The sequence below is a fragment of the Scomber scombrus genome, chromosome 1, assembly GCF_963691925.1.
Source record: "Scomber scombrus chromosome 1, fScoSco1.1, whole genome shotgun sequence".
Lineage (NCBI taxonomy): Eukaryota > Metazoa > Chordata > Actinopteri > Scombriformes > Scombridae > Scomber > Scomber scombrus.
In genome coordinates this window covers 3,268,302-3,340,390 of record NC_084970.1, presented here as the reverse complement: position 1 = coordinate 3,340,390, position 72,089 = coordinate 3,268,302, and the positions used below count along the sequence as shown (strand labels likewise).

Here is a 72,089-nt window from a genome sequence, read left to right as displayed (position 1 = left end):
TATTTGTGACACATACAATTATACAGTGAGATTCAGTCTCTGCATATAACCCATCCTAAGTACTAGGAGCAGTGGGCAGCCACTATGCAGCGCCTGGGGACCAACTCCAGTTCTATGTCAGTACCTAGGTCACTGTCACAGACAAAGAGAACCGGAGCACCCGAAGGAAACCCATGCAAGCACGGGGAGAACATGCAAATCCACACAGAAAGACCTTTTTGATGTGAGGCAAGAGTACTAACCACCAAACCACTGTACTGACCTTAATGAATAACACATAGAAAAATCTTCATAATCTTTTTTCTTGGATGTTCTGAACCTTCTCTGGTGCTTGATTCAGCAGTTTTAGCTAAACATTTCAGTCATTTTCTGCCACTATTCTATAGTTTAGTGATTTTTTCAGGAAGTAGCATATTTACCAATCTAGTGGCAAAGTAAGGATTAAATTGATCATGTTGAAATTTTGCAGTAGGACTCTTTACCATGTTCATGTGATTACTAAATTTGGCCCAGTGGTTTCAAGAAATGGAGCATTTTTTCAAAGTCTATCCCTACAAGACTCTGGCAACCAAGAACAGCAACAAACACAACTGGTCGTGTTTCACATGTGGGAAGCTGGTAAAGAGCTGTCAAGTGTTATGCCCTTTGAGGTTACTCTCATCGTTAGCATGGTAAAGAATTGTCTGTTGACAGCATATTGTGGATGTCTTCAGGCTAACAGTAGACAGCACTGATGTGGACTGAATTTAAGACACAATTGGACATTTGCAAACTAGTTATACTGTAGAAAAGGCCTCTAAGAGAGAGAACAATCTTTTGGCTTCAGTCCTGAACATTTAGCTTCATCAAGTCACTAACTACACTGTGTTAGGAAATGTTAAGAAACAGGAAACACTAGAGGAAGGAAGCAACATCAATGTGAGCAGCACGAGATCAAAAGTGTTTGATGGTGATTCAGTGTCATGTAAGTTACAGGCCCTCCCTGCTGCTTCACTAATTGAAACCCTTCCAAACCACCCTGACTGCGGTCTGAACTGTCCTACTGTGCACTCGGGGGCGAGAGCAGACCTCCGGGAAAAGACCTCAGCCAAACCTATCACTACACACAGCCTCTCATTTACCATTCACGTCTGCTTTTTTTTTACACAGAAATGTTGATATTCACTTGGTAGAAATAATTTGTTTAGATATAAAAAAAAATATGTCACTTATCAGTAGGAGTATTACGATGAGATGCTGAAACACTAGAAGGTTGTGTTCAAAAGGTCAGTAATATAAGCAGTAAGATGATCAGACATGTTTTAATGCTCCCCAATTTAGAAGAATTTAGATGTGAAACTGAAAGTGAGCACGACCAAAATCACCTTGTTCCTTGGTCAATAGTGTCACTCTCCACCACGTCCATCAAGAACCTGATAATAAGACCCACTTAGTAAAATATAATGCAGAATTTTCCCTGAACGCCACCTTATCAGCCATGTATTTATATTTAGGGGGAAGGCCACATATGTCAGGTATTGGCAGTCAGTATTTAATAGCTCATGGCATTTATTTCATAACAAGACAGTGGTGCTTTAAGCAAAATGATAATGTCTACATGCTAACATATATATTTTTTTATTTTTGTCTTTATCTAAATTAAATAATCACTGATGTCCAGCTAGAAAGAACAGTTCATTAAAACCAACATAAATACAATTAATACAAAAAGTAAAATATATCAATTAAAAAAGGTACAAATAGAAGTTAGAAGGTTTGAGATTGTAGATTTAAAATGAACATAAATGACCAATTCATTATTTTATTGTTAAGTGCTTTGTAGTGTGTTCCAGGTGGGTGGTGGAAAGAACCCAAAAGCAGTTATTCCAAGCTCTTAATGAACACAAGGGACATGGAGCATGAGACAGTCATTAGTCCTGGTGTAATGTGGTCCAGTAGACCAAACTAGCATGGAAGTAATATGAAAAGGCAGTTCTCCAATAAATGCTTTGTAAATAAACAAATACATATGCAAAGCCCACATCTCAAAGAAAGAGAGCACCAGCCAACCTTTTTGTACAACATGTGATGATGAATGTTATAATCATCACCAGTAATGAACCTGAGTGCAGACTGGTAGACAGCATCAAGGGGCTTTATATGCTGATATGCTAACATACTAATGTTTAACAGGGATGTTCCAGCAGGATGCATCATGCGTCATGTTCCAGCTGCAACGCAGCCACCAGAACTGATCACGACAACTCTAGTCGATGTTGTGATGCCACCAGATGCACCGCAGGGTATTTCAGAAGTGGCTGTCCACCTATACATGCCTAGTCTATAAGGAAGACGTATCCACCAGGCCAGATGTCAAACAGTCAAAGAATATTTTGAAGAGAATATGGTGAAGATCCTCTTGGAAATGGAAAATCACAGGATATGACTGCACTACTGCCATGACTGTCCTGGTCCCTGGCTTCCTCTCCAGATAGATGGGAGGCTCTCTTCACTCTGGTACTACTGGAGCAAAGTCCTCCACTTTTCAAACACTCCTGATGAGGTATGATGTCGCAACTGGAACACGACATAGGTGTTCCTGCTGGAATCAAGGTGTTATCATGTGTGAGAGAGAGTCGTCATCTTAGTTCAGCATGTACACATAAAGTCATTCGTTTTTCAGGCTTTTGAATGATGACACTAGATAAAAAGTCAGGAGACCACCAAACTGGTCACAGTTTATCCTGAGGGAGACAATAATGCCTTCACCAAATTTCATAATAATCCATCCAACAGTTGTCCATTTCATGACATTTTACTATCAATCTCAACCTTGCTAGAAGTTGCCAGGATGACACAGGGTTAATTCTCTAGTCACCTTTTTGTATGTACAAAACTTTATGCTCATCCCTCAAATAGATATTGAGATATTTCACCGGATAATAGAACAATTATTGAGTAGCTGATGGTGATAGATGAGAAGTCAGATGATCACCAAAGTCAGTAGGATTCGTCCTTTGAGGACCATGAATGGTTGTTAAGATATTTCATGGACCAAATGGTGCATCAACTGACCAATACTGGCATCACTTAAAGTCACACCACTGGCTCAATAAAGAAGGTGTTTTCTGACTGATGCAATGCAGACCATTGACTGTAAGGATCAAATGAAGATAAAAAGATACAAATAAGTATAAAATGTTATGATTTATGTTGAGTAATGTAGCAGTTATAGTTAAAAAAAAGTACTAATAATGGTAGTTTGAATTGTCTTGAAAAAATAGAAATTTCAAGTACATGTACTTAAATCAACAGATTACTATTTCACAAACAGCTGTGATACTGTGTTAATTATATGCAAAAGTTTTTAAAAAAAAACACATATTTGTACTGACATATGAGGCCAACGCTGGTTTCGAAACTGTTGCCATTTGAGTGACATACAAAAATTATTCTTGAAAGATTATTGTTATGAATATTATTATTAGTATTGGATACTGACAGTGAAATACATATGTTGGACATTTTCTTGTAGATTTAATTGTCTTTTTGGATCATTTTTATCTTTATATCACCACAAATGTTCACATATTGGCAGCAATGGTTATTGTATCAGACTTTACATTGGTGGCACCCAAAGGAAATATTCCTTTCAAATCTGTTTCAAAGAGGCAGCGACTGTTTCCGACTCAAAGTCAAAGGACTCAGATGTGGTCTAAAATGGAACAGGAAGTAGTCAAGAAGGACATGCGAGTTACCATAAACCAATGACGTACACGCACACACTAATACACAAAGACGCACAAAAGGCACTCTTGTACACACAGCACCACCCGTGCAGAGATGAGGAGGAAGGTCATGTTGCAGACATCAGAAACACATTCTAATAGAGCGGCAGCGACCACATCACAGACTAGCAGACAGACAGCTCCTAGCGTGCACGCACACACACACACACACACACACACACACACACACACACACACACACACAGACACAGCAACAAAGCCAGGATAACACAGAGGGATTAGCAGTGAACAAGAGGACTGAATACCTTGATGCTGGTTCCTCATCAATTTAGATCAACTGGAGATCAAATGGAGATCTATAGATTCATGTTCAATCCCACAGTGTTAATTAAAGGTTTATTCACACACTTATCTAAAGATTTAGTAAACACTTAATGAAAGACCGGCTATTTCAAGGGAAAACTGGATTATTGGTTTCATAAACAAGTTCTCAGAGGTAGAAATGATCTCATTGGTTGACTTAAAGGAGGCGGAGCCAAAGAGAAAAGGTTCTGAATATGTAATATTAAATCTTAAGTACTGACAGAGTGCTACGACCTGTAAAGTGAAGCTCACATGACTGACAGGTGGAGTCGAGCTAGCACTACTATCCGCTAGCATGTTAAGGATCTACTGACCACTTTGGGTTTCTTGGTGTTTTTATTTAAGAATATTGCAACAGACGCATTTAGGTCAGAATTCATTGTCGAAGATTACATTTATCATGCTTTTACTACTCTCTAATACTCTTTCTGAATTTCTTTCACACTAAACAGAAAGAAACAGAGCTGGACGTAGCCTTTTGCTGGACAACAGACCCACACATTGATGAATTTGTGGGAAAATTCTGTTAATAGGACAATGATACAGTAAGTATCTAATATTGAAGTGATCCTTAAATGTGTTTTTTTTAATCAGATAAACTGGATGTAAAGTTGGCATGAGCTATTTTGGAGGAGTTAGCTGTTAAGTGTTGAGCTTATCTTGTAATTATCAGTTTAAGATTGTTGCGTTCACCATTTGACAGGCGTGTTATGCCCTTCTTCACTGTTAACATCCTTCGACAGGACAAGCAGACAAGCTAGCAAGGCTATTGAAAACTAGCCTACTGACAACTTCAACTGTCAGTCCTTGCCTTGCATGTTGTAGCAGCTCACCAAGAGTCTCCCATAAATTCACCAAGCCCCCAAGAACAGCACCGGAAATCAATTTGACACAGTGGCCAGAACGTGGAATTACAACTTCGGGGTCCATGATGCACGCTAGCCTAAAAAGCCTTTTTCCTCACACACAATAATTAGAAAAGAGTGGCTGTAAACCAGTGAAAACATTTTTTAATAAAACCATTTTTTATTACCATTCAAGTGAATAGAGAGTGAGCCAGGGCACCATCGTTGAGTGCAGGTCTATAACTTTATACATTCATGCTAGTTAGCTAACAAGCTTTCAGGATACCGCAATACCAAGGTCAGCAATCATGTAACTGGACTATACATTTTAGTTTAAGTTGTGTTCAATTTGTGACCGCACCAACAGGTTTCCAGGTGGATGTTCTGTAGTTTGGATGTAGCTTTATGTCACAATCAAATGTGACGGGGTGAGATCTTTCTAAAATATCTCTTTAATCGCACAGAAAAAGTGATTGAAAAGAGAAATGGGAGGTTTCTATTTAATATCAACAAAGTCAGAGTTTTGTGAGTTGATTGAAGTTCAGTTGATGGCTGCTGCTTGCTTTTTAAAGGGACACTCCCCCCATTTTACATTTCAAATTTACTAGTCACCGGTCGTGACAGGAAGTACTACACATCCTGTGTGAACAGTTGTATAATGACTTCTGCGGCTCCCAAGGGAGCTTTGTCAAGTCTGAGTGTATGAACCAAGAAACAACTCTTGAGTAATCCATGTCTGCCATCTGAAGAGGAACCTATGCAATATCTCAGCCTGAGCGTGGAGATTACACAGTTTTAACAAATACCCTGTGTTACAAACTGAGATGTTAAGTTTTAAAGTAAATCTAACAAGAGAAAGCTGCCGAATTGCGTTCAGGAAAATGTAGGATTTAAAAAAAACTCATTATAGGGATTTAATGTTCCAGCTTCTTTATGGTAGTAAAATTAAAATTGCCAGAGTTCCCCTTGAAGTTCCATTTAAATGTGCTTTCTTGCATCAGTAAGAGCCATTGCATACCACCATGTATTTCAAATGAGATGAAACTTTCTGCCCAAGATGTTCAATATACCACAGAAATACTATAGGCACATAGCAAAAAATTAATAATTGGCTATTAAACATGAGTGAGTATGGGCAACTTTTTGAAAATATATCAGTCTATGTTTGTGTGCAAGGTTGTGTGTGATGGTGTAATGTTTTTCTTTGTGGCCCGGTGGGAGAGCAGAGAGTTTCACACAGGGCAAAGAAAGAAAAAGACTGAAGGGGGAGGCTGAGGTGACGGGGCACACACACACACACACGTTGCACTTTGAAACTAATGTCAGCCTGGCTTGGCACTGTGAATAGCCTCAGGCCTTAAAAAAAGTCTCCCCCCTTAATCACACACACACACACACACACACACACACACACACACACACACACACACACACACACACACACACACACACACACACACACACACATAGTTACACACAGGGCAGTTTAGACTGTGTCTGGTCTACCTAATCACACAGAGAGGAAGTAGTCAGGAAGATCTGGTGCTCATAGCTGCTCTGTGAGAGCAATGACTGGCCCAACACACGCACACACACACGCACACGCACGCACACACTAGTAACATGGCAATGCCTTTGACCTGGTTCCCTGTATTTAGAGCCTTTGATTTCCTGACTCCACTTATTGTTCTGGTCCCAACCATGTCAACCATTCATGTCCCACCCTAAGCCTGCTTTACTCCTTTACTGCCTGCCTTTTGCAACTGGGGATACCTGCACAGAGCGAGCGAGCTGGGGCCAAACAGAGAGAGAGAGAGAGATGGAGAGAGAGAGAGAGAGAGAGAGAGAGTATGAATGACATGCCAAACGGGGGCGGGGGTGTTGGATTGTGCTGCATTGACACATAAAACCAGTGTTTCTCAGTTTTCAGATGTCTCATTGAAGGCTCTGTCCGCTTTGATATTTTAAGTAGGTATCACAACAAAAGGGCCAACAAATGGCAGGAGCAGCGCTGGAGGACTATTGCGGCAGCTAATGGAGGAGCTAGTGTGTAGTGCATGGGCAAGGGAGGAGGAGAGCTCCCTCCTCAGGGACAGGTAGGGTTACCTGGGGAGGGATACTCACATAGTCCCCCTCCTCCTGTTGCTGCCAGGCCACAGGAGAAACTACTAAACAGTGTTAGCAGCACTGTTTAGCATCTTATCAAGTTTAAAGCAGATTGTCCTTTCAGTTTGTCTATGAGCCCATACTCTTTTTTAAATATATTCTTTTAGAGCTACAATGACCACCTATAACATATCATACAGCCATTAGAACAGACTGTTCACCTCACTGTAATTATAAAAATTATGCATTTTGGCGTGATGTGACTGTTAATAAAAAAGTCTGGATTAAATGTGTAATTTCATTCATTTAATTCATTAATTGATAAGATTTGGCTGGTCTGTGAAGAAAATACACATAAATGTCTTGAGAAATGTCAAAATATCCAGTACTTGAAGCATATTCAACATACCTTGGTAAATATATATACAGAATATAATAAAGGTTATTCTCATTCCTTCTTGGAATCTTGATCTTTCAGCACCAAACTGCCTCACTTATTAATTATATAAATGTATCCACCAAACTGGTGGATTTAGTTAACACATGAATTACCAAGAAGCCTACTCATTACAAGCTGTTTGTCAGATCGTATGCAGTTTCAAAGTGATGCTATGCAACCTTTGCTGAACACCAGCCACAGTTACTGCTAGTGGAAATGATAAGTAATGGCACAAATAATGGATGCAGCAGTTGCTCCTGTTTTAACTGCTCTTATATCAACACAGTTTTTTAGATGTGAAACAATGTCTCAGACCAGTGATTAACATGAGTCTACATGGTCTACAGCCTCTCTGACAGAAAACCACCTATAATTTCCTATGGTGGTCATTTTTGACTGAGAACGCCACAGGTGTAACAATGTTTACTAAACCACTCAATATTCAATGAACATGGTCATCAACCATTTTATATTTTCAAATCCCTAGCGTGGAGTAAATTGTGTGGCCTTGAGGCAATCAGATGAAAAACAAAATATTTATGATTTATGAAAGTTGTAAATTGGTCAAATTTGTCCCGAACACTGGAGGAAGGTTAAAGACATCATCGGGGGACCACATTAACTGATTTGAAGAGAACTGGATACAGTTATCCAAGATGGTGACACAATTATTCCCATACAAATGCTTGTTAGAGACATGCATAAAAAATAATTCATTCATATGACTCTTTGAATTTTATCCATTAAATTCTGATAAGAGTCCTTTAAAAGTGCTTTATTGCTAAAGTAACGTTAGCTAACATCAGCCACCAGGAGCTACTGGTCATACCAGGCCAAGTACAGCTGGATCAGCTAAATACTTGAGTGTAGTGAATGGAACAGTATATTTTATTGTTTATAATCTCAATTTTTAATTTTTAAAAGTAAGCTGTGGCTCAGGTACAGCGGGTCGTCCATTAACTGGAAGATCGGCAGTGCGATTCCCGGATCCTCCAGCGCTTTGAGTATTCGGAAGACTAGAAAAGCAATGTAAGTACAGTCCACTTACCATTTCAAAAGTTACATAGTCTGATTTTAAAGACAGGTTTGGAGAGGTTCTATATGCACCTTAGACTATGCTCAAGGGGTAGAGTTTCAGAATTAATATAGGGACATTTAAACAAACAGTACTGAGCTTATAAACTTTGGATTAATGTTCAGATAGGTCAAACTCAGTGACATCCAAATGCATGCAATATTACTGTGAAGCAGTAGTAATATTGCATATAAAGTATGGATGTGTGCTTCAAAGCCATCAGAAAGTGTTGGAAAAAGGGACTTTCTGTAAGGCTACTACAGTCTAGGAACCAACATTACCAGGTTCCTGTAGTCCACATCAGGTAAAGAGTGTTGGTAATGCTAATTGTTTATGTGCTTAGCATCCATAAAAAAAGAATGATTGGGGAAACACACCCAGCTTTTTCACAAAGATACAGTTTGTTTTTTTTCATCAGGTATTGTATCGTATCAAATAGTGGAAATGTTTCGTCTCACATATCACTAGTGTAACCCTTGATGACATGATATGAGCTCCTCCTCAAAGATTCCTGTAGGTATGAACCCTGGAAACAGGAAGTTCCCTGTGTTTATTGGGGAATCATAAGCATTATAGTGTCACACCTCCTCACTGAGGTATGCAGCTCACCAAGTACACACACACAGACACACACACACTGGTCTGCTTTTCATTAGACAGCCCACCATGCTCCACCGTACATGTAGACCTCGTTAACATGAGTGTGGCTTCTGTCTACCAAAAAATCACTGTGATTATCTTGTAGCATATTCACCCAAAAAAACACACACACACACACACACACACACACATACACACACACACACCACACACACACACACACACACACACACACACACACACACACACACATTCTCAAGTCCTTCACCTTTAGAAAAGCAGCCAGAACAAAAGTTGTGGGTTTTCAACTATGTGCCATCTGCTATTCCAACAGTGATCCACACCTGCATTTACTTTCTTTGATCTAAGCCAATGGTGAAAACCTTTTATTCACTCTGCTCTGTTACAAATTAAGTAAAGTAACATGAACCCACAAGTTGCTCAGTTAACTTAACAGCAACTTAGTCACCAGATTAGAGATCTTGAGACTCTCCTCTGCACCAAAACACCAAAATTGAACGCTTCCTCTCAGTAGCAAAGGTAAGTCTTAGGTCAAGGTAGGAGACTGGGTTTGTTTACCTTTGACAACCAGAGGCTACAGTTTGTCCAGTCTAGAATGAACAGTGAAAGTTTGTTTAAACCATAAATGTTAACAAGTTCTAGTTTCCAAAACATGAAAAATAAAAATTTGGAAATCTCTTAGAACCACCCAGTTTTGTCTGTCTCGATATGAAACTGTGAGTCTGTAAGTTAAAAGTTTTGTTCATAAGAGGTTTGAGGACTTAAAGGACCAGTGTGTAATATTCGTGGCATCTATGTTTAATGCAACCAAATAAATACACACTCCCTCGCCCTACCCCTCGAAGCACATAGGAGAAAGGAGAAAAACCTGAAAGGTCGTCTCTAGAACTAGTGTTTGGTTTGTCCATTCTGGGCTGCTGTAGAAACATGGTGGTACATGGTGGGCTCCATAGAAGAGGGCTTGCTCCCTATGCAGATATAAAGGACACATTCTAAGGTAACGAGAATTTATTTTCAAGTGATTATACACTAATTACAACATACTTATGAATATTATATTCCATTTCTACCAAGTCTATTCCATTAGATGCTACTAAATTCTACACAGTGAATCTTTACATTTTGGTAGTAGTGATGCAGCCCAGTATCCCCAAGAATTAGGCTAACATTGGATAAATCTGCATTGCATGATTAACATTCACTGCCAACATTGTTCCAGAAGTGGTGTGCTCTTTGTATAGTAAAGCCGAAAGCCAGGTCTGTTGGTGAAAGGTGTAAGTTGTTTAAAGCATCTTATGTTTGTGCAGGAGACTGGAGTTCATGTTATCTCACAGGCTTGCAGCTAAAGTTGATGTTTAGGCAAAAGTCAGACAAGTGTATACTGCACTGATAACATCAGCTTCTATAACACAGCAGTGTTTGACTCTAATAGGAATCTTCATCAGGCATTGTCAAAACGAAAACCAAATCCACTTCCCTAACATCCACCAAGTGTCTTAGTTACCTAACCTTAACATAGACTGTATATAAAATGGACGTAACATCTGTGACGTCACCCATTGGTTTGTGGACTGCTGCTTGGAAGCGAATAGTTTCGGATCTGGGCAGCGTCATCTTGAAAATTTCCGGTTCATGCCGGTTAAAAAAAACACGGATTCTACTTATATGGGCATCAGGAGGAGCAATCAACCAATCAACCTGTCAATCACGACGTAGCCACGCCCTAATGCATACCCTGCGTTATCATTAAATATAAAATCAGGGAGGCCAAACTTTCACAAATGAACATCATACTGCATTGAAGAAGGCTTTAAACTAGCGATTGAGACCATAAACACATTTTGAAAACGTTTACTGAGGTTAGAAATCAAGTGAGAAGTTGGTGAATTCTCCATTGACTTGTATAGAGACGGAAGTCCTTTTGACACCAAAACCGTCGCCCCCTGGTGGCCTTTTGATAGAATGCAGTTTTAAGTTACTTCCGTCCTCCTTTGAGTAGGTCCAGATTCCTTAGATGTCGTCTAAGTATCGAGAGTATTCCTTAGGGAGTTCTCTGCATTTCTCAAATGCTGTCTTCTCCCATTCGGCCATGTAAATGTTGGCATTTCCTTTTATCTGTAGGTAGTATTGTCCATTAAATTTGAAGTAATTTCTGGTGAGGTTGAGGTAGAGGAGTTGTAAAAGCTTCTTGTCCGGGTGGTTATCTGCTGGGTATTTTATTTTTTTGGTATAGAGACTGTCTACCTCCATTGTGAAGAGGGTGCAGGGCTCTTGCAATTTCATTTTGTTTAACTGTCGGATGAAGTCCTGGGTTTCCTTAATATAACTTTGGTGTCGGTTGGATAGTGGTGTCAGGAAATAGTCAGGTATTCCACTACACCATAGCTCTCGCTTGTGCATTATGAGACAACGGGGCGACCCGGTGGGATTTTGTGTGGGACTGGCCATGTTTACGGTGGTTTTGTGGATTTTGGGGAGAAGGTAGAAATATCTCGGTTTATAGGGTATTTCCCCTTTTGTACTTGTTTTTTGGAAAGGTATCCTTTGTCCTGGAGTTCGTTTAGGGCTTAGACTATTAGATTAGATGTTAGTGGGAACAAGGGTCCCCTCAGGAGTAAGAAATATTTGTCGTCTTGGAGTTGGCAAAGTGCCACCTGGATGTAATCCGTTCTGTCCATGATGACGTGGCACTGCCTTTCTCTGACTGTTTTTTGACTATGGAGGTGTTTTTTCTTAGGTCAGATAAGCCTTTTCCTTCTGGGTAGTGAGGTTAGGCTTGTCCTCGTGTAGATTGAGTTTTGCTATTGAGTGTTGGTCGGTTCTAATCAGGGTGAGAAGTTCAGGGGGTAATTTGTCCGGGTCTGGTTCACATTGGGATTTGGATGACAGGTTGGTCAAACTGTACACTGTGAGCCTAGAAACTGAACATCTACATTCCACTTGGTCTTTTTGCATTTATAGCTGTGTATTTATAGCTGCCACTCTAGTTTGGATGACAATGCTTTCTGTAAACACATCTTAAAGAATGAGATATTTGTTTTCATCTCTCATCTCTTCTGGTTTTCTGTCTTCACCCTAATTTGGCATCCTGCAATCTGCCCCGACTACTTCACTGTGTCACCTCATGTCAAGTGTCATTACACACAACAATGGCCCACAGCTTAGAAAGCACAACTTCACTGAATGACAAACAACTCCACTGGCTCTGTGCATGTGTGTGTGTGTGTGTGTTGGAGGGGCAGCTCTGGAAAAAAGGGGGCAAAAGGGGAGACAAAGTTAAGGGTGAAGAAGGCATAAGCGACCTTTTCTTAATTTTATTGCAAAGCAAATACACCACTTGAAATGAAAATGAGTTTCTTTTACACATCATGGGTAATTTTCACATTTTTGCCAAAAATAAGATGCAAAAGAATGCAGATAAATCATCCTGCAACCCAAACTGATGTTGAATGCCTGACCAAAGAGCCACACTGACCTATAGGAATCCTTTAACCTCAGCCGATTTTACTGACGTGAGTACACAGTGGTCAAATTCAAGAATCATCATGCAGCCATCGAAACCCCATGTTGCTCTAACCCTTGGTGCGATTAGCTCTCGCTGTATTCAGACTGCAAGTTTTCTCCCACGCTGCCTCCCTCCTCTCTGCAGGCTCATTGTTCCTCCCTCTCCGCCCAGACCCTTTGAATCCCACCCAGCCTCACCATCGGCGGCCTCAAACTACCTTATGTACCTCCTCAACCTGTTCTCCCCTTCCCTGACCCACCCCTTCTCCTTCCCCCGCCTCACCCATCAACTCAGCCTTTTAGCCTTGTAAAAACACATTGAAACAAGTAGTCCTCCAGTTTTAAAAGCTGCAGCATCCATGTCAATATAATATAGCTTTAATAAAGGTGATTAAATATCATCAGCCATCAACCAACATAGCTAGAGAAAAACAGCCTGTTATATATGCAATGACATCATTTTCTTTTCACATTTCACTTCAGGTTGAACTTCAATAAGAATTCTCCAAGAAAGAGAAATTCTAACGTAAAGTATGAAACCACATCTATTGAGCTTTGTTTTGAACCTTTTTTTAAAAAGGGGGAAAAAAATGTTTTGGACAAATTTATGAAAAACTTCCATGTCCTAGTTTCGGCCCTCCGCATATCATATGGAACGCTGTGATATTGGTGATAAAACAGATGGTGGCAGTAGCAGCAACAGTATTTCATCGTAAGAGAAAAGAAGAAGAAACACGACAACAACAACAATAGCGGACAGTTTCATGTTTCATGTCAGTGTTTATTGCCTACTTTGATTGTTTAGCGTCACCTTTCTTGCTGAAATTGTTGTAATCTGCTCCGATAAACAAAAATTATGGAAATTGAAATAGCGAAGGCAGGATAGTTTATTCTTTGCTAATTTTCTGGTTGACTTGACATCTGTCGTCCATACATGCCCTGAGGAAAAAATTAGCTGTTTGGATATTCTAATGTGGACTGAGGTATTGGCAGATATGAGCTGAAACGCCTCCTGTGGATGCAAATTGGTATTGCTTGAAAAGTGTGTTTTAGAATTTAGGAATAATGTAGATGTAGTCTAAGCTTCAAGCATCTGGGTGGGTATTTCCCAAAACCCGTAGCATGTTGTATGGACAGCAAATGTCAATACAATTCCACATCGTGTTAAGTATTTACCATTAGCAATTTAAGGATTCTGTAAGTTCATAATCCACTTGGAAAGTAGATACTAGTTACCCTAATTTGCTCATGCATGTTATTTCCATACCATCGGTGGCAACTCCTGCAATCTCAGTATTGTGTTTCATATCATTATAGAAAGGAGGGGGACTCTGCCAGGATTGGATTCTGTAACTGCCTTCAAGTGTAGGTTTTTAACACTTGAAGGAAGTTACAGAATCCAAACACACTGCTGAAATAAGACCAACCTTGAAAAAGGCTTAAAACTGTGTATTTAATTTTTCATGAGGTTAAAATCAAGGTAAATACTACATATTCACCTGCAGGTGATAAAAAAAGGACTTTGGGAAACTGCTGAGAGAAACAGCAGAGAAGCCTTAGAGAGGCATTAACATAGCTGCTGCATGTCGGCTGAAAGACAAAAGCAAACAGATTGCTGCTTCAAGTACCTTCAAGACAGATGTCTGTCATCTGGCCAACTAGCTTACTGAGTGATCGCAGCCTCCCTCTGAATGGAAGGCGGTCTGCAAGAAACATTTCAAGGAAACCTGGCCTAGTGGGAAACTGTCATTGACTATCATTACACATGATTCCATTAGTGACTCAGTGTTTCTGTACTAAACACGACAGACAGACAGACAGACATGAGATTGATATCGATTTTCTCACCTCGCCTTTGTATGTCAGCTATTTTGGCTGATAACCACATGATATCCCTCTAAGAGAGACAAATAGTGGTAAGAAGACGCCAAGTAAAACCACCTCATCCGTCTTCCACATACTCAGCAGGTTTTTCATGCAGCGCCCCCTGTGGAGCAGCCAGGGTTTTGTCCTCAATTGTCCAGTATAATGAGGAAGTGAGACGACATTTCAATTTCAAATGAGCTACTTATATCAGCTATTTCATCACTGTCAGCTAAGGGAGCATCCACCCGTCCATCATTAAGCTCCCACTGTTTGGTACATACTGAGGGAAGGAGGTTATATGGATGTGTCTCTGTGTGTGTGTGTGTGTGTGTGTGTGTGTGTGTGTGTGTGTGTGTGTGTGTGTGTGTGTGTGTGTGTGTGTGTGTGTGTGTGTGTGTGTGTGTGTGTGTCTGTGTGTGTGTGTGAGCATCAGCTTTGAGTGCATAAAATGTCAAAATGTGAACAACATCCTCAAAACCTGAGACTATAGAAACTATGATATGATTTATATATAACTTTGCCAAAATACTAAAACTGCAATGGAATTATCTCCATTATCGATCTATCTCAGATAGTTTTTAATTTAATCATTTAGACAGAAATGTCAGAAATAAAACATCCAACTGAATTTCTCAGAACTTCCAATTGCATATTTTGTCCAAACAGCAGCTCAAAACTTTCAAATATTAAATTAACAATGATATAAAGCAAGGAAAAGTGTCAAATCTTTACATTAGAGAGGCTGGAACAGCAAATGTTTTTCTTCTTTTGCTTAGTACATTTCTTTTGAAATGTTTAATCAAATATGTATTGTTAATTTTTATAATTGTTTTGTTCCCAATCTGGCTGTCGGTTCCTCAAAGCGGTAAAAAGACAAAAATGCATGTCTGCTTCACAAAAAACAAACTTTCTTTAATATGTAGAGGGAGTGATTTCTATAGTTTTGACTGACTTCTAAAGTTTAGAGACGAACTAGTAATTAGATGTTATCTACCTCTGATAAACAAGATAAACTGCTATTTAAAAGCTCAACACCACAACTCATTTACTGTTCTCCCACCCCTCAAACTTTTTGTGCATGTGTATTTACGTGTGTGTGCATGTATGTGAATTTTTTTTGGTATTTTTTTTTTTTTTTTACATGCGGTAGTTTGTGTGTGTGTGTGTGTGTGTGTGTGCGTTCCTGTGTGTTTGTCTATCACAGCCATTGATGGCCTCTAGAGTTTCATCCTTCCACAATCATTTGCCTGTTGGAAGGTGCAGCCGCTCTGCAGGCATCTGAAACCTGCAGCTAACAATCAAAGAGCTGTAGGAGTATAGGACAGACCTATCCAGTTACAGAGGGAGAGCAAGTGAATGAGAGACAAAGAGTGACAGTGCGAGAACGAGAGAGAGAGAAAGAAAGAGAGAAGCAAGAAAGAGAAAGCATGTAAGAAAGAGAAAGGGAGAAAAACATTACATAGGTTGTTATTTTCATACATCCTCTGATGGAATATAGTATGTCTTTTAAAGAAAGAAAAAAAAAGCTGTTCTTCGGCCTTCGGGTCATTTTTCAGCTCTTTCAGCATTTGTCTGCTTTTTCCTCTATTCTGCATGAGAACCAATTTATAGCACAATGAATACATGAGACACACAGAAAAGCTCCACTGTTTGTTTTCTCCCCTATATCCTCATAAAGGGATTTGACCTTTGATGTGCCAAGTGTACGTGACAGAAAGATCCATGGCTGCTGCTTGTTTAAATGTTACTGTTCAAATATGTCAGACAGTGTGTTCACTACAACACCACGTAGCACATGGCCATGGGTTGATAAAAGCAATAATCCATTGCCTGTTCAGTTAACATGCTGCAGTCTGAAAGCTGTGGACTTCACAAGAACATGTTAATGAATTATTAAAGATCCCAGCTGGTATTAACATGCAAGGAGGTCTGGATTAGGGTTTGTGTTGTGATCAGGTCAGCCAGGTATAAATACATCATCACAGTCATTATAAGCTGATTTTTGAGTATGTAATGTATTTACATTGGAAAAGTGACAAAATGATGTATGCTCAAAATGGTTGGTATGCAGACTAAAAAGCTGTTCATTTTTGAGTATGCTGTTAATAGACACTATTTTCCACAATCTGATGCACAAAGCACAGCTGGAAAAAAACAAAACTTGAATTTTTTTTTTTTTTTTAAACCATTTGTTTTTTGTTAAGTTTAAGTACTGAGGCCATAGTTTGATTGCCTTTGAAAAGAACACATATTGCACATGTTGTCCTGATAGTATAAAACAATGTAGTATGATGATTTCTTGTATCCTAACCGCAAAAAACAGTATACTATAAATATGAGTATATACAATTAGTATGTATTATAGAACTGGACAACAGCTATGCTAGCAGTTCTATGTGACTCAACTTTCACATAGCAGTACTTTGAATGAAATGCAACAATTATAATGTTAACATTTGCTAATTAGCACTAAAACAAAGTACAACTGAAGCTGAAAGGAATTTTATTAGTGTTACAGGCATAAACTAAATTCAGGAGATCATCAAAGTTAGTATATTTCCTTCAGATGAGGACATAAATGCACCAAAGTCTGTGGAAATCAATCCAACAGTTGTGAAGACATTTTACTCAAAAGCTGTCCAAAAAATGTCCACCCTATGGTGGTAGTAGAGGAAAAATCCGGGGTCACCAAAGTTAATAGGCTTCATCCTCTGGGGACCATGAATATATTTTCAAAATGAATTTCACCTGTAAAGAAAAATAATCCAAAAGGATTGTGCTGAAAAGAAACCAAAAGTAGAAACACGACTAAAGAAAATCTAAGTTGTTTAAGTATTTTGATGTTTAGTTCCACATAGGACAAATATTACTTGGGAAAGTCCTTTTATTTCTTCTTGTAAATTTGCCAGGTCTGTCATTTTTTTCAAATGCAAATTACGTATTGTGTTGTGTGCTAGGCCTGGTGTTAATCTCATGTGAATACTTGTGCTATGCTTGAAAGCTTTGGATGTTTTTCCTCTGCGCCTATAAAAACACTACCTGAATCTTACCGTGAAAACAAAAGAAACAGTACGATCAGTGGTCTGAATTCTTTCTGCCCTTGGGCACTGATGATTTCAGCAATTGTCATTTTCTTGACAAAACACAAATGCAAGGTGACAACTTCATAAATCCAGTATATCTTCCACAAAAATAGAAGTTCCACCAAGTAACACATTGATTCAAGGAGGAAATGTAATTGCTGACTGGGTTACCCTCACATTATGTATTTTCCAATCCAGGGAGTGTGATGTTTTTAGTTATAGGGACATGGTCAGGATGGATGGTTGAGTGTACCAAGTGCAGAACTTTGACACTATAGACTGAGGTTCAAGTCTTGTGTCCCACATTGTGTTAGTTACTCCTAAAAGCCTTGGTTAAGGTTGGGGAAAGATTGTGGTTTTGGTTTCATATTGTGCTTCAAGTCAGTGTTGACTTTTTAATCTTCAACCTAAACCACAATCTTTCCCTAACTTTGTGCTTCGGGTTGTCTAAGTTGAGCTGTAAAATCCAGGTGGCTTAACATTTCCTACTTAAAGTACTCGCTGATGCAAATTAAAAGCATACTCTTTATGAGACAGAGTTGATCTAAGAGCTACTGTATGTGTATGGATGTATTAGAAGTTCCCATTCAGGCTTAAATATCAAGACACAACAGTAACTAACTTTCCCGATATGCTTCCATTACCAAAAACAAACAAAACAAACAAAAAAAAGTAGACAAATTGAAGAGTCAGCGTTGTGTACTCAACGGTCAACTGTCAGTTTCTCAATGATTTTCAGTTCCTTTTTCCTAACTGTAAAGGGATCGCAACACAAGCCATACAGTCATGCTCCTTTTTGTTCCAAGTAAAAGTGAAACCTCAAAATTTCTTTCTACAACATTTTCTATTTGACTCTACCCTTTTTACTTTCCTGTGTCCTGTAACTGTCTGCTGCTGAGCCTCCTGAGCATCACCACAGGGGATTAAAGTAAAAAGCTAATACGAGTGGGAATGTTTCTTTCAATTATATTGTCCGAGTGAATTGTTATAAACGGTGACTCTCAGTTGTATTTGGAAGCTTTGGAAGTACCATTAACAAAATCAACACGGTGAAATTGAAGACTGAACCGGGCTGAGCAGAAATAAAAGGGAGGGAGAAAGAGGGAGGCAGAATAAAATAGTTGCCAATTTGTTTGCTGTGTGCTGGAACTGTACTAGACTTCTTTCTGAAGCGCCTGACAAGCAGGTGAGATCAAAGTCATGGGGACAAAAGAGGCTCAGCAGCGATTTGTCAGGAGACGAGAGGCAGCGGCCGGGTTCAGCCCTCTGATCACCGCCTCACCAAAGAAATCTGCCCATGAGAAAAAGTACAGCAGAAAGGGTTCAAAGGTCATTTTGATTTGCTCTGGATTACTGGTACCTCCTTTTTCCTCAGCTAAAAGGGGGGGCCAAGAAAAGGACCTGGCTAATAACCTTTGTATTATTGCAGAAAAGAAACCCTTTTGTGCCAAGAGGGTTTTTTTGGGTTGGTGGTGGGGGGAGAATTTTGTGGAGGTCAATTAAAAAAGGAGCCCTGAAATTCTTGCTTTCATTCATGGCTGGAGGAGAGAAAAAGGGAAAGTTAAAATGTATGCTTTGGGGTTTTGTGTCGGGGTACTTCACGTGGCTGGGTTTGGATTCATTTGTCAAGTGGATAGTGGCAAAAGGATTGGCTGGAAATATTTCAGTTGGGTAAATAATGGAGCGTTTTTCCTGAAGCAAAGCCACTGCTCATTGTGTTGTTCTTCTACAAACAGGTGTGAATGCATCTAAAATGCATTGAGGACGCGTTGGGATCTGATCACTCCAGCCGCATTGGGAGGTGGTCAGGAATGCAAGTGTGCAGTGTAATGTGAACTCGAATGGCTCCCTGGCCACATTGAAGGACCAATTAGTCAACTTTGCATTGTGCAGATAGCAGGACAAAGCTCCCAAACACAGTCGATTTGCCTCTGCCAAACAACTCCGACGAGGCTCTGAAGTCTGTACCCAAGCTGAGGCATCAAACAGCTGCTAGGACCCTCCTTTCTTGCTCCATGGATGAGCTCAAATGTTTAATTTCTCTTTTTAGCTGTGGTCAAAGTTTCACCCGTGGTCAAATGTGAGCAGGGGAGCAAAAACGGTCAAAAGTGATAATTCAAGATGCATTCAAAGCCCTAACCCTAACCCCAGTCTAGTCTCAGCACTCCATACAATAGAGGCCTTCAAGGGTCCACTGACCAGAGTCTGATACTCAGTCCAGTCAGGTTTGGGAGGGGTCTGGATTTACTACCATGGGTCTTGGGTCTGTATTTTGGGTAATTCGATTAAACCAACTAGATAATACCTTATTGTTCATGCAGAAGGTAAAGTATATTTAGTTTTTGAAGCATTTTGGAATTGGTGTCTATGACTTTGGTCATTTGTAAATTGATCATTGATTTATTTCAGGTAATTTATCTTGAACCTATGACGGCCTCTACCTTACGTTAAGGCTGATTTAGGCTTCTGCATCGGAACCACGGCGTAGGGGTCAACACAGACCCCTACGCCGTCGCCTGACGTGCACCTCCAAAAAATCCTAACTACGCGTTGACCGCAAGGGCTGTGATTGGTTTGCTTGGAAGCGACGTATTTCCGGTATCGTGAACTTCCGGTCGCCTGCCTATACCCCGCCATTGGATCAGGGAGGTAAACACAATGAAAATGGACCAAGTAGAAGAGCGTCTTATTGAACAAGTGCAATAAAAGCATATTTTCTTCAACATTCAACAACTGCAGCATGATCCTCTCTCTTTCGGTTGCCATTGTCGTTAACTGTGACCGGAAAAGCCGGAAGCTAAACAAAGAATCAACTAGAGACACCGATAACCATTCAGGAAAGGAGCACATCCCCCTACCGCACCCCCCTGCCGCTCTGGCGGCGACAAAACACAACGCAGAACTTCAAAAGGTAAATGACGGCGTCGGAATGACGGCGTCAAAACGATCCAATCCACCTTTACTCCATTTATCAATCATATAGTGTTCCCTACAGAAAACTCAGAAGAAAACTATTGTATTTGAATGGGGTTTAACCAACTCTTAAATCCAAAATTTCCACAGACTGTGTTGGCCACTGTCCAACTGATTTTATATACAGACTGTGACAAATCAAAGGAAAAACCTGAATAAATGAGTGGAGAAACATAATGAATATAGATGCCTCCACACAGGTGCACTGCATGGTACAATTAAGCAACTAACATCCAGTCATGCTGTGTGGCATTTATAAAAATGCTGAGCAGGCTCAGTTGATTCTGATTTTGTATCAAGATGGCAAGAGGAAAAGATCTAAGTGACTTTGAAAGAGGGTTGATTGTTGGGGCACGTATGGCAGGAGCTTCAGTCACAAAGACTGTTCAACTGGTTGTTGATTCAATGAAAACTGACTAAAGTGATATCTGCATTTAGATCTATGGGAAAGACATCAGGAAATATGGTTGGAAATTGTGGTGGACAACACACATTTGAGGACCGTGATACTGGTACATTACTGATCGGACTGCAAGCAAGAACAGTCCGTCAACAGTTACACAGAGAGGCATATAGTAGGTCTACAGTGCATAAACCCATCATTACAAAGATGAATGCACATTTCTGAGGTCAGTGGTGCAAAAACCATAGATACTGGTCTACTGAGATGTGGAAAAATAGTGATATGGTCAGATGAGTCATCCTGGTTCCAGATGGAGATTTGGTGTCATTATTTTCCTTATTTGTTGTCAGTTTCCCTCCTAGTTAGTTTGGAGGTTTGTTTGATGGAGTGTGTTTGGTCCGTTTGGGGAACCAGAGGGATTTTCTTCACTTGGAGTGGTGACAGCACCACAGTAGGTCACCCAGCACCTTAAGGGCCTTTTCACACCTAAAAGTACAAAACAACGTCTAAATCAAGGTTTATGTTTTTGTTACATTGTATACATCTGATCCAGTTAGCTTTGGTTCCAGATTGCAATTATGCAAGTGCACTAAAGAACTTTACATGACATACCTACATCGTACATGGGCTGTGTCTCCCTATACTTGACATTGATTGGTCTGTAGATGTCTATAGATTGTCTCAGGCTGTCTCACATCGGTGTGTTGTCAATTTAGCCAGTAGCCTTCTATCAATCTTTGAATTAATGTAGAAAAATGAATGAATAGATTCATTCTAGCTACTATATTATATCATTATACTAAATGTAATACAGTTTATTTATCTTCAGGGGGCATTGGTCTCCTGTCCTCTCATATGCTCTCTCTCTCTCATCCTCTATAAACTTACCTGTTAAGTGTCAGCATTTTCCAGTTTTTCCAGATGACTTTAACATCATTGGACCATATTCAAATTAAACACTTGGTATTTTCCTCTCCCTGTGTACTACAGTGGATAATTTTTCCTCTATCTGGTTCTGTCCATAGCCTGTTGGAACTTCCTGTAATCGGTCCAAAAGTCCAAACCATCCACAGACTCTTTGCACTAGAGATGAACCAAACCATGGTTCATTTTGATCCAGACTGACCGCCTCTTTTCGTCGGACCAAGGTTAGGCTGTTTAGTCCAGACCATGGTATGGGGGAGGTTTTACACCTGTAATTTTGGTTCGGATCAAGCCGAAAGTCTGGACCAAATGAGGTAGGTGTGAAAGGGCCCTAACAGACACTTCATGTTGATTTATCTGTTAATTCATCACCCGTCTGTATGTTTAAGCAGAGCAGGACAACTCAGTCTGTTGGAATGTTGGAGTTAATTGTTATTTTCAGCCAGGCAAAGATGCAAGCTACTGATTAAAAATAAATTAAAAAAAAAAATATATATATATATATACCATTTGGACTTTTTCCTGAATGTTTGCTCAGGGAAAACTATGCGATCGAATCCTGGATGGAGTGCTGAGGTCACAAATGGGGCTTACCCTAACCCTGGGAACTCCAATCCTGCTCTAATTCATCTGGATACAAGATTTGAAAGAGGCCTAAAATTTCAAAACTGAATTTTTATCCTTCAACATTAAAAACACCACCACACACTCTGCCTCATGTGAAGAGGAAGATGTGTGTGTGTGTGTGTGTGTGTGTGTGTGTGTGTGTGTGTGTGTGTGTGTGTGTGTGTGTGTGTGTGTGTGTGTGCGTGCATGTGCATGTGCATGTGCCTCACAAATTGAGAGCGTTTGCCCTGCTTATTGCTGGGATGCTTTGTGGGCGGCGTGGAGGGAGCGTAATTAAAATAGTTTCTGAGAGAAACAGCACACCACATCTGAGGTTCCACCCTCTTCCAGCATTTAACCACATCAAGAGCGTCTCACTTAGAAATGGCCACCAGAACAACCTCTGATACACACGGCCTGGCTGATGTTTTGGTGTGTTGTCTGACTTGCAAGGGGTCTTGGAGGCATAATGCGCACACATTTGTAATTAAAAGAGCTGCCTTTTTCTGATCATCGGGGTAAATAAAGTGACAGAGGCAGCTAGCTGGGTGATGTATGGGAGGGGAAGACAAATTAACCGTTGACTCTCTGGGGGATTCTCAGCAGAGGCCTTCATAGCAGCAGTGGAGCAGCGCCAAAGGGCAGAGAGATTTGTAGATGATGGTGCTAATTACCAGAATGCAAACCATAATGCGACCAAGATGGAAGCAATTTAGGCAGTAGTCATTTAGCCTGCTGCTCTTCCGCCCACCGGCTGCTGCCTAGCCAGAGCCGGGGCATTAGGATGGGAAAAGTCTGGGACAATCCATTGCTCGGGTGAAGGATAAAGAATAACGCACAGGAGAGAGGTTGTGTGGCGTGGGGAGCACATGGAGAAAGAGCCCTGTGGGATCACTGACAGACCATTCATTTGTCTTTACTTTTCCCGTCTAACTTCAACAGAAACGACCCATAGCATTAACGGGCAACGCTTAAGAGTCAAGAGGAAGAATGAGCGTATCTATGCTCGAGAGCAAAGAAGGTCGGGAAGCTTTATTAACTGCTGAGACAAGAGGTTGAATTCGATTGCCAAAGTTGACCTGCGGTGGCGGCTCGTCTCCACCTCTGGAGGAAATCAGTGGATCTTTATGAGTCACATGTAGGACTGTGCTACCATCAAGGAACTCTGAGTCAAGGCAAATTACAAATTCCGAACGTTTGAGTCAACTGTGTATGCTCGGCAAGCACCTGTTGAATGGGAATGGATGTAGTTAGACATTAGGTAGATATGGACCACCCAAAAGTCAAAGTGCTTAATTTTTTTTTTTAATCTTTAAATATCAGGGGTGATGGGTGACATTTGGGAAATAACTTGTTTCAAAGTGGGTGAATTAAATCCTCCAAAGTGAGAAAGTGAGAGAAATCGGTGATGATTTACCCTAAAATGTCAGTTAAAGAAGCTCAATTGAAGTCATAGTAGTTTGTAACGTTTTTTTTCCTTTTCTTTTTTAAAGTAGATTATTAATTTACCAGAACATCCAGCAACAGTCTCACTCCTCACCTGTTGCTGTTCCTGGCGTTGGCTCAGCCCTCCTGTATAATTTGGGATGTCTAATTGCTCTTTTAGGATATTTCAGAAGAGGAGTTCAGAGGAGAGAGCTGTTCCGCACTCAGCCACTGTGTAATTTTATCCACGCCGCAGTCTCTCACTTCACACAGGGCTGATACCTTTTGCCTCCCCCTTTCCTTTGTATCAATTGGTCGGAGTTCAGCCTATTGTCGCCACAAGCTTCTTTTATATCTGCGCTCAGTCTGAGCAGAGGCTCTCAGTCAGATCCACAGGAGGGATTTCCAGCAACAGCAGCAGCAGCAGCAGAGGCGAGGAGCGCGGATCCCACCTCGGGGGCGGCTGTGCTGTCAACCAACGGTGCTCTCTGGGCTAGGATGTGCGCTGGACTGGAGCTCTCCAGCGTTGGGGGCCCGACTTTTTAATGGGACCCCGAGAGCCGATCAGGAGTTCTCTCTCGTTTTTTTGCCACAATCGTCGCTTCACGGCCATGCCACAATGCTGATGATACCTCTGCTGGTGTTGTTGAGCCTGTTGGATCCCGTTACTCCCCGGGCCCGCTGCGCCCCGGGCCAGGCTTGCGACCCCCGGCAGCGGAGGGACGCCGGGGGCCGTGGAGGAGTGTATGAACACCTCGGAGGAGCGCCGAGACGAAGGAAACTTTACTGCGCTACTAAATATCATTTACAAATTCATCCTAATGGGAAAATAGATGGATCATTGGAGGAAAACAACCCATTTAGTGAGTATTCATTTGGTTTTACGCACAGAGAACATCACCTATACACGAACATTAAAGTAGGATGTTAATATGATACAAGGTGCATATTTTTTGTGTAGGTCTAAGGAGCTGTGCCTTTTACCAATTTTAATTCCAAGGTGTTACATTAAGTGGGTTTTTTAATGTACATTTGTTAAATGAAATAAAATGACAATAAAATATTAAAACACCACTCAAAAAAGGCTACACTTAAAGAAATTCAAGTTACATTAATTAGTGTTTTTGTAAAAATGTTTTTTGAATTGTTTTTTGTCAATTCATATTATTAAATTCTGATCAGATTAATCTATCAGGATCTTCCAGAGTTTCACTCACTGTCAGTTACTCAGTGAAGCGCTTCTGTGGCAGGCTATTGACTTCTGTCTGCGTGTGTGAAATCATGTCATTGCAAAGCTGCCAACATGCAGGTTAATCTCTATTAGATGTATCAGCCGAAGTATTAACATCCAGGCGGGACAAAGGCGCTGTCCTAACGGATGTATTTATCTAATCAGCGACCATTAGGGCCTTTCTACAGCGCTGAATAGGCCATTGACTAATCAAGCACTGATTAAAAAAGCCAATAAACATTTTAAGTAGGGGGACAAGAACCGGAAATTAATTCATTTAGCCTGCTTTAAAGTAAGTTAGTTTGTTTTTGCTTTTAATTTGAAGTTTATTTTATTTCAAATTTCCATGAAGTGTTAGTTGAGCATCAACACAATCAAATCATCTTTAAAATAACTGTAACCATTATGAACCTTAAATTAAACATGATCTCATACAGCATGATACAACTGTCATATAACATATGTTTCTCTGTATTGCAGGCATCATGGAAATCACAGCAGTGGATGTGGGTGTTGTGGCCATAAAAGGGCTTTTCTCTGGCAGATATCTGGCCATGAACGATAAAGGACGGCTGTATGCCTCGGTGAGTACAGATGTCATCTCATCATGGGTCTTTTGAAAGGCAGAAATCTAAGTTATTATTATCATTATTTAATATGTCACCACTTCAGCACTTCTAGCTAATTTCTGACCCTAGCCCAGAGGCAGCAGGTTAAAGCACCCTATTATTAAAAAAAACAAAGATTTGGTTTCATGCTGGGAAGTTTACCTGCTGTAAATGTACATGTTTATCTGGTGTAGATTGTGTTTTTCTGTGGCTGAACTAGTGCCTGATAGGAGTGTCTTTTGGGGGGGCTTTTGGAAGCCCATGCAGAGCCGAGCAGAGTGGAAACACTTGCAGCGAATCAAAAACATACGGCAAGCTGCATGACAAATGTGGCTCACTGTTTCCTTTCCTTCTCATCTCCCCAGGAAGTGTTCAACAAAGAGTGTGAGTTTGTGGAGCGGATCCACGAGTTGGGGTACAACACCTACGCTTCCCGACACCACTCTACCGAACAGCCTCTGCCACCAGGGGGCAGCAGCAAGCGCAGAGCCAGCGCCAAGCGGCAATGGTACGTTTCCATTAACGGGAAAGGCCGGCCGAGGCGAGGTTTTAAAACTCGGAGCACTGACAAAGCCTCACTTTTCCTGCCTCGGGTGTTGGGCAACAAGGACCATGAGATGGTGAGGCGGCTGAGAGACAGTCCAAGCTCACACCACCACACGCATCACCATGGAAGCCGTGGTGAACGCCGGAGACGCCGGCATCGTGACAGGAAAGGAAGGGGTCGAAGGCCAGATAACTGAGCAAACTTTTAGATGGGGCTCATCCTTACATGGACCCCTGATCTCGGCAAATACTGTAGCTTCATTGCAACGGAGGACGTGGAAACAGTTGGGACAGTTGGGATCCTGCCTTCTGGATTAGCCGAAGCTTCTGTTGCTGCACAGAGAGAGAAAAAATCCATAGAAGAAGGAGAGACCTGAACAAGGCCCCGCAAATCCTGCATTTGAAAAGACTTTAACACCCTCACACACATAAAGTCAACCCAGCTATATAATCTTCTATTTACTGATGTCTAACTTCTTCAAAATGCTACTGTCTTGTAACAGATGTCTTGTCATAGCTGATAACTTCCAAACTTTTTTGTAAAAAAACTACTTTTGTACGAGCTGTCGTAGAACTTCACTCAGAGCTGAAAAACTTTATAAAAAGCTGGTTTTATTGTAAATACAGTATGCATGTACAGTGACTTTATAGCTTTTCATTCGTCAAAAGCTGAGATGACCCACAGAATATAATATTTGAAGTGCTAACAAACAATGGATATTGAAGAGAGGACTCTACACAGCAAAGCACTTTTTTTTTAATTTGTCAGATTCACATTAAGAAGCAAAGAGAAAATCAGTGTGTCATGGGATCCGGTGTGTCTCTGTGACACTCTTACAATGTGATAGTCTACTGTCTGTAAACTGTAAACTGAAAGAAATACTTTGTATATTTTACTAATGATATGAATATTTATTTGGTGTCTGTGTTGTAAGTTATTGATAAGACTATTTTCTGCATTTTACCAATGTTGCTATTTGTATAGTTTTCACTCACCTTTGCCCTCTGGTTCCATCATAAAACACAATGGTACTGACCCAACCAAACAACTGGCTAATTTGTTCCATGTGACTGTTTTTTTTAAACTTTCATTTCACAGCTATTGAATCTTATGTTCTTTTTTTTTTAAAGAAGTGTTTTTTGTGGTTTAGTGGAGAGGTGAAAATAGCTGTATACACCAGCTGTGGATACAAAAGCTGAATGTTGTATTGTTTTCTTTCAGAATGACTTTCTAACATTTGACTTCATTGGCTTCTGTATTGAAAATATTGATGGTAGTGGTATGACAGTAGATGCGGCGACACCCATCTGACTTACCAAACCTAATTAGAAAAGAACACAATTTTCAAAACGCTGTTCAAGAAACCTCAAACTGACGCAGTTTTTGAGGCTTCTTTCAGGTTTTTGTCTTTCCGTCCTTTCAGCCGCAGGTCTTTGAAGGCAGCGTCACCTGAAGTACACAATAGGACATTTTGGTTTAAACAAAAGTGTGAAACAGAAGGACTTTAACCCAAACTCAACATGCTTCTTCACTTTAATTTAATCATACACAACTAATGTTTTTAACTCTTCCACTTCAGATGATAGGAGCAGACTTTAATTGAGTTTAACAGCTGTGAGTAGATTCTGTAATAACCAAAACTTGAAGATCATTAACTTTCCGATGGTCTTTTAGTATTTAAAGATATGCAGAGTCTAACATTGACTTGTGGGAAAAACATTGCTTCTATATTATGTAGATATTCCCACTGAGCATTCAATACAGAGCAGCCTGTTGTGCTTCATTCCTCCTGTGTAGAGCTGTAGTAGACAGGTGTGGTTGCTACACTAGGTTAGCTACGTTTCTTACAACATGGGGGGGGGGTTGTGCACTCGTAGATGTAACACCCCCCTCTCTGTCTCTCTGTATCTCTCTTTCTCTCTCTCTCTCTTTACATGCGACATTATCCCTTCTGCTCATTTGTTAAAGTGCCCACCTGTTGCTGCAACATGGCGGAGCAAGCACAAACTACAAAGGCGACCCCATCAATGCAAAATTCATCACAAGCAAGCATTGGGACTCTTTTGGATGTTCAGGTTTTGGTTGCCTCACTCACATCTATAGGTAGCTGCATATAAAGCCTTGTCATTCTATACCTGCGGGCTGGGGAGGCTTCCTAGCCCCGGACAATAGCTCCTCCCAAGGGGGGCCTGGGAAGCGATGCCGCCTGAGACTTTTGGGCTTTTTTTTTGAAACGCCGACCCAAAGCTGCAGAGTCGATAAACAAGGCAGGCCCTACTGAAAGCAGAAACTGTGTCATACAAAGTGTAACACCTTTGCTACGGCTTGTTATGAATGCCAAACTCTAATATTACTCAACAGGAATGCGGGACTTCAGAGAGGTTAGGGTCTTTTGTGGCCCCTCTCTCGCTGCCTGTCTGTTACATTTAGCAGCATTTATCTTCTGAATCTCTTCCTACATGCCCCTTTTCTATCTGTGACATCTCGCTGAAGGATTTGCCCTACTAAGATTTATCAGCCGGCCAATAAAAACGACATTCATCTGCGATATCCGCTGGGCCGATGGGCGCAGGGATAAGGACTCCTCAGAGAGCATTTTGACTTGAATTACATAATAGCTAAATCATTCTTAGTCCATCTTTCGGAGAGGGAAACACAGAGGCTCCTTTACACCACAGCTTCAGTTAAGTGGGAATGAATGGGAGGCATGTTTGTCCCTCTAGGTGTTCCATAGAAAATGTGTTCCAGTAAAGTTGAACTGGTACCACTCTGAAAGAAAACACCTTTTATAAAGTTGTAATTATAACTTTACTGATCATTAACAAGCATGTAATAATGCTTTATAGCTCTGTTGTGATTGATCTATTAATATGAAGAAATTTGCGCTCCAAGGTTGTAAAAAAATATTTTAAAAACCTATACAGCAAATATTAATGAATTATGAAAGTGTGTTACTACAGTATTACCAAAAATAAAGAATAAACAGCAGTCAAAGGGTCTTTTCATAACCTGGAAACATCAAATCTGTCCTTATTAACAGCTTATATTCATGTCTGAAACATGACTAAATGGCTTATTGAAGAATAATAAAGCAGTTACTAACAATTCATTAAATGGGCTCTTTATTAGGAAGTTTTTTTTTTCTCTCAGACCTGCAACTACAAACAGCTTTCACACACATTTCTTTAAAATGTGTTTGTCATGTTGTAAATATCTTACTACTTTCATTTGCCAGACACATTTTTCCAAGTTTATCTTATCTTACTTGCTCACTGCTGATACTGGATGCAGCAAATATGTTGGAAAAGGAATTGTCATTGGATTCTCACCCAGCAAAGTTGGCCATATTTCAGTTTTCTTACAAAGTTGTGGCAAAGGACTGAGGATTGTTATTTATGCCCCAAATATGTAACTTAACATAAAAACATAATTGTTGTGCTTCAAAAGCTAATTTTGGTCAAAGTATGGGTTTCAGTAGAGTGCTAATACTGGTGGCTTGATAGAGGCATGCAGAGGTTGTAAAATTATAAAGGGGTTAGATCCCTCAGCAGATTTAATCCCTCAGCTCAGAGCGGGTGACTGCATTACAAGAGTGTTCACTTGTAGATAGTGACCCCTAGAGGCACATAGTTGTCTCTCATCTAGACACTTGTGGCCCGTTGCCATGTGTGAATGCGCATCTAATTAGACTGCTCACAAGTTTGGCAGAGCTGCTCAATGCCCTCTGCAGGCAGCTCACGGCCAAGTGAACACAGCAATACACAAATATTTCACAGATTTTACTAGTAACAAATGAACAGAGGATATAAAATGTTATTCTTCATGACTATTTTTCAAGCTACTTTAAAATGATTAGGCTATATCTTCAGCATCTCAATGAACAGATTGGGTTTTGAAATGCTCAGTTGAAGAAAATGACTACCTGGAATTGTTGACAGCGTTGCCATATTTACTCCCAATAAATTCATACTTAATTAGTGTTAATTAATAATTATATAATAAATAATACTACTGCCATGTTCCTGTTTTGCTTTAAAAAACGATAAGCCTAGATAAAACATTTACTGTATGTGACAAAAAAAAGTTCAATAGACGCAATGTTATTTGTCAATCTACCCATTTTCAATAGGGAATTACGTAATGTAGACAAATTCACCAGTACAAGTCACTTAGTGAATCCAGGCTGGCAGCAGTTCAGTGACAGCTGTCTAGCTGGCCTCCATCCATCTCTACTGTGCCAACAATATCAGAGGGAATAACCTCCTCCACTGTTTGGATATACAGAACACGACACTGGATGTACTCGTTCATTAACACGAGTAAAAAAGGTAGAACACCTTTTCATACATAACACACGTGTTGATATGAATCCAGGTTGAAATGTGAAGAGTATAGTTTAGCTTGTGGTATACTGGGTTTGTAGACAAGTCCTAACAGTTTGCAGTATAGCGTAATGAAATTTAAATGGACACACAATTTGGAGAAATCAGCTTACTTTATGTACACAATATGTTCAGTGTAGGAACAAATACTTCTATAAGGTTCATCAAGATTATATTATTCCATGGTTATAAAAGGTTGACACAAACAACAAAGAGACAAAAGGAGAGGGTGCTGTAGGGCCAATACAAGCACAGTTTTCTGTAATTATAATCAGTGACAATGTTTTTTGATTAAAAATCAAATCGAAAAGCATTGTCCTTGTCTGGTATGTAATAATTGTAAGAACATGCAGTCCATATGCTTGGACATGATGGATAAATTAGTGAGCAAATGAATACTTGTGTCGGATGTTGAGACATTTTAAGCTCTGAACTGCAGCTGTCACCCAGTGAAATCTAAAACCTCTTTCCCTCAGCATAATTCATTGCGTACATGCAACCTAACACGACAATGACTTCAGTACAACATAAACAAAAAATAAAGCCGTACATAACTTACAAATCTCAGTATGACTGGAGAGAAACATCTCAACCTAACCTACAACCCACAGCTAGGTGAAGGTTCAACAGCCCATCAGTTGTACCAGGGGTCTAGTGGTCAATCAGTTGTCCTAGAGCTGCAATGGTCCATCGGACTATAAATTGGTCCAGTAGGCCATCAGCTGTGTTGGAAGTAAAGTAGCCAATCAGTCCCAGCGTTCAACCAACCCATCAGTTGTTCAGGCAGTCCATTCATTGTCTTGAGGCCCAGCAGTTCATCAGATGTTCAGAAGCTCCAATGGCCCAGTGGTCCATCAGACCATTAGTTGTCTTGGAAGCTTAGCAGTCAACCAAATATTCTGATTGTTCAACAGTCCATCAGTTATTCAGAAGGTCAAGTAGTACATCAGTTGTCCTGGAGATCTAGTGGTCCTGTAGCCCATCAGTTGTGCTGGAAGTAAGGTAGCCAATCAGTTCCAGAGTTCAACCAACCGATCAGTTGTTAAACCAGTCCATCAGTTGTCTTGGAGGCCCAGCAGTTCATTAGTTATTCTGAAGGCATCAATAGCAGAAGATGCTGTTTGACACCGGACACTTCAAAAGCAGGAGCATGTGCAAAAAAGGTAATGTTTATATAAAATATTAATGAAACACAAAAACGAACCCTGAGAAATTTAACAAAAACAACCTAAGTTGAAGCAAAGAACCAACAAATAAAATCTGCAGCCTCACAGCAAGCTGCTATTTATTCTCTTCTACAAGAGCTCAACACACTGCAACTTAAGAAAACTTGCAAATTCACAAAACACAAGCAAATGAAGAAAGCATGTTCATGAATTTGACAAAACGTTTGCAGCATTTAGAAAAACACGCTGCAAATTCAGACAACACAACAGAACACAGACAACACAAGATATTACAGACAACACAACACATTACAGACAACGTAACTGTTTCCAGAGGCCAATTAAGAGTGGACATGCAATGCACATCTGGACATGCAATCATAATGTTAAAATAAACCAAAAACACTTACATTTAAGCTCATTTTCTCACACCACTGATGGATTGCTGACTTCAATAACGTCATGAGCCACAAACCCCAGCAACAACCAGACGTGTTCATGACTTTTTAGTGTTCTCTGGAAACACTCCTATTGTGGTATTTGCAGTGTGTTTTCAATCGCTGCACATGTGTCGTCAAATTGATGAGAGTGTTTTCTCAATTTGCATGTGTTTTGTCTATTTACATGTGTTTATTAAGTTAGAGTGCGTTGAGCTATCAGGGCCACTCTTTCCTACTCCATCTCACTGACCAGCGACTGGCCTTTTACCTTCTTGGCCTCACCTAACTGGAATCTAGTGTCTGCTCAGGTTACCACAGGATCAGTTAGACTGATACAAAGCTACCAAAGCACATAGAACATTAATGTAGAATTTATCTGTTACTGCTGACTGCCATATTTGTTACAGACACACATGCACAACCATGAGCACACCAAATTCTACAGAATGTCATTCATTATAGAATAGTTTTCTCTTTCCTACGTCAAGTACACCTGCACACCTGCTGTTACTGTCACTGATTAAGCAGATGATCTACCCTACCACCATAAAACTCACAAAAGAAACATCACAACAGGACTGAAGCCCTTCAACAAAATATAACGTAAAACACAAACCACCCAGATAAAAACCTGTATTCTATTATTTGTGTAATATGTCTGATACATTAACAGAAACACTGAACTGAAATGAGTGAGTCAACACAAGGCACTAGTCATGTTGGAAACCAGGTCCTTGTGAAAAGGAAGCGGAGCAACTCTTTTGTCATAGACCGGAGGTTCGGCACTCAATCAAATGTCCCAGAGACCCTGTCGTCCACTCCTGTAGTTCTAGTGGACTATTAGATCAAGCAGTCCATCAACTCATTAGTTTTCACACAGATCCAGCAGTAGCCCATCATTTGTCCTGGATATCCAGTTGTTCTGGAGCTCCAGATCCATTCAGGATCATAAAAGGACAACAGTCCATCAGCTTTTTCAGCAATCATTGAGAGTTATGCAATGGTCCTCATGTTTATCTTCGTCAGTCATCCTGGAGGTTTGATGAACCATTGGCAAATCTTCTGCTTCAGGTATCATGAAGGTCCTTTATTCCATCACACTGGGTCTTGGAGGTCAGATGGTCTGTCAGCCATCTCTGAGGCTTGGTAGTCATCAACCCGGGGCCTCAGCACCACAGGATGGTCTCTAAGACCTGGCTGCATTCAAGGAGCCATTTTGAGGCACACAAAGAAACAATGTTGTTGTACATTGAGGATCAGCCGAATGTGAACGTGAGAAAACATGTCATGCGTGGTCAATGAGGAGCAGGACCGAGCCACCCCAGAGATCAAAGACCTCTGTTTCTCGTCTGACAGAGAGGGAAGACCTTCAATGCTCCAACATACAGATAAATAATGGGACAATCAGCAGAGAGGGTAAATGTTAGTGATCAACATATAATTAGCTAGACAATAGCAGTGATGACATAGTGAAATAAAAGGAGGGCACGCTATTTAGTTTGGTTTATTTCAACGGACATCAAAAGCAATGCATCAGTGAATCTGAATAACTGTCAAGCATGACACATCAAAGACATGCTGCCATGACACCAGCTGTTTATCATAATTCAAATACCAAAAATGTATTATTTCAGAGAAGCATTCATGTTTTGCTTACACAGAGAAACTAATCATTTAGATTAGTCTAATGATCTTCAGCAAATTAAAATGTGAGTTGTTTACACTGGTTTTACATCCCTGACTTTTAAAGACAGCACAGACCAACTGAAACAGACTATAAAGACAAATAAAGAAAAAAATATGAATTGAAACTAACTTTAACATCTTCTCCATTTAGGAGAAAATGTGTCATGGATTCCAAGTACAGTAAGACATCCTAGGAAACACAGGTACACTCTTCACCCAGCATTTCCTGTAAACAATAACCAAAATATATTTCCACATGTCATACAAGGTTTATTTATTTTATTAGGCTATAAATACAGATACTGTGATACATGATCTATTGCCACACATGACAGTTCACAAACCTGACAAGTGTTTCAGTTTGTACGTCACAAGTCAGTGAGTAAAGTCTTGGCCAACAATGACAGCATACTTATCATGCTGCATACTCTCTATTTAGTCTTACCATTGTTTTCTATAAGGGCCCGGGACATGATTTCCCTTCTACCAGTCTTAAGTTAGCGCTTTTTTTCATTTGGTTGAATTGGACCTGTGTTTTTTCCTGTTATTGTTCATTTATAGAACTGTCTCCTGTCTCGACACTACGGTCTGTTAACTTGACCGTTTCCTATTTTACATCCTCCCATACATAAATTATGATATTCTGCTGCTGATAATGAAAGCCTCACACAAAGAACCTTTTTTTATTATAATAAAGTCTTTATTCATTTATTTTCTACAAACTGCTGACTTTGCTCTCAGATAAGACAGCTATTATTTGATTTCAGTAACGCCCCGGCCCACTTTGGTGCGCCAGAATGAGAGAAAAAGTAGTTTGTAGATTTCTTCTAAGTGTGGAGCTGTGATGTAATGTGTCCGCAGGTATAAATATAGAGGCATGGCTGCACAGCGTCCATGCAGATCAATGTCGCTCCGAGGCTGAAGCCAGTGCGCCTGACGGTCTGGGAATGAGCGCAACTTCCACACGCTCCTCTCTACCGCGCTGCTGCTTCTTCTTATTCTCGCTTCATTGGAAAGGCAAACGCCGGGAGGCTGCTTTCAGAGCCAGACCCGGGATGGGCTCTCTGGCGGCCCTGCGGACCGTCCTGATCCTGGGCCTGGTGACTGGACTGGCAGGATGCGCCCCCGGCCTGAACCGGACGGCGGATCGCTGGGAGGCCCTCTACTCCCGGTCCCTGGCGCGGATCCCGGGGGAAAAGCGAGAGGAGGTCAGCCGGGACGGGGACTACCTCCTGGGCATTAAAAGACTGCGGCGCCTCTATTGCAACGTTGGAATCGGCTTTCATATTCAGGTGTTACCGGACGGTAAAATAACGGGAGTGCACAACGAAAATCGTTACAGTAAGTTATCAATTAGTCTGTTTAAGAATTAGATATAAGCATGTGATTATTTATTCACTTTCTTTTGTTAGTGGGTCAGTTATATCTTAAAACACCATTAATAGCATAAGACAAGTTGAATTTAAAACTACATAATTCTTCTTTTAATGAGTTTTGGAGAATCTCCAAGAATTCGATGACTTAAAACAATCTGCATGTTCGGCATGTTGTCAGTCAGTGAGTAAACAGGATGCACTTTCTAATCAAAATGTTTCACCACCTGCTGACACCTGATCCAAACCTCCACTTTTCACACTCGTGATCTGTGATGCTGCTGCTCCTGCTATCAGCCTCTGATCGGCTCACAGATATCGATCCGTGTTTCAGTGCCAACATCTGGAGTCCTCCCGTAGTGCCGCTGAGCATAGCCTATAGGTGCGGGTGCTTTCCGTCATGCGTGTAACCAGAGCTCGCTGTGATCCAGGCCAGCGGCCAGCCATGCAGCACCTAAAGTTAGGACGCAGCGCACAGATCCATCTGTTAAGACAGATTAACAACCCCCCCCCCCCCCCCCCCCCCCCCCCCCCCCCCCCCACATACAAAGTCACACACGCCTCGCATTTGCAGACATGAGGAATAACAAACATTTATTTACCTAACATGTCATGTGTAATCCCTGCCGTCCACTGTTTGTGAATTGTGGTCGTATTAAAGTGACAAAAAGGCGAGCTGTGGAATTGACAGGCTGCCTTTGAGGAACTTAAAGCTTGTTGTTTTGTGCTGCCTCGGTGACTATTTTGAGACAAGACATAAAAATTCAAGGAGATACATTACACAAAATCTCTGTGAGGAATTCAAGGCACTGTAAAGCATTTTAAAATGATAGCAGGAACAAAGGACACACACACAGGCTGCTGTAAGCCAGCAGCTTGTCAAGGCCAAGTGAGAAGCTGCATCAGCAGGAGACTGTAAACCTTCATCTGTCTCTGCTGTTGATGTCGTCAGACTGCCAAACTGATACATTGATGACTGATTGATATGTAAGATATTGTATTGTATTGTCTTCAGGTGTTAAGCAACCAAACATCAGAGGAAGTACAGTACATCTTTTTGCAGCTTCGGAATCACACAAATTACTACATTTCTTCACACAAAAAAGTAGATTCTAGAAATTCTGTGATTTGTTGAGTTAAGATCGCATGATTAAGCCCAAGGTTTAATCAAGAGCTCCCAAACTGTCACGGTAAAATTCACTGTGGTTGAGTCAACAATGTGTTTGACAAAAAGGCATCATTTGTTTAATCTATGAATTTTTAATGAGATCAGGCTTTTCATAGTGCCACACCTTGACAAACCAAATAAGAGCAGGTGAGCCTTCAACTATAACTTCATTATAGTATCAAATACTTGACATGTATAAACCTTTGAAATGTTCAGATATGTAAGAGTCCATCAGACTGAATTCCTCAGCTTTCTGGATAGGCTCCACCCAGCTCATCTTCTGAGAATCCTGCACTACAGTTGTGTCAGTGCGTCTGTGTGGATCAGGAAGTAAGGTTTCCCCATCAGATCAACATGTTTCATTGTGTGTGTGTGTGTGTGTGTGTGTGTGTGTGTGTGTGTGTGTGTGTGTGTGTGGTTTGTTTCCTCCATGAAGGTCTTCTGCAGATATCCCCGGTGGAGAGGGGAGTGGTGACTCTGCTGGGCGTTCGCAGCAGTCTCTTTGTGGCCATGAACCGGCGAGGAAAGCTGTATGGATCTGTGAGTGTCTGAATAATGACACACACACACACACACACACACATGCACACACTGTTTTAACAAAGACAAACGTATAGTTTTAGCTATTACATGTGTTCATTTTCTTTTTGTTAAAACCATGATTTCAAGCTCTGATGCGGAAAAAAGTGTCAGGATGAGACTTACTGAGAATTTTGACCAGACACCAAAAAAAAAAAGTCTGTAAATGGCATTATTGATAAATGGTCTTTTAAAGCCTTTTTCACACTGTCATGAATCCACTTCTGTTGGTGGAATATGAGTCATGTAAGTGTTTATTTGTTTATGATAATAATAAGTCTGAAACTACTGAGACCAGCATTACATACTATTCACCATGTGTTGGCTCTTGTGCTTCTTCCAGGTTACTAAAACTCATAAATTCCTATAAATAAAAATAAAAAATACATATGATATGACCTCACTGTACTCTTATTTTGAAAAAACAAGGGATAGATCTTTTTTTTTCAAAATAAGGGGACAGTGTTGTTGTTTTGTTTTGTTTTTTTGTTTTTTTTTGCAATTTACACATTAAGGAAGTTAAGCATTACTGACCTCACTGTACCCTTTTTTCAAAATAAGTGTACAGTGTTGTTTTTTTTGTGATTTACACATTACTAGAGTTACACATTATTGACCTCATTGTACCCTTGTTTTTCAAAATAATGGCTAGAACTTTATTTTTTCAAAATAAGGGTACAGTGATTTTTCCATGATGTCTTTACGAGCTAACACCTTTCTTCAAATGGTTCAAATTGTTTTAGTAAATCACAACATTAAAACTAGCTAGTAGTTACTAATCTAACTTATGAGGGACTTTACCCAAAAAATGAATTTGGGAATAACTGGTGAAACCACCCACGGAGAGAAAATGGCAACAAAAACAATCGGAGCATGGTGTCCTGGGTCCTGCCTCACTCACATCATTCATCATTTCACAATCTCATTTTTTTTTGTAAAAATCTTAGTCAAATAGCTATGGTACAATAGCCCTGCACTCACAAATAAAGCAATTGTATGATAGTAATCACAACGAACAATACAGACTTGAAATTCCCCCCTGAAAAAATGTCCCGGCATCTTTGTTTTGTCTCTCGCCGTTGAACAATCGGCATTTTCAAATAATCCTTATATCTCCCCCTCTTTTTTCTCTCTCTCTCAGTTACACTACAGCCACGAGTGCAAGTTCAAAGAGAAGCTCCTCGCCAACAACTACAACGCTTACGAGTCAGTGGCCTACCCAAGGATGTTCATCGGCTTGAGTAAGAACGGCAAAACAAAAAGAGGAAACCGAGTGTCACCCGCCATGACAGTGACACATTTCTTGCCAAGAATCTAGTAGCCTCATAAATAGACTTCACCTCAATATGGAGACGGAGGGGTGTTGGGGGGGGGCGGCGGGGGCGTCAGAGCCTCAAAACTATGATGCACTTTCACTCCAAGCTTTATGCAAGTGTATCGTATTTGATTTTTTTTCTTTTTTTGCTATGTATATATTCATTTTTTTATTTATGTTTAACTGCAGTTTTGTATTTTTCTAGGGCGGGCTGTCTTTTCACTGGGGGCGGGGGGTTGAGGGGGGGGGATCAGAGATGCTAAAAACATTATTTATGTTTTCATTTTCTAATTTATCAGACATATGCTGCTACTGAATGAACTCCTGTCTTCGGATGTTGGTTTATTTTTGCACTGATGAGAAAAAATTCGCAACAGTGCACAGGAGATATTTTCTATTTTTTTATATTAATTTTAACAAAACAGGACCTTTTTGAGTCTTATCCTTAAAAAAAAAAACACAAACCCCCCCCCCCAAAAAAACATGTCTTCGTTGTCAGAAGTGGCACTGATTGCCCAATGCTCCGGCTCTTTTGTGTGGCACTGGAGCCTAATTGAAACAGTATCATCTTACTGCCGGAGAGAGAGAGAGAGAGAGAGAGAGAGAGAGAGAGAGAGAGAGAGAGAGAGTAGTGGGGAGGAGAGGAGGGGTTGGGAAGGGAGTCGAAGAACCCCCACAACCTCCACTGGTCTGTTTATAGCTCTGCCGGGGGGGTGTGGGTGGGGGTGTGGGGGGGTGAACTCTGAACTTTTCTGCCGTCAATCTCAGTCAGATCTATAAGACTGCCGATAGAGAGAGGCATCCTCTTTGACATTATATAAGTGGGGAATTTGGGAGTTTAAAGGCAAGGTCAAAGAGCTGAAATGTAACGGAGAAATCGTAGCCTTGACTGTGGAATGGAACTATTCTTTATGTCAAGTTATTTCTGATTGTCCGGTAGCTGTTGCAACTTGAAGAAAGAAATAAGTCTGGCCAGAGATCGTTAAGCAGGCTGGGGGCAGTTTGTGCCATCTGACAGATATTTGTCAAATTGCCAGTGTTGTGCCAAAATTTGTTTCCCTTAGAAAATGCTGTTCAGCCAGTGATTTATTACTTCACTTAAAGCAAGCCTGTGTAGCGTGTTACAGAGGAGATAATATAGTCTTACTGATACAAGTGGAGCAGTAAAACACACCCTAACTCACTTCTATACACTTTACTGCTGTCATTTCCACTTGTAGCCATAGCTAGTTGCTGTTTCACAAGTTAGCTTTCATATTCTCATGTTGAAATCACTTCAAATGTTTAAATAAATAGTGTTTGGGCTTATTCACTTTCTTGTCAAGAGTTAAATGAGGATATAAATGCCACATTTATGATTGTACAGTCAATTTAAAGCTACAGACAGCATCCCATTAGCTTAGCACAAAGACAGGAAATAAGCTAACCGCAACAGCTAGCCTGACTCTGCCTACCAGCATTTCTAAAGCTCACCAATTAGCACATTATATTTCATTTGTTTAATCGGTACAAAAAAAGTATAAAGACAATGTATTGCGGTTTTCCAGGGTTTCTTGACCGAGCGCAGGGACTTTATAGTGTTTTGCCACAACGTTGCCAGGAAGTAACAGCATTTAAAACGACAACACGTGTATTTTTTCACATTTTTACACAGATTAAACAAGATATAGCCTGTCAGTGAGCTTTAGAGATATTTCAAACTGTGGACAGAGCCATTTTCCCCCTGTTATCAGTCTTTGTGCTGAGCTAAGCTAACTGGCTGCTAATTGTAGCTTAATATTCATCATACAGACATGAGATTAGTATCAAGCTTCTCTTGGGAAAAAGGTCAATAAGAATATTTCTTTTAATGACCTTAGCATAGTCTTCCTTTGGGTTCTAAACATATTTTTTCACGCTAACCATCAGTCATTTCCTGGCGCTGTGATAAACAACAACACACTCAGGATAAAATAAGCTCACATACACATTTTCGTTGAGTACACAAACTTTGGCACAATTGTGGTACAAACACTTTCCAATTCCTTGTTGACTTTATAACACCCAATATTTAAGCTTTATGTAAACTTCCTAGCACATTAGCTGCCTCATGCATTAGGTGCATTTACTGTACATGTTTCTCAGACTCCTTCCTCCTTGTGTTTGCCCCTCAGAGTCTCTCTGTCTCTCAGTGAGTCCCTGCAGTCTACTGCAGCCCAGCTCTGGTGGCCATGTTGTCCTAGTTGCGCCTTGTCACGTTCCGGCTATCTTTACCCTGTGATTTACTTTTAGAAAGGATAATCATGGTAGAAATATTTACGGACAGCTGTTGGACTGTACTATATGCTCGGGCCAGTAACCCTATATTTTTCTTTATATATTTTGTAAATATAACCTCTAAGTAACTGAAGGTGCTGGTATTCCTTGCGGGGGGAGCACAGTTTAAAACCAACAGAGCTGGTGTGGAAGTTGCTCTCTGAAGGCATGAGGGTTGTTTTATTGGCTCGCTTTGGTGCAATCGATAAATAAATTCACCAATCACCAACAACACAGGTCAAAAAAAAAAAAAAAAAAACAAGACTGGTGGGAGATAATTGACCACATCTTACCCATTTTCTGTTTTTTCTTTACTATGTTCTTCTTTTTTCTTTCTTATTCCGTCTTTTTGTCCAAGAGGTCTGAAAAAGTTTAAATCTCAGTCTCAACATTCCACATATGATGGCACGTATTGTAACCAGCCCCGACTCTTTCACTGCTGCTGTGATTGTACTGTTTTCTCTGTGGAGCGAGAGTGCCTTCAGTAGAAGTGATGATGTATTAGCTCTGAGACCGGCTACACTGAATGCACACGCTTGGTATTAAGTTGCAAATAGCTCAAGCAAATATCATGCAAACTGTCACTCTCTGTTTTGGCTTTAGGCTGTGATTCCTGCAACACAGTGTGGATGTCCAGGCTGATCCAGACTGTGCAGGATCAGGACTGTGATATGCATTCAAACACAACAAAATAAGTGTAAGAACCACTGTCTGGTAGTCCTATAACACCTCTTGTTACATTGCAGTTGTTTATTTCTCTTTTTTATCACCTCAGCTGGTCAGCAGTGATACATGCAGGTATACTGGTGTGTCTGGTGCTCACAGCTGTGCTCAGTGTTCTCCGGTATCACTGCTTTGCATGGCGGGCATCATGTTTACAGTAGAATACCTTTCTGCCCCCCCGTCACTGACCCAGGACCAGCCCTCTGCTCCAGCTGCTCATTTGATTATTCAGCTATAATCCAAGCAAGCAAGACCAGTGTAATTCTCAAGTCAGCAGTCTGTGAGTGGTGCACAGTACGCCGAGAAAGGGCTCTGTACGCCAATCATAGACTGAGACTTTAACGATGCACTCCTTGATTTTGTTATATTGCCTAACAGCGCCCCAAATCTCCAAATTGTCAGTTAAAAACAAAACACACTTTTCACTTACCTCCATGGTATCTGTCTGTGCAGATAGTTTTGTTTGCATTGGCTCAAGTTTTGAGATATCTGCCTCAGATTTCTGCTTGGAACAAATCTCTTAATCCACTGTTTTAACCAGAACTACTTTCTAACAAAGAAATAGTCCCTGCGAATGCTACAGATGACAGTATGTTCTATAATATAACAACAACACTGTCTCAGGGAGAACATGCTGCTGTCTTTTTTGGCTGGATGGCAGCAGGCACTGACTGACTGAGTGATGAATTTTTAAAAATTGGTCGCCCGAAGGCCTCGTCATCATCAGTCTTCTCAGCTGAGTGTCGCCTAGTGTTGCCGAGGCCAACGTTTCGAACACAGTCCAGTCACATGCCAGGTTCTGACCCGGTCTCGTTTAATTCTGGGAGCCCAACAAAATTCCATTAGCCTTTGTTGTATTGGGGTAGGAGACAGATCTCAAACCTGATACATTTAGGGGTAAGTTTTTGGAATTCATATTAAAACATCAATAGTGAGCTAGCTGAAAATGTGAGAGTTTGGTATTGGGTGTGCATCTTTAAATATACTTCATTCAGGACAAAATAAAGTCAGCCTATCCTTATAGGAGTCATGATACTGTAGATTTCATTGTTCAAGCAGGTTTTCACACATGTATGAACAGGAAACAGATGATATGTTTCTAACTGCTCTGCTGCCTGGACGTCTGTGTTCAGGGAAAGGATTTTCTATTGCGAAGTGATGATATGATTCTGTACTATCTATGATTCTGAGTCCTGTGGTCTTATGACAATTTTGTATTAACTACTTTTATCGGCTGTCCTGTAGTTTTATACAGGGCCTAATAAAATGATACATTGTATGTGCTGTGCACATGGCATAAGTCTAACTTAAGGGAAGCTGACAATAAAATAATGATCCCCATAAAGTAACGTGTGTCTTTATCTGTATTTCTGTGATTAGAGTGTCTTTTATTATATGTATTATATCTTATACGTATTCTATTATATATGTGAAACCACCAAGTGCACTCATGGTGTAAAGAACATTGTAGAATTAGAATTATTTTAATATAACATGACATATTTTAACATGACATATCATAACCTTTTAAACACAGAGTTTTATAAGAAATATAAATGAATTAGCACAGTTAAGGAAAATAAAATCAATTCAAATACATTTTACTGAAAAAGAAGATTCAATAATTGACAACATATACAGTACATACACAGCATATAGATAAGAAACACTGTTACAGTATGACCAAATTAAAGGAGAACAGCTGTTTTTTTATGCATTTTAACAAAAGTGGTACAAATGTGCCAGTGTGTATTGTACATTATTGTTCAGGCACGTAACACATGTGAGCGTTCACAAAGTGTCACTCTCAACACTTCTAAAGACCCTGTGTGAGTGGAGCTACTCTACCATGTACATCCACACTGATGCAGAGAATCACACACACACACACACGCACACCCACCCACCTAACCTAACCTAAACCCTTTTCTGGAGACTTACCCTAACCATCACTCCTACTTGCCTCACCTTAACCTTAACCACTGCCCCAAAAATCAGCCTTTTCCTAATTGGAGACACAACTTTTGTCCACAATTGCACAAGTTGTCCCTTATTAACTGGTCTGAAATTTGTCCTAAATCTTTAATCTGGGCCTAAATCTCTCTGTCTCAGCCAAGGCAAAGTAGAGTCTTTATGTTATTATAATGACAAAAAGTCCAGTTATTTAACATTTGTCACTTGGGTCTGTTTTCTTTCTTGTAAAAACATAAGAATAAAATGTTTTACTTGTTAAAACCTCATTAATACCTCATTTTCATCCATTCTCTATAGCTGCCTGCCATTCTGATGGTGTATTGACTGCAGCGCCGCCTTGCCCCGAGCAGGACAGGTGTTCACATAGCTGCTCAACATATGTATTTCTGTCCTTCCATTCAGCTGCAGCCTGGGCTAAAACAGGCCATGTCACAGCCTGAAAGAATGACAGAATGACAGCTTTCTGCTGGCTGAAACCAAGGCCAGCCCGGTTAAAAGTCTGTAAACTAGGACTAAAGATAGAGCCCAGCCTCCTGCATCCGCTGTCCAGCTATTGTCTGCCAGATACACACACACACCACGCGCTGTACTCAAACACACACCTGTGAGATGAAACGTCTGAGCCTCTCAAGCTAAACAAGACGTGAAGACAGACAGAGTTAACAACAATGTGTGTGCCAACAGAGAGAAGTGATTTAACAGCCATTTACTGGTGTCTGAGTAGACACACAGATAGGTGAGGAGAACGTAGGTCAAACACAACCCTCCTCCCTACACACACACATACACAGACACTCGCTATGTTTTTTTGATGTTTTATTAGATGAAGGAGAAACAGGGTAGATGTGTGTGTCAGTGACATTGAGGAGATCTGAATTTATTTATGGCCTTTGTTTGAATTCATGTTACCAGGCAACACCTATGTGGGTGTAGACTTAATGTTAATTTGCAAAAAAAAGTATCATTGTTTTTTTAAACTTTTTTTGCGCCCTCTAGACATCTTGGCCAACTGACGACATCATTAATCCATCAATTAGTAAAGCAAACAAGGTCAAGCTGGTGTTGAAATAGCTAGCTGCTCTCTGGATGGTGCAGAGGCAAATCAGGTGATTACTGGGAGCATTCAAATGTCCCGACCAGCTGCAGCCAGCACCCAGTCTGCCTGACAGGACACCTGCTGCTGCACAGCTGTCAATCACACACGCGCACACACACACACACACACACACACACACACACACATGATCTTTCATCACAGGCGTAATTATGTGACACCTTGCACTCCACTCATGACAGAATTCACACATCAAGACATGCAGGTTAAGTTGCTATGGTGACCAGTCCTTAAGTCCAACCCTGGTCCTGGCCTGGTTCATTTCAGGCATATTTCAGTTTTTAATAGGCAAATTAGCCAAGTGCTGCTGGAGATAGAGACATATATTTAAGTGTTTTATAGTAATATAGTAATATATTCCATAAATTAAATAATTATTCTTAATGAGGAGACCGGCCAACTTGTCAGTGTACAATAAGTGTCTCTTAAAATGAATTTACAACAATCACATGTAATAAAACAAAACAGAACCTGAGACAGAAAAAATATATAGTTTGATCATTTAAAAAACAATTGCATGAAACATTTTATAAACATATTTCTAAGCCTAGGGTGCAGAGCACAAAAATACAGTTTTACTGTTCTGATACAGTCCTGAGCTCTGTATGGACTCTGAAGATGATCCATCTAGATGATCTGGTCTGATAGGTGTTTGAAACAGGAAGTTTACTATGGATGATTTTAAAAATAAAAAGGTGCACATGAATCTTTCTCTGTAAAAAAAAAACCCAAAACAACCACAACATAAATCCAGGAGGAACCCAGTGTAATGTCGTCTTTTTTTAAAGTTTATTTCCATTTATTTATTTTTTATATACTTTTTATTGAGTTTTAAACAAATAGAACAACACACAATGACCCCACCCCAGACAGCTGGACAGCACACCAAACAAAGGAAAGAGAGGAAAAATAAATAAATAAAACTTATATATATTGACAACACTTGATTAAGATTAAATAACAATGATAAAGAAAAAATTAAGGAATGAATTAAAAAAAATACATCAGACAAATAAGCTGACTAATCAAATGAGGTTACACAAAACATTGGCTCCAGTCCACTCTATGAATGACAGTTTGAAGCAACCAGTCAACAGTTATCATATCATGTGTGTCCCATGGGTTATGAGAGGGGTCTTCCACTCAGACAGGACCCTTCCCCTTATACAGTAAGTTCGTTTTTTAAATCTGTTGGTAGACAATCGAGGAAAGGTAACTATACATTCATGAAAAACTCATCTATTCCCCTTAAAACAGCCTGTTCATGGGGGGAGGGTGTTAAAAATCTCCCTGTACCACAGGGTGACACTTAGCAGGGAAATGTTGATCCATTTGTGTGTAATGTCCTCTTAGAATTGGTTTTAATTGCAACACATTTACTGTTTTGTGTATAAGAGCCCAAATAAACCACAACTCCAGTGAGACGTCACAATGACATTTGTTGTAACATTAATTTGTAAAATCCAGCCATGCTCTGTATATGCATATCTGTTTTTAACAGGCTGTAAACAAACACCATTTCCCAGAAGCCCAAGACCTTTTTGGGTCAAAGGTCACCAGCTAAATAGAAGAGGCAAGTTCTGTGGCAGTGACTAATCCATACATGTCTGTGTTAATGCAGGGCGTGATGGGCCAGATGATGCAGACGTTTCTTGGTAAGCATCTTTGGAAAGATAACATTAGACAGTGTGGGTGGATATTATGGATATGGAAAAATTCAACTATTACAATATTGTATTACTCACTGCTGTGCTGGTAAAACTTGCTGCTGTAGTAGGAGGGCATTTATCTTAGAAAATGGAAAACAAACCAGAGGAACTCATTCAACTTTTTCCACAAAGACAGATGAATGTCACAGAAGAGAGCAAAGTGCAGTGAGACAGAAAGTGACGCCAGGCCTTTGGCTCTCTATGAATAAATATAACCATGATTTCAGTAGTGACTTCATGCAAGCAGCATGACACGATGACACAAGTCACACAAGTAACCCAATCAATTGCTAAATATTCAAGGACACTGTTCTCTCACATGATTCAGAAATATCATCAGATTCAATTTGATTAAAACTGTGAAAAACAATGAATTATTTTTCTTTGTATTACAAAAACCCTTCCATCTTATTTTGAGATGAGATAAATGCTGTTTGTCTCATACATAATGAATCTTATTTCATACACTAACTGTCAATATTAATTCATAGTATTGAATTCGTAGTATTGGCATTAATATGAGTTTAAATTCCAAGTGAAAACAATCAGAAGTTAATCAGACTTAACTGAACACTTGTGATCTTTGAGCCTCAAAGAAAACCACTCTTGCGTCTCTGTGGGAAGATGGCAGTTATCGTCCGCCCGTCTGAGATGCTCCAGATGTTGAGCTGTAAACTGAAGGTACTTCTAAAGAGCCCCCTCCATCCTCCCACTTCCCACACCCATTTCTCACTGTGATTTCCTGTGTACTGGCTTGTGGTGTATATGTGTGACTTTAGGAAATGATGTGGACTCTTGTCTTGTACTCACAGGGGCTCACGGTCACGGCTTATTAGCGAGGCTCTAAAGCTGTGACTGACTGAGTGTCCCGTAGACCCTATCGCTCTATCAAAGGCTGAACACTGAAACAATATTGGAGAACAAGCAATTCTGCTTCAGCCTGAACAAAAGTATGTGTATGTTTCCATCTAAAGGATGCACAAGTTTATCTAACAGAAGAAAATGTGAATTAGAAAAAAAATAACTCCTTAAAGTTTCTACAAACCATATGATGCATAAAGGTGAAGAGCCACTCAAACTAATGACCTGTGGAGACAGAGCTGGGCTTTAAACCCCAATACTTTTGGTACTGACTATATGTCCATTGCACTGAGTTTCAAAAATGACTGCAAGTTGACACTGAATATCTATTTAAGTTCATAATCTTGCTTTTTGTTCTTTTTATCAGATAGTTCCTGGATTAAACCAACATTTGGCTTATTTTAGACTGAATTTTATTTAGGCTATGCTCTTGTACTACTGCTTGTGTTTAGATCAGAAGTGTCAAACATAAGGCCCACAGGCCAGAACCGGCCTGCCAAGGGGTCCAATCTGGCCCACTGGATAACTTTGCAAAGTATGAAAATTGCAGAAAACTAATCCCATTTATTCTGCTCCTTCAGAGGTTTTTTCCCCCACTAGACCAGAATACAGTTCTCTGAAAAAACAATACATACATATTGTGGTTATATTTAAACCATACATTGAACATTGTACAAAATGTTGTCAATCAGCAGCTTCTGTGCAAAATAATCTATAAAAGACTGTGACATGAAATTGCAATCATTTTTCTTAAGACATCTCAGGCTGTTCTTCTGTTTTGTAAATATCTGCTTAGACAGGTTTTATAGAAAAACATATTTCTCAATGTCCAGTATAGAAAAAATGTATTTGGTATCAGTATCCAAACTCGTAGGAAACTATATCATATTAGCATTAGCAGTAGTAATGAAATATTTAAATAAGTCCCAACCCCCTAGATACGTAAGTGTGTACGAAGAACCTGTATGGGGCTCCAAGACATGCTGTAGATTGCTGATATGGTTAATACATCAGTGGCGGATAATTGAGGCAAAAATATCTCTTGAATACGATACTGAATCAACAAGCTCAACTCCAAAATCTGGCTGCTGAATTGTAACATGATATTTGATTGCTAACGTCCTTCCTTAGGATGCAAAATGGAAACAGTGTTGCAACTAAGCACAGGTGTGTTTGAGAACAGTAATGAAGAACAACAATGTAGCTAGCAGAGATTTTCTAAATGTAGCATTTAAGTTATAAATTACCACTGACTAACGTTTTGACATTAGCATTTCATATAGCAACACAACTAGCATTTCTTTCTGTTTGTCAAGCAAGAGCTATTAGTAGCGTTAGCTTGAAGTAGGTAAAAATGTTACCTATTAAACTACTTCTCTTCCTCTTTATGAAAGTATTTGACCTAAATATGCTAATGTTAAGCCACAGGCGAGCTTAGTATGGTGATTACTTACAGGAAACAAGTTATTAGAATCAAATATAAATAGGTGTAAATTGCTAAAAGGTATAGCTTGGCTTAGCAGGTGTAGCTAGCTAACATTCAGAATTCATTCAAACAGCAATGGCAAAACAAGTGTGTAAAAAATCTCCAAAACGTGTCAGATAACTACAGCTGTAATCCACCCATCATAGATTTTCCACAAAATATGACCAAATTTGTCCCGCTACATATTTCATTGCAATTTGGTGAAAACTAGGGCTTGTGGCTAGCATAGTCAGCTGTTGACATCTCTTTGTCGTAACCATATTTGCTTTTATTGTTTATTTGCGGCAGATATCATTTCAACAATTGCTCATCAAAGTTTCTACCGATACACAATAATAAAATATTGATGAATTTAATTATTAAATGAATTATTTTGATTAATCCTATTTGACATTTGGAAAGCCTGTGGTACTGCATTTTCTTTGAAGGGTCACCACTGACCTCTATTGCGAAAAAGTAGTTACTGCCCAATTGGAAATTACTTTGAGTGTCAGTTAAATGTAGTTTAGTTTTTTTGTTTATTTTGTTTAATAGAAATAGTTATTGCTATGAAATATGACATATATATTTATCATATGAAATCCTTTTCTCATTATATTAAATTGAGAATATTTCATTTAATTTTTAATTAGTTCAGTCACATACATATTGTAAAAGTCTAAATTAAAAAAAAAAAAAGACTAATTTGGAAGTCCAAGGTAAGACATTCAGACTATAAAGCACATCTGTATGCCTTCCAATGATGTGATGGAAAACAGTGTAGGTGTAAACTCACAGACAATAGATTGGTTGCTTGCACTTTCGCAACATCCGCCAACACAAAAGCCCAGTTTTGTAGCCTGACATCATCTTGCTATGTCTTACACTGTTTCCTCAGCCGACAAACAGCTCAGGCCCGCGCTGACTCAAACAGCATCATCATATCATACAAGGCAGCCACGCTTCTCAAATGTCAGCAGGTCAGACCCCGCTGTCGCAGTCTGGTCTGCGAGGCTCATTTCATCAGCTGGACTGGAGAGCCTGTAACCAAGTAAACAAATGTTCACAAACAGCTACGGAACATTTCAGAAAGTCAACCCTGTCTCCTAGAAATGACAGGGGTTGCGGAAAGTACACGATGCTGTCTGATGAGGAGCATGTATTTGAAAAGTAGTCATTTTTTACAGTTTTATATAAGATAAAGGATTTCAATTGACCCTTTGAAATTGAAAGAATTCTTTAAAAATGCATTGTAACCAAGGTTAAAACAGAAAAAAAAACATTCACATTCTGGTGTTTGACCAGACCAGTAATGTTTTCTGGAAAGGTTGTGTCACTTACAGTATGCTGTGCGTGATCATTTTGAAGTGTTTGTACCGTGTATAAATAGATTTATAGATTTTTGCCTCGCTAAAGAGGCCCAAGGATGGCAACTGTCACTCTGTCGGTTGATCTATCAGTCCGCCCATCACTTTGGTGCACTGCTTCCTAACCTTTTATCATATGTCTGAGCTGTGAGCAGCTGTTCCTCTCTCAGATTGTTTCAACCTGACAGTCTTAATAATCTTCATCTCATGAGCAGGGGTCGATTTTCAGATATGGCGCTCAAATCCGTAGAAACTTATTTTCCATTTATATTAAAATTACATCATATTTTTGTTATCGTAACATACAGTATATTTCGAACAGTGTGATTTCGTTTTATATTTTTTAGATAGAGGTCATCAATAAGTCCTTTTGGTCTGATTTCTCTCATGACACGTTTGATTTTAACCTTTGCAAATAAACAAAACTCAAATTAACACTTAAGACCAACATCCAATTCTGACATATCTCTATACACTGTACAGAGACCTTTCATGCTCCACTTAAATATCAGCTTTTCTCTAGTTTATCCCTCAGGATAAACAGGTTGAACTCCACTGCTGGAAAGAATCTATTTGTCCTCTCCAACACTTCCACACTGTGGGCTGTAATGAACATTGCAGCCTCTTGTGGCTGCTGGCAGGACTTTTTCCCCCCTTTTGTCCAGGGTCTATCACTTTCTTTATTTTACGCAATGTCAAACTCTCATAACTAATATGTCATCAGTTTTTATCCTGTTATATTTTGTGTCACCCACACTACATACCAAATTCCAAGGCCCTGCACAAGCACACAGGTGTTTTGACTGTTTAGATCTCTGCTGAGGTTGAAGTTCATCCAATGAATTTGTTACACCCAATGCCGACATTTTTAAAGTTCAAGCTTTCTAGAACGAGCATGGATAATGTTAATAGGAAGTGTAGTGTAAAATGTTGGTGATAATTACTAACAATGAACAATGTTGTATCTGCTCAAAGGGTATTTGATTGTGGACTATTATTTGCTAAAGATGATCAAATTTGAAGGCATTATGTTAAATGAAGAGGTGTATGTGATTCTGCATTTACTGTGTGAATAAGTACCTTATAATCAAATAAGCATAAAAACCACAACATATGTGATTATATATACCACACTTTTATATTATTATTATTATTACTATAGAAAAACAATGCAGTAGGAAAAGTAATTGGGTAATATTGAACTTGAATAAATCTGTGATAAACATTGCTCACACAGCTAACAACAGCTAACAGCAGCTGTGGGGAATAGTGGGGAAAAAAACAGAACTCGAGGCCAAGCTTACAGACTCCTAGAGACCGAAACACCTGCAAGCATAGAAATGAATGGGGAGAATGGAGCAGCCACAAAAAGTGGCCGGGGGCACCTTTAGGACAGGTGCCAAGAAAGTGAGATCATGTTGGGTTGGAAGAAGCGGATTGGTTGAAACTCACTCCACAGTGGGAGGGGGGTTGAACATTTTTGCAGGGGTCAGCAATATAGACAGAATAAAAGAGACCCCAGTTTTTAGTTCTTTGTGTCATTTATACATAGATTCTGTCTGTGTATGTTGGCTCCGGGTTTTGCTGTCGACAATAAAACTCTAACTGCATTCAGCTGGACGACTCCTGGTGACTTTTTGATTCAATCTTTTTGGAACTTCAACATTTTTCGAACGACGAAATACTTAGAAATAGTTAGAGACTACAGAAGGTAGACATTAAACTGGAATTCCATAGCTATCACACATCAGTGTATGTTTCCAGGTATTATGGATTAGTATTTTTTCTTTGCTGTATTAGTACTTTCACTTAATTAAACGCTCGTAATACTTTTTCCACCACTGATGGCTGTGAAAGTGCAAGTGGAAAGTAAACGAGATAAATAAGTAATATGAATGTTATAGAATCTAAGCCAAGTGTTCATTTATAAGGGAAAAAAGAAGAGCCTGATGCTTCATGCATCATTTTCAGAGGACCCTCTTGTCCTGACGTAGAGGGAATATGTCAAATTTGACTTTTCATGCACATCCAGCCTCTTGGCCCTAAGCAGATGTGTCATTGTTTCACTCAGCAGTCATGGACTGTCCAATTCACTCATTATATCAAACTACATTTAGTATTTTTAACACAATTAAGTAGTAAATGTTCACTATTTTTCTTTTATTCATTCTACTTCCCTTTTTTCTCACTTCCTTTTTTGTCCGTTCCTTCTCTCTAATTGGCTGTTTGGTTCATCCTATGTGTCCCTTATAATTCCTGATTATTTAAATAAACCTTTAAGAGTGAAGTGAAGTTTCAGGGCCTTCCTTTCCATGCATCCTGACCCAATGTCCATGATGATAATCAACCTTTTTTTGAATCTCCTACTTTACAAGTACTGTCAACCTTTCTACTTATGAATCAGGTGCAGGCGCAGGCTCACCAATGACAGCTGAAGAAGACATAGACAGCTCATTAAAACTTAAAGATTATTCAAGCAGTGATGATAAAGGATATAGAGCCTTTTGCTCCTTATAATGTGTCCATGGCTGTGTATAGGATATCTTGGTCTGTGTCTGTAGCTTCATGGAATTTTACTTCTGATCATCACTGTGGGTCAGCTCTGTTGTGTGTCATCATATCAGTAAAGGTGACTCGACTTTCTGAGTTCACAGTTGCTTCAAATCTCTCTGTTTACCTTGTGCGCTTGAAGGGATATATTCATATTCTACGCTGCCATCCAGTGACAGAAAGTGTGCAGGTGTTAAAAAGTAATAAGACTTCACAGGCATCAAGCTGCTCAAAAACTACACTTGTCAAACTGCCACAACACACAAAGACAGTAACGCCATCTTCCCCTCAGAGACGATCAATTTACAAACCCCAAAAACTTACCCAAAGATAAGGTTTTGAAATCAGGGCCTGCGCTCGCATTTTTTTTCTTGAATGGCGATGTTTGTTTTTCTGTTACACTTTAACTTGTATGTAAATGCAACACAGAGCATCGGAAGCACAGGCCAGAATGCGATAAGAGCGGAAAGAAGTCTGTCGTTTTTAGTGTGGAGTGACCCAGTCTCACAGCTCAGCTTGGATTCATTCCAATCCCTAGACTTTACCCTGTCCACAAATAATAAAAAAAAGTGCAATTTGACAGCATACATTTGGTAGAACTTTATGTACAACATGATCATCAACACAATGCAGTCTATATGCTTGAGTAAAGGTTTGCTTAATCTAGAACTAGGACTGAGACTATTCTTAATTTACAACAACAAAAACAATATTCTTACTACTACTTTTACTGCTACTACTATTACTGCCTCTACTTATACTACTGCTACAACAGCTATTACTACTGTTATACTAATAGGCCAACTTTCATTATTACTACTGCTGCTTCTACTACTACTATGTATACTGATTTTCAATAAATGTTACCCCAACAGGATATTTTACTACCACTACTATGGTGGTCGAAGAAGTAATCAGATCTTTACCGAAGTAAAAGTATCAATACCACAGTGTGAAAACACTCCATTACAAGTCTATTACATTAGCACATTTAGCTAAATGTACCTTAATTATCAAGAATAAAAGCACTCAATGCAGAACTAATGTAAAGCATATATTACACTCATTATTATTGATGCATTAATGCAGCTGTTTGACTGTTGTCGTTGGTCGAGGTGTAGCTCATTTTAGTTAAACCTTACATACAGTTCATACTCTGAGTCGTAATTAGTCTTTACACCAATTCACATTCATACATCCCCAAAGAGTTAATAATAAATGTTTGATTAACCCTTAATGAAGCTGTGAGAGCAAACAAAGTGTGTTCTATTTATTTATGGAAAAAAGACAAAATCACTATTTATGGTCCAAGGAGAACATTTTATACAATATGATGAATACAACACCATGTTTTTAAATGGTGATTTTTGAATTTCGTAATAAACACGGGTCTAATTTGTATATTTACATATACAAAAACGTATATCTTTTGCACTAAAAATTTAAAAAATGTATTTTATTTCCCTTTTTGTATATTCTGGGTCACATTAGGAAAAGACCACCTAGCAGAAATGCATTTTGGATGTTTTTGTAGCTCTCACGTGTTAAAATGGGTCAAATTTGACCCTGGACAATATGTGAGAGTTAAATCTATAACACAGCAACATAGTATACAAACTCATTATATGTTGTGTATGTAAAATATTCATTTGTAATTAATTTGTAGTAGACATATGAAGTACCTTGTATTGGTAGTACTCGAGTAAATAGTATTATATTCCACCACTGCAGTATACAACCATTACTACTACTAATAATAATGATATAGCATCAGATGTAATGATGATGGCTTATATTACTGGAAACAGTAGTGTACAGGTTACAGTGGTTCTAAAAAAGTATCATTTCCACAAATGTTAATGTGTGTTTGCTTCTATGTTTATTGTTATATAGCTCTACTACACAGACCATTGCTGTATGTAGCATGAATGTAGGCCTATGACTGAGGTTAGATCTAACTGGGGTCTTCTATAGAGGTCTTTGGGGCAGTTTTGTCCTGCATTGGGAGTTCATGCCAAAAACCATTTTAAAAGCATAAAAGTGTATGTTTCCTCACTTCTCTGCAAAAAGGTACGAACTATATAAAAGATGAGTGACCTTGACTAAATCATCAGTATCTTCTGCCATGTTCGGCTTGCAAATGAATCACAGAGCAGCGATTTTCATCATTAAAACCTCAAAATGTAAAATTCTCCCACAATATTCGCAGCAGGGAGGCAGGTATGATTATCAGTGTAATGTTGTTGAATTGAAAATGGTTTACTGCCGATTTAGTCAACATCATGAGTTGTATTTTTCATAAATGAAGCATCTTAGCTACCTGATATATAACGACACAATGAGGGGCTTTTTTTTCCTCACAGAGCAGAGAGGGGCTCGCGTCGGGGCTCGACAGGGGCCAACGGAGAGCTAGGATTCAGTTGGATGTCGTGCAGGGGTGTGTTATGATCTGCTTCTGAGAACTGGATTTGGGAAAGAGGGTTATCAGCAGCAGATAAGGGTCATATTTAAAAGGCAGGGTTGGGATGAGACTACTACTAGAGCGCTCACACAGGATAAGAAGGATCATGCAACCGAGAGTAGTCACCGTATCCGTTGCTAACCTGCTTTTTGCTGCGGGACTTTTATGCATGCCCCTATCGGATCAGGGGCCCCACATCGCCCACGGATGGGGCCAGGTGGTCCGGTTCAGACACCTGTATGCAGCCAGACCCGGACTGCATCTTCTGATCAGTGGGGATGGACAGATCCATGGTTCTGCGGACCAAACTCTGTACAGTAAGTCAAACTCTTAAATAAACTGTGATGCTTGTTAGTGAATCACATTGATGAGTGGAGCAGTTTTGGAGGGATATCTCACTCTGGTGAACATTTGAACTGCAGGTTTACTGGAGATCCGTCCTGTGGATCCAGGCTGTGTTGTCATCAGAGGAGTAGAAGCCGCGCGGTTTCTCTGCATAGAAGCAGATGGGAGACTGTACTCATCGGTAAGGATTTCATATGACAAGGTGACAGCCAGTTCATCTCTGAAGCTGTGGCTTATTAATCATTTTTCATAATCTGGCAAACTTCATTCATCAATCAACGCTCATATGTCTTCAAAAGTCACATAGATAAATAGAGATATATATCATATATACAAGGCTATATATGAATCAAATTGGTAATATGATCTACTATAGCGAATTATAAAGACTGATGTTCATCTTATTATAAAGATGAACATCAGTCTTGTCTTTAAGCAGTTTAAACGCTCCAGTTGCCCAATTAAGATATATCACACTTGCAATATATTCATCATATGTGGTCTAATTGTTATGTCATTATCATGCACTCAAGTTAAGTATCCTCATAGGGTCAGAATTAAGTCTGTGCCCTAAAAAAAAGAATCCAACATACTATTAAAACAGATGAAAAAATTTCAAATTCAAACTATATCACGTGAAATATAAAGCAGCTCAAGAATTTAAAAAAAGTTCAAAATAAACTGAGATTGTGTGTTGTTCAGCAAAATGGCCAATATGACCCAAAGTAATTAAGGTACTGCGTGGTAAATAATCATAGCTATTGATAGGCTATAAATACATACATAAATAAATAAATAATGAAAATAATGTAATATTGAATAATTGAATTTTTAAGTTTAATTTTCCATTCATCGTCATTACTAGGGTTCAGTTTGAGGTCATAATGTTTTATTTCATAATATAACATTTCATGACAGAGCCTCCTCACTTTTCAGCCAATCACTTCCCTCCAGCCTATCAGACGATTGCATAGAACATGAAAAATAAACAGCCAGACTCTTTATCTTTTTGAAGCACTTCGTTTCTTTTCACTTAAAAAAAAAAAAAACAACAACAACAACAACAAAAAACACTTCCAGATGTGCTCCCAAATGAGCAAACTGCTGCTGTTAACATAAGTTTTGCTTTCATGCCAAGATCCAAACTCAAACCCAACAAACCATCCTCTCTGCTGTAGCATCTCTCGCCATGTTAAACCAAACAAACAGACGGGTTACTTTGTGTCCATGAACTGTAATCTTATTTGCCACAACAGCAAATAAATAACTTCCATTCAAATCCATTCATCAACAATAATGCGTGTCGGTTTTTAACTTTTGCTCAACAGTGTGTCAGACAGTTCACTCCATACGTCTAGATAAGGACGGTAAATAAAAATGCATTGCGGACCTCAATGAACACACTTTGACACAAGCCAAAGACATTCATTGATTAAATGTCCCCTGCCCAACACAGTGGAGGTCAGGTGGCCGGACTGAGTTCAGACAGCAGGGACAGAGACTTTCTCCTGAAGTTCCAACTTCCCTTTACTTCACCACTGCTTTTTAGTGGTTATACCTCAACTGGCACTTCATCTGCTTTCATATCATACTTCTGCTTTTCTCAGTGAAGCTCAACTGAATGTTAAACTCTTGGAAGCACATTCATTTCAACAGATACTTCCTAAATTTGACCCTGAAAATTCAATTTTCATTTTCTTACTGTTATTCCAACAAACGTTTACCTCCACATTTCAGAAAACTTTGGCTTTTCTAGGTTCATTCTTTAATATTGGCTGTTGTAAGATCTCATAATGGCACCTAGACTTCTCAAACGGTATGAATACAAAAATGATTGCTCACGATTAGCCTACCTCTTCTTACAAGCTGTAAAACAAAGTAGATTGCACCTTTTAAAAACTCAGCAATGCACCTTTAACAGACACACTTTCTCTAAAATGGAGAGACAGTGGATTATGTGAAGAAAATCTCCTAGGCGCGATTGACCTCAAAAACTCCTGCTGTGATATGTTGTTAATCAGCTTCCATGTTCAGAAAACATTGCGAGTCAGTCATTCATTCAAACAGTCGATCGGTTCATAGACCTTTGTCCGGAGGTAGGATGTGTTTGCAAAGTGGAAAAAACTTGAATGAAAAGATCCAGCAGCAGCAACAACAACCTTGGCCTCTGGCTGGCTCTCTGCGGGCCAAGATAAACAGCTGTCGAAGAACTTGCAGAACCATTTATGAATGTTTTTTTGATATTTTTTTTAAGGGGGGGGGGGGGGGGGGGGGGGGGGGGGGGGGGGGGCTTTTTTTGCTGTCAAAAAGACCACAGCTGAAGATTCCTGTGCTGGAAAACATGAATTACTGTAATTTACGAAAATGCATGCTGAATGTGCACTCGTGTATGTGAATGGCCAAACATTCTTCTCGCTGGGTGACGTTGCATTGCAGCAAAAGCTGAGCTCGGCTCTATCGACAGTGACTCCCCCTGATAACCCCTTACGTCAAGAAGGTCCAGCTTTAGAGCAGCTCTTATGTGAAAAATCACATGCACGTCCAGAGCAAAAACAGCCAATCAGATACAGGGATTCACTTTGACTGCCCAATTCTTGATTTGAAAAAAAGTAATAATACAGCACGTGTTTAGTTTTTAGGTGATAACTTTTTTGTTAATTTCATGTGTGACATGTTTAATACCTCAAATAAAACTCAAAATGTGAAATTAACAAGAATCTGATTTGTTTATTATATGTATGTATGTATGTATGTATGTATATAAATATATATACCCACATACATAGTGATGAAACTAGTCAACTGACTGAAATGGGGACCAAAATTGAAGCAAACTGGAGTATGCAGGACATGCTGCAGCTGCTAGAGGAGAAAATATGACAGTCCTACAATGATAATGAAGATGAATGGAAAGTCAGAGCAAATAAAATCAGTGCCATCTTTCTTCTTAGTGTTTTCACTGCTAAGGAATACATTTAAAAAAAGAACAAAATAAAAAGGAAAAAGTGTTTTAATATCCCAATAAATGTGCATTTTGGGATTAAACTTAGAATCACTGCAAAGTCAAAAGAAATAGTAAAAAAAAAAAAGTTGTTGTGTATATTCCCATATATGTTAAGTTACAATTGATCAGATTTAAAATAAAGTTTGTGATGTGTTGCAGCACACCTACAGCAGAGAGGACTGCACCTTCAGGGAACAGATCTTGCCAGACGGGTACAACATTTACGTATCTAACAGACACGGATCCCTGCTCAGTCTGGGGAACCACCGGCAGAGGCTGCAGGGTCGAGACCGCGGCGTCCCAGCTCTGGCCCAGTTCCTCCCCAGGATCAGCACCCTGAAGGAAACCTCAGCCCCAGCACTGGAGGTCCCGTACCAGCTGGAGAACGGCGCAGCGCAATCGGAAGAACCTGTAGACACCATGGACTCCTTCGGAAAGCTCTCTCAGATTATTCACAGTCCCAGCTTCCACAAGAGATGAGATAATAGTGATGAGGCACCGGTGAATAATGTTTCCTGGGGGTGTCCGGCTTTGTCTGAGGGCTCAGACTGCATGTAGAACCAAGGACTGACTGCAGGTCCAAACCCAGAGAGGCTGCTATGATATCCTGCCAGCACTGTTCAGTCAGAGATGACCGCACAGAACACAAGAGCAGAGTCCTACAGAGTGGAGAATGATGCTTAACTGTGCTAATGATTTATCCTCTCACTATCAGTCACAGTCCACACATTTACTGAACAAACACTTGGAGAGAGCTAGCTCTTCCTTCCTGAAATAAAGTCCAGGGAGGGATGTGTTTGACATTCTGGTTTTGTTTGGAATAAAGAGAAGATGGATTGAGCTGTAACTGTACATGACCAAAGAGCTTATAGAAACCAGGAGAAAGAAAAGAACGGTACAGTATTAGTCACAGGCTTAGATTGTAGGAAGTACAGTGCCACAGCATGAGATTATAAAGAAGCACTCGGACTTTCTGCCAAGTATTGCCAAAAGTCCAGAAAGACACATTTATACCCCATGATATATTGCTATAGTGGCTACCTGCAAATGAAGACATCGGTACTGCTTTAGAACATTACTGTAGTTCTTTTAAAAGATGGCGCTGCTGATGAAGCTCAACTAGACGGACAGTTGTCTGTTGTTTTTTTGCTGTAGAATAATGTCGTTGTATTTATTGGTTATTTAAAATGTGCAGCTGTTTGAATGTGTACACTTTATTGAAGGCTTAGTGTTGGCCTTTGTTTGATAGAAAATGTCTTGGAATAAAGTCATTTTGATAAAGAAGAATCATGTGTGTCATTCATGTGTGTCAAGATGTATGAGCGAGAATGAGACATCATCTATTTTCCTATCTATATATTTAGGGAAGAGAATCGGGAATTACTGGAACAATGCACAACTCCCAACCCACCCCTAGAGGTTACCACACTAACACAATACAGAAGTGTTCAGTCATAAAACAAAGAGGAGATTAAAGCTGCATTGTAGTATTTCTGCCAGTGACAAAAACCCTGTGGGTGATGGATGATGATGAATTGTTTTGAGTATTACAACACCTGCAAAATTGACTGGATTCCACGATCAGGATTCAAACCGTTTGGTCCGATAACATTTGGAAAGTCTAGAAGAACTGCACAACTAAATGATTTGGCTGTATGCGTTCATCTAGCCAGCAGGGGGAACCCAACACCAGATTAAAAAGATTTATATGGCAGTGATAGACTGAAGCATTGTGTGAACTCGTTTGGCAAAGGCTTAAATGTAACCGATGTTAGTTCTGCACAACAGGTTCAATGATTGTGAAAAGTTTGGATCTGATGGGGGACGAGAGCCAAGGTGACTTTATTGAAATCAAAGGGGTTAATCCTCAAAGGAGCATGAATATCCTAATAAATAAGCAAGGGTGGCATGGTGGTGTAGTGGTCGGCACTGTCGCCTAACAGCAAGAGAGTTCTGGGTTTGAACCCGCTAGGTGGCTGGGGCCCCTCTTATGTAGAGTTTGGTTGTTCTCCCTGTGCCTGTGTGGGTTCTCTCTGAATACTCTGGCTTCCTCCAACAGACCAGAAACATGCAGCTTAGGTAAATTGGTGACTTTAAATTGCCTGAAAAAGGACAGTGTCTTTGCAGGTTTTTGTTCCAACCAATCAAGAGCACACATGATTCGAGTAATCAACTGTCCGAAGACTGAGATCAGTTGATTAAATGAGTCAAGCCTGGTGTGTTCCTGATTGGTTGGAATGAAAACCTGCAGCCATATGAACCTTTATGGAATAGTTTGGACATCCCTGACCTGGAGAGTAAGCAGTATGGAAAATGAATGAATTCTAAGCAAGTCTATAAGGTATTCTGTCTAATGTTATCATTTGTACTGAGGGTGGCGCCAGAGGAAAACTCATAGATAATGAACAGAGGATCTATCAACCTAATTCAATCCAATACAACAGCTCTGCTATAAATTCTACATTTATGAAGTTTTCAGTTTTTGTTAACATTGTCAAAAGTTGATAATTCTACTTTATGTTTATTATTGAGGTGATACTAAGAGGTGGTGGCGTACTGAGGTGCATTATACTGAATAGTGTTCCTAATATTTTGCCCCTCAAATGTATGTTAATGAAGTGGAAAAATATTAGGAACATTATTCAATATAATGCACCTTAATACACCATCACCCACTATGACCTCATAATAAACACAAAGCAGAATGATCAACTTCTTCACAATATTAACAAAAACTGAAGGTGTATAATCTTCAGAAATGTAAAAATGTATAGCAGAGCTGTTCTATTGGATTGAATTAGGTCATACAGGTGAACCTAATGAAGAGGCCAGTGAGTGTATGTGTGGAATGAAGCCAAACTCCTGTACAGTTATAATTGCCTGTTAATGTTAGAGAAAAGAAATACATGTATGATTCGATTATTCCAATTATATATTGTATTATTTGCCAGCATGTAGGCCTATATGTTGTTTCAAAGCTATCTCCACATTGCCAGAAGTACAAATAATCTAGTGGAGGAGTGACAAAATAAACAGGTTTGCATTGGTTTATTTAGAAGTGAAAACTTGGACTGTAGACTGGGACAAGAGTCCCAGACTGTATTTCACCTGGGAAGTTCCATGACAACATGACTCATTAAATATGACTAAATGTGACCTCAGAACATTCATACAACACAATGAATTGTAGATTTCTTTTAATATATATACATGGAAATGGAGTCCAATCAAAAAGTGTTTATAACAAATAAAATATCCATCAGGTCACATTTTTTTTTAAAACACCACAGGACAGCAGATAAATAGCATTTCCCCTCTGAAGCACACCATGAATTTGATAGTAAAAACATTTGACAACAGCTCACGAGGCACTAGATAGCATCACCTGCAAGCCTCTCACTGTCCCCCATATACACTTATCCCACCCTTTCACATTGAAAGAAGTAAAAAGAAATAGTTGAAATAATTACTCCTTTATCTATAAACCATTTCCCCCAAAGAGCGATAGAGAAGGGTTTCATGTACTCTAGAAAAGTTGTTCCTCCTCCTTAAATATGCACGTTTATGACCATTTAAAAAGGTGCAGTGTGTAGAATTTAAGAATATAAATAGCAGGTTTTTTCTGCGACAGTCGAAGAGGTTTTACAGGTTTTACAAGTATCCGTTCATCATGAAAATCCACTTCAGTAGTGTGTGTGAAAATAAAGCTGAAATACTGTACATAACAACCCTGCTGGAGAAGGATCATTAATATTGTGATGTTGGGTGAGAAGGCCTGTATTCTGTAATGTTGTAGAGCTACATACAGTTCATCATCTCACTCTTGAGGAGTCAGATCAGTCTTCACCCATGCGGACACATTTGAAAACACTGCTTACATTTAAAAAGGGTTTTTTCATCCGTGTTAACATTTTAAGGTTGTTCTCTAAAATATTACAACTCAGAGTGGAATAAAGATGTTAAAGACCCCTTCCAGACATGTATGAAGATATTAAAAGACTGCTCTGGATTTTTTTTTTATAATTACTACTTGAAAAATCCTTAAAATTACATCTACTCCTCCTCCCTCGTGAAAAATTCCACAATCTTATGACTATAATATAAATATATTTCATTTCTAAACTTTCACGACTGGACACGAGATGTCTCCTACTTCACTGTAAAGTCCATTCTTAGTGTATGTGCACTGGAGGCTTCAAGTTTCCACATCACATTTGTGCCGCTTTCATACTGGACCACAAATCGGCTTCCCAGCTAATTGCGATATCACAAATCTTGCTCTTAGTCCTGACCCTTAAAATCAGATTTTTTTTTAACGAGCTCAAAGAAACTTTCTACTTTCAGCCGATGAATGTGAAACAAACTCTGAACACACATCATTCCCCACAGTGAAGCTCAAATATTCAACTGAAGGAACAAGAAAAACATGTTTTTTTTTTGTGGAGGGGGGGGGGGGGGGGGGGGGGGGGGGGGGGGGGCTTTACGTGTCTTTCTCTTTCAGATGCCAAACAACAAAAAGGAGTGCGATTGTCCAAATTGCCGTGACTACATTTACTAGAAGCAGGTTAATGTTTGTTCTGTTGCCTCTGTTGTCTTCCCGGGTTAAAATGGGCCTGGTCTGGTTTGACTGTAAAATATAAAAGGTATAAATGATCACCCAGTTCTTTTAGCCAACTTCATGCCAACTTATTACCACAGATTTTACACATACTTTGGACCGAGTTCAAGAATGATCAATGGGCCTCATTTAAATGAAAGCGCCTGTTGTCCTACCGGGTCAAAATTGACAGAGGCAACAGAAATGAGCTTAACACTGCTGTACACTGTGTGAATGATACCTCAGTGTTTCTCCTGTCCACACTACAGCATTAAAAAACATCTTCACATTTGGTTACTGGGGACACAAACAGCTGGTTTATGCCCTTTTGTTAGTTAAGCATATAATATTATCAGCTAGGTACTTGAGCCAGTTTACCATTCAGATGTTTTCACAGTACAGTGATGGTTATACATACAACAGTTAATCAGCTAATAGAGATTTCACCACACCTATGGAGTTGGGAGGTTGGGGGATTTATTTAAACTTTCCCAAATATCAACACCAAGCAAAACATGTGTCAGTGTTCATACGGGCACCTGAATATTGTCGGAAGGGAATTAAAAACATCTAAAGAAACAGTTCAGTCAGAAACACCCAACGACCAAGCTTATACTCTTTCACAAGCTGAATTTTAAGACTTTAAAGAAAGCTGATATTTGACACTTGACATTGACATTAAGCAGTTTAAACCAGTTCACACTTCGATTTTGGGTCGATTTCCAGTGAATTTGGCACTGTGGTGCAGTGTTTGTTGCAACAAAGAAGGCGTTCTGAATTAGCATGTCTGACTTACTTTTTAACAAGAGACTGAAGCTCACTGCTAACTGACAAACACATGGTTTCTCAGTGAAATTATGAAATAATTCAATCTGATGGCTTTAATATGAACCTATATTATCGTTAAATTACCCATAGCATTCAAATAAAACTTTAAAGTGGGAATTTATACACTTCTTAAACCAGGACATCCTCCCACCCAACTCTACTGAATTCTGTTGAGACAAATAATTGAGATTATCTAACTAACTGGACATGGACCATGGAGTGCTTCATTTCGTTTCATTATCCAGCTCTAATTTTTAAAAATGCAGCCTCTGAAATGATAGACTGAGGTGCAGGCACAAGCTAACACGCTAACATGACGAAGCTACGGCACAGTGCTCAGTGGGTCAGTGCTTTTGATTGGCTGACTTACGATGCAGTATATGCCATTGATGTCATCAGACTCTTCTTCACGTCTCCTCGGGTACGATCCAAATTTTGCCGACCCTGATGAAATTTAAGTCGGACCCCCAATCAGAGCCGATGTAGACTATATAAACTGGAGCTGGGGGTCTGGTTGAAGTTCAGGTCTACAGCTACATCCAGTAATCATAAATACTGGGTGGGGGTGCTGCAGCAGCTGTTGTAATTCCATGGAAGGTGTAGAGCAGTTGCTGGTGAAGGTGGACAGAGAAGCTCCTTCTACATGCATTTTTTGTTTTTGTTTTGGGAAACCTGAGAAGAGAGGAGGTGTTGTGCCTCATAGTACAGTGCTTGGCCACCTCTGGTTTATGAGCTGGAGGCTGAGGAGTGGTTGTAATTCATGTCCAGGAAATGTCTTTATTAATAAAAGGAATATGGCGTGTTTTATCGGTGTGTGGTATGGTCTGCAGTGAGGTGTGATGCTCTCAGCGTGTCTTCCTGTAGTAAACAAAGGTTGCTACCAATACTAATGATGCTACTACGGCTACCGTCCTCCACTGAGAAATGCCGCGGATCACCCCTTGCTGGAATCAAAAAAGAAAGTAAGATTAAGTGCTTTGGATCCAAGTGACTAGTCCATACAAGCAGCATTTCAAACATTACTGATTTTTTATAGGTAATGCATGACTCACCCAGCCTCCCTGCTGGACCAGCCAGGAGTAAAGCTGCTCTCTGATGAACTGTAGAACCCAGTTTATAACAAGTCTGATGTTTTCTAGATGGTTGGTGGTCAGTGCCTTTATGAGACAAAAGAGAGCAGATTTGAAGTGCAGGATGAGTGTCCACATGCAGAGCCAAAACGGGTACGAACAGCTTAAAGGAATAATTCCTCCTGTTCATACTGACTATTAAAAGATCTCCTTCAAATGTGCTTTCAATGGAAGTGATGGAGGATAAAATCCACAGTGTGTCCACACAGTCATTTAAAAGTAGATGATCAGCTTCTATTGAGCTTCATTAGTGTAAGTTAGTCATATCAAGTGATATCTGACACATTTACAGTCTTTTTAGCATCAAATTCCCTCTTAGTGTTTCCCTGTTGAGCTGTGGTGGAAGTATAGTAACAAAAAGAGGAACTTTGGCTCTAAAAACACTGTAACGTTGAAACATAGAAGACTTGATTTGACTCATTTGGACGGCTGAAGCATATTAGCGTAAGTATTAGAGTAACATTCACATATGGTCAAATTAAATACACAGCTTTCTGCTGTCTCAACATTAACATATATAATACAGCACCAACCACACAATCAAAAACAAACCACAAAACACAAGGGCCAAAATAACTAACTATATAAAGAAAAAAAGAAAAAGAAAAATTGGGGTGGAGGGTTCATAATATCAGTGAATGCTTATGACCACTCTTTAACAAACTCCTCTAAGGTTCCTTGCAATACATGGGATAACCCCTTCATAAGGAAATGGGAGTTTATCATACCACATTGATAATGCAGGTAGCTATACATCAAGCCAAGCATGCAGGATTGAAAGGCATGCAGCACACAGCATGATACCTAACAAATGTACAGTTTGACCAGACAAGGAACTCATACTTATTAGTCCATTTACTATTTTTTTTAGCTTTTAAATACATTTTTACACAGAAGGAGGACTGTGGACTTAGTCCTCCATCACTGACATAGTAAGTGCATTATGAAGGGATCTTCTAATGGTCAGTATGAACAGGAGGAATGATTATGGTAAGACAACATGTTTCAATGTTCATTTAGGCACCTGACTGTTGTTTTAAGACATACTTTAAGAACTGTGAATCCATCCTTTAACTAAAAACTAAAAAAAATGCCAATGTGATTTCACTAGATAATGTCATGCCATAACACAAGCCTAAATGATGGTTACATTATCTAGGAGAGTCTTGTGTTTCTATGTCAAGTGAGGAAAACTCAATTGGTGCGTTACCCTGTGTATGAGTTTGTAGGCCAGGTGGAAGAGAGCCACCACTCGACCCCAGTTGATGCCGTCGACAAAGATGCTCCGGGCCACCTTCATGAAGATGTCCTGAGCACAGTTACCTGGAACCTGGTTGATGAGTCTGACAGGAAGAGATTGAACAGATTCAAAAAACTGTAACAATGGCCATAGTAAAAGGTAGAAAAGGCTTTTTGGAAGAAAAAAAAAAAAGGGTTAGAGTTTCTGGAAACCCAGTAAGTGTGTGCAAGTGGATTGAAAGAAAGTGTCACCGGCAAACATTCTTCCTAATATGTAGGAATGTAGGAAACTGTGACATTTACTAGCAGGTAATGATCATATTGATTGTATTGTCTGCATGAAGATAATATGGATGGCAGTAAACGTCGTGCCTGTTCAAACGCAGTGATCATTATCGACCAATAAAATCCCGGACAGACGAAGTGCTTACCTCTGGAGCTCAGCGTTACGGTTCATCTCGTCCGCGATCTTGAGCAGCTGTTTCACCACTTCTTTGATCTGTGGATCCTGTTGTTCATCCGGCAGTCCTCCCAGATCTTCAGAGGAGACTTGTCGATCGGGGTCCGACGAATGTATACGCTGGATCACATACCTGTAACAGCAAAAAACTGCTTCAACATGGGAATACTAAAAATACAAGCCAAGTATAACACAAGGGCTGTGTCTGAAATCACTCCTTTATTCACTCATTCACTACTCCCTATATAACAAACACTCAATAGTTCACTCGGTAGTAGAAGCAGATCGAGATTTCAGACAATAACTAATCATCTTCATCTGAAACCGATAAAAGTATTACATAAAAATTAGGGAGTAAAAAGTATTACATAAAAAAAATCAAAAGTATATATTGGCACATATCGGACAACATATTGACCGATACCGATATATCTGTGATAGGTCAATATCAACGGATAATATCGGCTAACCAATATATCGGTCTGGCTCTACATCACCATCAGCTGTAGAGTCATGTGACGGTAGTTTTCACATCTTTAAAATGTGGAGCATTGCATTGTGGGATTGTTAACAGAAAGTACTGTACACACCCTTTTTTATTCCATTGTGGAATATTTGAGGGCAAAATATATATATATATAAAATGTAAAGCACTGTATAGTAGAGAGGGGGTGATAGAATATCTATCTATAGAAAGAATATCTATCGATAAAAATTTTACACATTATGCCGAAACTAAAATTTGAATGACATCACTTTATCGGCCATCACAACATGCACAATGTATCTCAAGCAAGTTTTCAGTCTCGGCAGTTAGATTTTCAAACACTTTCAAAAATCTATCTATGGGTTGGTTAAAGTGTGAAGTGTATGATTTGCACTGGTATGGTTGGTATGGTTGGTATGAGCGTACTTACCCTCTGAGGACCACCGCTCCCTGCTCAATGATGGCATCGTCAACCACATCTGGAACAATGAGAGGACTGATTAACACCAGCAGTCATTTCAGTCACTGCATTATTTGTCAAATGTTCAGAAAGGTGAAAGAAAGGAATGTTATTTTTCTTACATAAAATATTCTAAATATCCTGTACTTGAAGGTTATTCAGCAAAGTTTCAGGAGCTCTACGTCCGGCATTCCTATAAATACCACCTACAGTACAGTAACCATCTCCTCTTCCGTTCTAGTAATTTGTCCACCCTTCCCTTTATTTCTCTCTTCCTGTTTTTTTTCCTGATTCTTCCTCTCTTGCGTAGGGTCGCTGCCTCGATACTATGGTGACCTCCCTACAAGCTTCCAAACAATGCAGTCAGCAAACAGAAGAACCATCATCAATCGTTCTCAATAAACCCATCTTGTTGATGGTGTGGTCCTTGCTAGTGAAATGTATTAAGTACGTTTTCATTAACTTGTTTTTATTTGCATTTTCAGCAGTTTTTATTCATTTTTATTTTCCGTTTGCTTTCAAAAAAAATGACTTTAGCACACGAACCTACTCAGGAACCAAATCCTAAACAAATTTGACAGTTTTTACAATGAAACAGTCTCATGTGTACTCTGATTTATTTTTTATTTAGTTTGTTTTTCTATGTATATGTTGTGTTCATGTGCTTTGCGTTGCTCCTTAGGGACAAATAATATAATTGATCAATTGACTTCCATCATTTGTGGTTTGACTGATGATCCAATTCATCATTTCGTTGAGTCCTCTTCTTTTTTTATGGACCGACTCCTAATATTCACAGAATAGAGGTACCAATGGATTCATTTGCATTTGTTTTAGAAGATTTCTGGACTGAAATCAGCCCCAAATGTGAATATTTGGTCAGAAATTGTGATATTATTGTTAGAGGGAAATAAGAACACATCTAACTGAATACAACATTTAACTGTGCTTTGCCTTAATTCACAATATTAAGGCTATTTGGTTATGTTTACATGTGCTGCTGTATTTCCCAGCACTGTCAGGAAATATAAATAGAGTTTTAAAGGTACATTTTTCTGCATTACAAGATCCACACCACAATTGTATGATGTAGTTTTCAGCAGATTATGTTTAGTTTCTTACTTTGTACGCTGATTTTAACTAATTTAGTCAAATATTCCTCACTATGTTAATAACTGCAGTTGAATATCATTTTAATTTGACAACATATATGACATATATGACAACAATTCTTTGTTTTTGGTCATACATCAAGTTTAACTTAATGTTGTTTGGTTTGGGACTGTTGGTCAGAGAAAACAAGACATTTGAACATTGTATACATTTTTGTGCTGTTTACTGATATTTTATAAGCGAAATTATAAAATTGATTAATCAAAACAATATTTGGTAAATGAATCAATAATGAAAATGATCATTAGTTGCAGCCCTAAACAAAACCAATGAGTAGAGGTGGTAACACTAGTATAAAAATATATATAATATAACATATATAATTAGAAAAGAGATATAATAAGATTATATTTGCAAACAAAAGTTTAAGAAACAATATTTTCTATTACTTCACAGAACTGCAGATTAAACATAGACTTTATGTCCTATTTCCATCAGATTAAGTCTCTTTTTATAAGAAGTTACTCCTCTCCAGAAATCACTGTATAGAGATACTTCATTTATAACAGTGGCTTTAAAAAACAACCCAATGATTTATGGATGGCAAATTTGCCGTCATAACTAAATTAAACCTGTGACTGCACTGTCTGTTAGTACTGCTGATAAAATATGAATATATTAATATTTAAATGGACAATTAGTCTTTTTTTTCTCCTTAATAATTCCTATAAACATTTTGAAATCATCAGTTAAAAAAAACTGAATATTGGGTTTGATATCTGGTTTTAATTATATATAAATCATCTTTATTTAACAACATGAATGGTTCAGACATCCAGAAACAATATGTGAAAAATGAAAAGAGAGATATAAATATAAAAACACATGAATAATAAATACAGCTTTTACTAAGGAAAAGCAAATAAATAAGATATAACATCCATACCTTGATGTATTTTATTTAAAGGGCTACGAAAAATAATCAGTTCAGTCACTTTTTATAGTTGTTGTGAATGACTACATATTCAAATTTGGAAGGGGCTTATAGAGAACTTCTCTTTATGCATGTTGAATTTCCCTATTGCAAGAAGAAGCTTTGTTATCAGATTGAAATATAGCCTAGTAATAATAGTTTTGAAGCATAATCTTTGTCAAGGTTTCTCTTTCACATCGCAGTCTCGGCGTGACGTCATATTCCCCGCCTTCCGTCAGCTGATAGGTGTTCATAATGTACATCAAATACAATCTGACATTTGGTTCTAACTTGTGGGGGGGAGGATGGTGATGGTGGTGGTGGTGGTGGTGGTGGGTTAGCCTGAACAACATGCTGACTCACTGTCCTGACTCATCTAACTGCTTTATTACCTTGTTTATGAGCTGCCACAGTTACCTGGCCACTAAGTTACCTGGCAGGCACACACAAGGCCTCCATATCTTCTTTATAATAGCGCTTCATAGATTATGCAGTAAATGGGTCAACGGCAGGGCAGATGAAGCCACCACCTAAACACAAAACCACTTTAACCAAGCTTGGTTAAAGTCAGGCAGGTATTTGGTAAACATCTGCATAACAGCTGGTTTAAACTCACACTCATCCGGTGTGTGATCATCAGTAGTGTCTATATGTTTAAAGACTATACAGGACCTATTTTAATATTTAAATGTAACATTGAGGCTGTTGAGTGGAGTTTAGTCAGTTTATAAACAGCTGTGTGTGTGTGTGTGTGTGTGTGTGTGTGTGTGTGTGTGTGTGTGTGTGTGTGTGTGTGTGTGTGTGTGTGTGTGTGCGTGTGTGTGTGTGTGAATACCTTCCCCGCCCGCGGCACCCTGAGGCTCCTGGTCTCCTTCGTGTTTCTCCTCTTCTCGGCTGTCAGCCATGGTTCTTCTGTCAGCTGGGTGCGTTCAATGACAGCTTCGATAGTTTGGTGCAAACATGTAAAACTACAAACTAGCCCGGTCCGATTAAAGTGTGTAGTCCTCGATCGTGTGTCTCTCTTCCGTAAAAAAAAAAAGTTTTCGTCCCCCTACCGAACAACTAGGAAGTAACACGGAAGCGCGCGCGACAACCGGCTGACACGCCTCATTTTAACCCATAACATCCATAAAGTATGATCCACTCTCACACACTCTCTGCCACAGTCTCTGACGTGATCTGACTATTATATAGATATGCAACCCACCCTACCATATAAGGGTAATGAAATATGATTAGAATATCTCACAAACACTCCTTGTAATAGCCACATTTGAGACAAACACCTGCTGGGAAAGAGGTTCAATGGGGAAAAAACTGCATTATTCTAAGCCTACTATTCAAACTTTTTACTTAAGTTATTATTCAATTGAGATTGTGGCTGAAATTAATGATTATCTTCATTTTGGATCAATCGTTTTCTCTTTAAAGTGTCAGAAAACAGCCACAAATGCCTGCTTCAATAATAAAATGATGACTCCAAATGTCTTGTCCAAAGATAAGAGAAGATATTCCTTTATTAATCCCACAGTGGGGAAATTTACTTTATTGCAGAAAAATAAAAGAGCATCAATAGACAGAATAAAGAACAATAAATAATAAGTAAGTACACAAACAATAAAACAAACAACAATAGTAGTAAAAAAAATATATAGTAAAAACTCAAAGACATTAAAAAAAACCTAAACACGTCACATTTGAGTAGCTAGAAACCAGCAAATGTTCAACAATGTTGCTTATAAAAATATTAAAATGATTATTCAATTACCCAATAAGGGTTGGCAACTAGGGATGGGTCTCAGTACTCAGTACCCTTAACTATCGACTGAAATAAATCGATATCAAGTAGCATTGAAACAATCCATCCTTTTTACACCCAGAGCTAGAAAATATGACTATTTGTATGGACTTGCTCACAGCCAATCAACGCAAGCATTCTTCGATTGAATGTGTCATGTGATTGGTCCACTGCCACAGCAGCTACAACCTGTCTGTGGTGGTGAAGTCGTGGTGAATTTGAGTTAGCGCGCTTAGCGGTTCTGAAGCCGAGATGCCACCTAAACGCTCTAAAGTGTGTCTACACTACACGCCTGTTACACCGGATAAAAGACAGAGCACTAAATGTGGAATGAGTATTGAATGAAGTACTCAGTTGTATAGTATCAGTATCACTTTAAGGGTACTTGGATTGGTGCTGGTATCGTTATTTTTTAAACGATACCTAGCCCTAGTGTCAATTCATTTCCTATCAGTCCACTAATCTATTAATCAGCAAATCACTGCAGTTGTAACTGAGCCGTCATGTTTGGTTTGTCACATTTGTTTATCTGTGGCTTTAGATGAATCCACTGATCCCTGCACACTCACTTCTCTTACACATCATTTGATCCAGGTGTGACTAATGCTGTTAGTAATAGCTGCATTTCCATGCTTGTTCTGGTTTCAGGGGAACTTCCCAGGAAGCTGTAATCGCTGTTA

At 39.4% G+C, this 72,089-nt stretch overlaps 4 protein-coding genes across 4 annotated transcripts; 3 read left to right on the top strand and 1 right to left on the bottom strand.

The window, feature by feature from the left end:
- Positions 1 to 24,580: 24,580 nt before the first annotated feature.
- On the top strand, positions 24,581 to 26,543 carry fgf3 (fibroblast growth factor 3). Its single transcript, XM_062418501.1, has 3 exons — positions 24,581 to 24,824; positions 25,673 to 25,776; positions 26,166 to 26,543. The coding sequence occupies exons 1-3, from the start codon at positions 24,581 to 24,583 to the stop codon at positions 26,541 to 26,543; spliced, it is 726 nt and encodes a 241-aa protein (XP_062274485.1).
- Positions 26,544 to 34,968: 8,425 nt separating this feature from the next.
- Positions 34,969 to 38,459, top strand: fgf4 (fibroblast growth factor 4). The gene is made up of 3 exons (XM_062418012.1): positions 34,969 to 35,362; positions 36,999 to 37,102; positions 38,283 to 38,459. The coding sequence occupies exons 1-3, from the start codon at positions 34,969 to 34,971 to the stop codon at positions 38,457 to 38,459; spliced, it is 675 nt and encodes a 224-aa protein (XP_062273996.1).
- Positions 38,460 to 54,946: 16,487 nt separating this feature from the next.
- On the top strand, positions 54,947 to 59,238 carry fgf19 (fibroblast growth factor 19). The gene is made up of 3 exons (XM_062418984.1): positions 54,947 to 55,292; positions 55,398 to 55,501; positions 58,484 to 59,238. Exons 1-3 carry the CDS (start codon positions 55,040 to 55,042, stop codon positions 58,802 to 58,804), a joined length of 678 nt encoding a protein of 225 aa, XP_062274968.1. The 5' UTR covers positions 54,947 to 55,039; the 3' UTR covers positions 58,805 to 59,238.
- A 3,678-nt stretch (positions 59,239 to 62,916) lies between these two features.
- Positions 62,917 to 70,610, bottom strand: zgc:153993 (uncharacterized protein LOC767645 homolog). Its single transcript, XM_062415818.1, has 6 exons — positions 70,447 to 70,610; positions 67,496 to 67,544; positions 66,550 to 66,711; positions 66,090 to 66,222; positions 64,802 to 64,906; positions 62,917 to 64,693 (listed from the first exon to the last, which is right to left on the bottom strand). Exons 1-6 carry the CDS (start codon positions 70,514 to 70,516, stop codon positions 64,595 to 64,597), a joined length of 618 nt encoding a protein of 205 aa, XP_062271802.1. The 5' UTR covers positions 70,517 to 70,610; the 3' UTR covers positions 62,917 to 64,594.
- Positions 70,611 to 72,089: the final 1,479 nt, after the last annotated feature.

Bases quoted from the DNA above. Each gene is read 5' to 3' on its own strand.
- zgc:153993 (XM_062415818.1), bottom strand. From the start codon at position 70,516: ATGGCTGACAGCCGAGAAGAGGAGAAACACGAAGGAGACCAGGAGCCT. The intron at 66,223-66,549 runs GTAAGCACTTCG...TCTTCCTGTCAG, and splicing joins CGTAACGCTGAGCTCCAGAG to ACTCATCAACCAGGTTCCAG. The intron at 64,694-64,801 runs GTGAGTCATGCA...TTTTGATTCCAG, and splicing joins TGGTCCAGCAGGGAGGCTGG to CAAGGGGTGATCCGCGGCAT.
- fgf4 (XM_062418012.1), top strand. From the start codon at position 34,969: ATGAGCGCAACTTCCACACGCTCCTCTCTACCGCGCTGCTGCTTCTTC. The intron at 35,363-36,998 runs GTAAGTTATCAA...TCCTCCATGAAG, and splicing joins GCACAACGAAAATCGTTACA to GTCTTCTGCAGATATCCCCG. The intron at 37,103-38,282 runs GTGAGTGTCTGA...TCTCTCTCTCAG, and splicing joins GAGGAAAGCTGTATGGATCT to TTACACTACAGCCACGAGTG.
- fgf19 (XM_062418984.1), top strand. From the start codon at position 55,040: ATGAGACTACTACTAGAGCGCTCACACAGGATAAGAAGGATCATGCAA. The intron at 55,293-55,397 runs GTAAGTCAAACT...TTTGAACTGCAG, and splicing joins TGCGGACCAAACTCTGTACA to GTTTACTGGAGATCCGTCCT. The intron at 55,502-58,483 runs GTAAGGATTTCA...GATGTGTTGCAG, and splicing joins ATGGGAGACTGTACTCATCG to CACACCTACAGCAGAGAGGA.
- fgf3 (XM_062418501.1), top strand. From the start codon at position 24,581: ATGCTGATGATACCTCTGCTGGTGTTGTTGAGCCTGTTGGATCCCGTT. The intron at 24,825-25,672 runs GTGAGTATTCAT...TCTGTATTGCAG, and splicing joins GGAGGAAAACAACCCATTTA to GCATCATGGAAATCACAGCA. The intron at 25,777-26,165 runs GTGAGTACAGAT...TCATCTCCCCAG, and splicing joins AAGGACGGCTGTATGCCTCG to GAAGTGTTCAACAAAGAGTG.